Genomic DNA, 65,914 nt, shown 5'->3' with positions numbered 1-65,914 from the left:
AATAAAATAAAATAAAATAAAATAAAATAAAATAAAATAAAATAAAATAAAATAAAATAAAGGAACTTTCAATGACATCCTGGGGAGCTGCAGCTATAGGGGGATGTAAGGAAAGGATTGAGGAGGCCAGACATCCTGGTGTTGAGGAGGAAGTTCAGTGGGATATTTTTGTTGAGTTTTGTGGCATTATTTCACAGCTTGATGGTCAGGATTTCTTCCTGCTCCTTAAACATTTATTTCCCATTTGCAAATTATCTAGGGCACTCAGCCCCAGCACTGCCCAGTGAGGAACACCCACTGAGCTAAAAGGCCAGTGCATGCCCTGACTCCTGTAGGAACAAGAGTCCAAATGAAGGCAGCTTTCAAAAGCACCACCATCTTGCTTGTAGGAAACTTTTCCTATTCTACCTCTTTCTGTCTCCAATACTTCTTCCTCTGTGTGCTCAGCTGTGCCCTGAGCACCAGCACTCACAACCTCAGCGGAGCAGACATTCTGACTCAGGAGAGAAAGTCCCCTGTGTTAGCTTGGGCTCTGCATTAGTGTAATGCACTAAGAGCTTTTACTTTATTTATTTTGGCTGGCTAGTGGGTGTGGATTAACAGTACATAACCCTGCTTCACTCCATGGCTGTTGTCTGATCGCGTGCTGTAGAATCCAGCTACCGGCTGGAATTTCCCAAAGGCCTTGCACCCGCCTGCAGCTGGGATGAGATTTTCACACGACTTCTGCTCCCATTTAAGCACCTAAATAAATGTCAAGATTTTCCAGGAGCCCTGCATGTTGAGTGCTGCATGGAGTGTCACTGCGAGATTAGCTCTTGAAAATTCAGCCCTGTGAAGTGGGGATTGTGCTATTTACTATTTGTGATGCTTTCTTCAGATGAGACTTAAAATCATTCCCGGTATTTTTAGTCATAAGAGATCATATAGAGCTATATACCACATAAATAATTACATTCTGCCTGCCCTGCCTCTCTGCACTTCTCTGTAGGGAAGATACTTCTTCTCTGACAGAGACTGGCTCAACCATTTGGGATGCTGAATACCCTACAGTTCATAAATGACTCACCAGAGGCAGTGGGGAAGACTGGATCCATAATACAGCTTGTACAGGTGCCTGAAGTGGTGGCTTCATTTCCAAAACAGATGCTTTATTTTGAGATCCATGCTAGAGAAAGATACTGGATTTCTCTAAGTTATTAGTAATGCCATTATGCCAGTCATAGTGTTCAAATGGATTCAAATAAATTAGCCTTTCTAAGAGCTGAACCAATTTCTGAATTATTACATAAATTATTGAGTACTCTGCATTCAAACTTTTTACAGTATTGCCAGGTTTATAGTTTGGGTGGAAGGATTTCATGATAGGAATGCCACATTAATTTTACATTTAATAGTGATATTTCATTGCTTCTGAAACTTTTCACACTCCCATTTCTTGTAGCCATTCCTAAGTCATGTTTTTATCTGCCAAGATGACATGTTCGAAGAGCTTTGGCAAAGCTTGTATGAAAAACTTGTATGAAAAATACGATGTTGAGTAGCACTTCCCAAATGTGAGAAAGATACAGCAGAGTGCTTTAAAGGCCAATTAATTATGGAATAATTCCCACAAACTGTGGCAGTAATTAATGAGCAAGTAACGTGCAGTATTTGGAAGCAAACAGCAGTTAGCAAACACTACACACAGTTTTGTGATTCTGATACAAGAAAAAGTCTTTTACCCATTTAATGATAATGGGTATTATCAGATTTCCCTAGTTAATGATGTGTCTTGTGCTTATGTCAACTAGTTCTAATCTGAAATATGACTACGCCAAAAAAAATAGCACCTTCTTTCTGGCGTGCATTCACAGGAGACAGAATCAAGTTTCCATAAGTTTGCTTCAGCTGAGAAACCAGCAGTGATTAATTCAAGGAAGACAGTTGCAAGACTACACTGGCCCAGAGAAATTAGACTTCCCTGCGCATCAGGAAGGATGGATAATATATCTGGAGGGCTTGGGTGGCTTTCCTCTCATGTTGGGGCGTAAGCAGGAATGCTCCCCTTCTCCAGCCTTAGGATAAACCCTCTAAGCTTCATGAAGCAGTGCCTACACAGCCCTGAGTACAGGATGAGCGTGATCTGTTCCCTTAGAGAACGGTGAGGAAGGTCTCCCAAGCTTCTGTACACACCTTTGATCTGGCTCTCAATAAGCTTTTTCTACTTGGGAATTATCAATGGAATTTTTCACTAGATTGAAGTCCCACTGACAACCTGCAAAATATGTTTTATTATATTTCTACCAGCCCCTTCTCTTTTTAGATCATCAGGGAAGGGGCTGTTTCTTTCACTGGGTTTGTGCAGCACTGAGGACAGGAGGCAACCAATGTTAATTGGCAAGACTATGAAATAATATTCTTGGTCTTAACAAAAATTATGATGAAACATAAAAAGAACAGGCATGTGCCTGTTATGCAGCCAGGCAAATCAGGAGAACTGGACAAGGAAAAGTAGCATTTTAACTCAGAAATGGAAGAGAGCTGACCTTTTCACATCACTAGCAACAAATTTAAGAAAGTTGGAGAATATTTTTACATAGAATGTCACTATGCTTTAAAACTCAAGGTTGTTTTAGCATTGCCCTTCAACGATCCCAAAGAGAATCAGCTTATTGAAATGCATTAAGACTGGTGGTTTTCCATGAACTATATCCAATAGGGTAAAGAAAGTACCTGAGCAAAGGAAGCCTTCTGTAAGCAAACTTACGCCTGCCACCCAGGGGGTCTGCCCCTCCACTACTGTATGTTTAGGCACATTCAAACTGAAAAAAGCTGGAAAACACTTTTAGGATCTATTCACCTGAGAAAGGCATGCAGAGGTCTTGAAACACACTAAATATTCTTAATGATCACTTTTCAGCCTTCAAGTGTCCAGAAAGATGATGAGCAAAGCTTCTGGGTCCTGTCATTTGTCTTAGATATCCTGTTTTCTAAATTGACAGCATCCAGAATTTGGTTAGTGGTACTGAGGACTTTGGATCATCTGACTGCTCTGCAGTAGGTTGTATCTTCTTTCTGTCTTCTGTCACATCTCCTGGGCTTGTTGCCCCATCAAGAGTGCAACCTTAATTTAAAATTTTTTCAGACTTGAACGACTGAATCTTGCAGCAGGTGCTCAAGTCACTACAGTCTCCTGGTCTTCCAGGTAACAAGCTCTCTTTCCAAATGCAAGTGTGTTTTGGTCCCACTTCATGACTACAGCCAAATGCCCTTAGGATTTGGACATTGGGTGCTTTGGCACCCAACTCTACATTGGAAATGGTCTGATTTTCAGATATAAAGTTCCACTGAAGTCAAAGAAGATGTGTGTGCTTGCCAGTCTGGATGTTAGCATGCTATTTTTGTGTTATGAATTTACAGTTGTTTGGACTTTTTAAGAAACTTGAGTCAAGTGTGCATGTGCCTTTCAAAGAAAATGCATGTGATCCATGCAATATTGCCAGATGCTTGTAAGAAGACCACTAACGAATTTAAGCTCCCTGCTGGGAGCCTTTTTTTTTTTTTCCTCTTACGCACATTAACAGTCCTGGCAGGAGGTATCAACCTCAACCCAAAAGAAAGCTTATCTTTCCTCATGATTCCCTCTTAACTTAGATAGCAGAAGTATCTAATATGAAATATTGACAGCTTTAGATTGATCTGTTGCAAGGGCAGTAAGAGTTTATTACTGATTTCTGGGAAAAAAATAAAGGCAACTTTTATGGATGCCTAAACTGCTTTTATTTTGTCAAAGAAGAAGAAGAAATTAAAAGACAAATGCTGAATGCATAAAAACAACCATGGGATTGCATATCTTCTTCCTCGCTTTCTTAAGGAAAGGAGAGTGTTAAACTGCCATCCGCTAAAAGCAGCGATTTTATGCTGAGGTCTCCAAGTCAGTGAATTTACATTTCGTAAGAACACCCTGAGGGGCTTTCAGCTACTTTGCTTAAAAGGTAGACAGATACATTTACAGCAGTGCATGCAGAGCTCCATGTGCTAACATGGCCACATAGCTAAAGATTCGCTCCCTGGCACATGTGTGTGTTAGGGGTGACTTAGTTCTAAGCAGGTAATGCATAAGGACACTTTTATGTGTTGGCTGGGAATACAGTTCAGTAAAGAATGTGACTGTAATTACCAGTAACAAGGGTATAAATTTCTGATCCCTGCTTTATTGGCTGAATTTTTCTAGTGTTTCTAAGCATTTACATTTTACAATTGCCTTATTTATAGCCTGAAATTTGGTGCACTAGTTTTTCATGCATGTGAAATGCTTTTTATTCCATTTGGTAGGAAACTCCTGCCTTCACAAACTGGTCTTTCATAAAAAGTATTATAACCAATTTAGTTAAAAATATTTTAATGAGTTAATAATAGATTATTAGAGATTTCTAGTTAGAACACATTAATCATATAGATCTTCTTTGTCTTATTTTGAATAAATAAAAACTTTGTGTCATTCTGTTCAAATTCATACAGTTCCTACAGAGAAATCCTTTGTAAATTAAAAAAATAATAATAATCTCTCCTATATTATCACCCAAACTGGGTCATATCTGCTATATGGAGTTATAATAGGAAATCCAGCATGTCAGTTCACCTGTAGCTTCAACCACCCATCATGCAGGATGGAATTTTTTTCATTTCCATTCCACCTTTCCTGTGCAAATAGTTACAAGGATCAAGCAAACGGGTCTTGGGGCCTGGCTGCCATTCAGACCGGGACATTGGGAAACATTTCTCTTTGATGGCTGAGCTCTCCAAGACGAGACACCTGGAAGGACTACGTGTTTCTAGGCTTCGAATCATAGAATCACAGGCAAGCAGACATGCAATATAAATCATCTCTGCACCCAGGTGGACAGTATAGGGGTTTCCAGCACCTCAGGTGGTTATACTATTTCTCAGGTAGTTATTTTCTTCTTCTCACGCTTTCCTAAAAAATTCCAGCCTAGCCCTCAAAAATTTTCCACAAGAAATTTTCACTGAAACTAACACACTTCCATGAAACATTTTGTATTTTTGTAAAATGCTGTATTTTGACAGAAGAATGCTTTCTTGAATGTTCTTTTTTATCCCCCCAAACAATTGTCATGACAAGCTCTAATGGATGCTAGGGGTGTTTTTGACGATCTAGATAATGGAGAGAGATATCAGCTCAAAAGTAACATAAAATCTTAGGGCCCAATTCTGAAAGAGCCCATTGCTCCTATCAACATCGTGACTGCCATCCTCAGTGCAACGCCTCAGCCCATTCCTCTGTCATTCTTACCATGTAATAACTTTGAGTTTGGGTCAAAACACTCCACCTTTACATGCCATCACATTGCCTTTAAAAGCAAAAATCCTCATTCTGAAAATACTTCACCCAAAATACCATGTAAAATTGATATAAAAATCAGAGAGCTGATGCTCTTGGCCACAGGGACCCCTCTGCAATACCACATCCTATTGACAATAGATTTCTGTGGTAGGAGTAGTTGTAATCCTGCAAAATCTAAGCCCCAAGTCTGAGAAAGTTTAGAAGGGACAACATTGTATACAGTAAAGAGCTTTTCAATGTAATAGCAAAAACAGAAAATCTTTGTTTTCCTCAAATCTCAGGACAGTGGCTTTTCATCCTATGTTCAATCAGGGCACAGCAGAGAGATTTAAAAGGAGAAAATAAAGGCTTTGTTTTTACACGACCGTAAAGCTGCTTCTCTCTCCTCCTCCTCCCCTGTACTTCTAACAGACTTTTAGACTCTGTAGCATCAAGTAACCTTTATTAGGCTTGGATATACCATGATTTCATAGGCAGGCATCTAAATTTAGAAAAGCATTTTGTGTGCCAGTTCTTTTTTACATTTTAAATCTCGTGGATGTGACCTTCTCGTAGATTCAGATTACTGTCCTGTGCTTGACTTCCATGTGGTTTACACCGGCAGAAGTGTGATCAAAGTGTAATTTGCAATATATTGAGCAGCTTTTTAAAGGGGCAGAAACAGCTGTAGAGAGGCTTCCCTGGATTCCAAGTCGACTTTTGATTAGCTTTTTGTGCAGGTATTCCAGGTGTTGCCATTAGTTAGATGTTCTGATTCCTGCTTTCTAATTATACAGTCCACAATTACTATCACCTTCCATTTCATTTTTGACATGACATGATCTATTCGTAGATATATTTTGGGTACTCCAGAAAGCAGAGCTCCGGCTAGGTATGATGCGACACAAATTGCGTGTTGCAAATTATATGTTCAGGACTCAGGAGCACAGCTTCATCTGTCAGCCTCCCGGGGGGCTGCGAAGCGTAATGGCTAGAGTCACTTACCTGCTCAGGGAACAAAAGGTACTGGGGCAGCTGCCTCTCTTCTGTAACATAGGCAGGGGTGGAAGGACCCAGCCCATGATTCGATGGCGTGGATGCCTTGCCTACCTAAGTATGCGGTTTGAGTCAACCATACAGAGAGCCTTGCGGTGTCATTTCTACACAAACAACATTCAAAATATTTCCTTCCCCAGGAACCCTGACCAAACACAAGATGCTCAAATCTCAGGGAATTTTGCTTGTTATTTTGGCCTCTACATAATATCAGTTCTTGAGGCAAAACACTGCTATTGCTTACACAGGCCCCTAGCCAGCTTCATAAAACCAAACTACCAATGAAGCAGCATGTCTTCCCATGTGGGAAAGAAACTGCAAGTGCTGTGTGAGAGTACAACCATGTAATGCTTGCACTTTAACATAAACACCAATATTTAGTACCCTGTAGGCACTAAAAACACCTACACTGGGTGACAGAGAGACTTACTCACAGAAAACAGAATTAAAAACAATCAAAATAAAAATTTATGTATTTCTTTTTCAGAATAAGTTGGAAGCAAACCATGTCCTCAGATATACCAACATATTTAAATCTCTAACATTGTTAAGTGTTATTTCCACTACAGAATGTGACAAAGAAGATCTGGATTTTTTTTTTCTCAAGTGACATCACATTTTACATTATTTAAGCTTTTGCTGACTGAAAAAGCTTAGCTGGGAAAACAACTGTGTACAGTAGTACAACATCTTATTTCTACTTTGAAATAAAATTGGAACAATTCTGAATTTAAATTGAGAAAGCCTTGGCTAGAGTTAAGCGTGTTTTGTGCACAGAGTATCAGCAATGTTATTCTGTTTTTCTCTCCCTTCCTTTCTCGCTCCTATCGCACTCTCACAGAGACAGCCCATCCTAACACATTGTTCTGAGCGCTGTTAGGACGCATTATGAGACTACCAATCACCGGGACTGATGAGAGGACAACTTTACAGAATCCCAACGCCCAGAGCCTGCCCCTATTGCTTTCCAAAAAATTTTTATGGATACCATTTAAAAATGACACCCATTTTGTAAGGGCATAGACCACTCTCTGCCCATCGAACCCATTCGCCTTTGCCGCTGACCCTGCTCGGGTGTGTAGCGTTGGGAGTCCCATACAGAGCTGCACTGAGGATGCACTGCAGAAGAGGTCTGCTCACGCCTCTGTGGCTTGTCTCACTCCTGTGGGTTAGTAGCCAGTGCTAATGAGGGAGCAGTATCTCATTTTGGACTTATTCTACCTGGCAATCTTAAAAAAAAAAAAAAAAAAAGAGCTGCCTTTGAGAAAGGTTAAGGTTGAGATCAAACTCAGGCCTCCCACTGTAAAGGCAAGCATCCTAAGGGCAGGCTCTCTGGGGTCAGAACTGAAGGTGGGAAGTGGAAGAGGAGGAGAGAAGGACAAGAGGACAAGCTCCATGGACCTTTCCCTGTATATTGTCTCAATCTTCACTGAATCAGACCCAGGCTCTCCCCCAGGTTTTACAGTCTCTCCACACCCCCTGTATCTAGATGTTTGCTTAAAGAAGCAGGCAGGAACACAGCGACGCTGCCTGAGTCATATTTCCAAAAGAGAGTCTGGTCAATCTTGAAAGCTGAAGCCTGGAAGAAACTAGGTTGTAGCAGCGTTGTACAGATCATGTCTACACTGGAGCTGTTTGTAACAGAACGTGTTATGCACAGCATGAGCAGGAAGGAGGTATGAAGTATAGCATACATGAAGCAAAACATGTAAAAGACCACGGCAGTGAAAGCGGGAGAGTTTAATTATCTCGACCTCAGAGTGGATTACATTAAGCGGAGGAAGCAAAGCTTGATCTGGTACTGGACTGCTTTCTAATTTAATGTGTACATAAACCGACAAGGAAGGGAAGAATGCCAGATGTGGTATTAAGCAACACAGAGAATATGATTTAGGACATTAAGGTATAAAAAAAAAGGTAGGAGTAGTGACTGCTGAGCTGAAACAGCTTCTGCAGTGACTCTCCCTGCTCCACCTAGAAGGTGTATGCACCCAGCAAAACAGAGCACCGAGCTACCTCTCAGCAAGCTGCTGTCCCCACACGTCCCCTCTGAAGCTATAGCCAGCTCCACAAAACATCACACTGGCTTCTGCACAGCTCAGCTCCAGCACCCAGCGTTGGTACAGGCTGCATGCCTTCTGCAGTCAGCAAACCTTTGCACACACTGCCTTTCAAGCAGGCGACAGAGACCTCGTAGATAAACCACGGTAGTTTCACATCACCTCTGCCCTCTCTTGATCTGCTTAATGATCTGCAAAAGCCCGCAAGTGACTCCTGCAGGCCTGGGGGCCGGCGTCTGTTTTGGCTGCCTCTCAGACGGTGCTTTCCGGGTCACAGAGCTGTCTGGAGCCACCTCGCTGGGACGCCAGAAACATCCCTTGCAGGGCAGCTCCTCCATGCCCTGTGCTGAGAGCCCTGGAGCAGGTCTTTCAGCGTAACATCTGCATGGTAGGAGGAAAAAGTCCATCAGATGGGGACCCAAGCTCATGACGACACTGGGATGGAGCTGAATGCAGAAAGCCCAGCATAGCCATGAAATCAGGCACAAGAATGCACGCACGGAGGTGCCACAAAAAGGCCAGGCATAGACATACAGAGACAGGAACTTTCTAGGAAGAAAAAGAGCTATTTCAGAACAAGGAGCGAAATTTTTGTTTTCTCGAGGAAAGACAAGCTTTCCTCCAAAAAGTGGTCTGGCAAGTTTCAGATTTCCCAGTGAATGCCCTATAAAACATTGTTTAGAGCTCTTAACATAGACAAATGAAAAAAGCCCCAGGTAATTTATGAGTTATTTCACATACACGGCCAGATTCTGGTCTCACTCCACCCACTGCAAAACTGCAGCCACTTCCACTTCAAAATATCCAGTTCCAGACAAGTTCGCCATTCGGGCCCATACCGTGGTTTCAGTTTCCTCTATTGCATTATTATTATATTACTTAGCAGGTCTGCTGATGACATTGCATTCAAAATTGGGCAATTACAAACACTGGCAGGAAATTCTGCAGTAGCAAATGCTTTTAAAAAATGGCAAGGATGTGAAGAAATTCAATGGAGATCTTTCATTCAATATATTGAAAGCACACGACCAGGGAAGGAATCAGTGGGGCCATGAGAGGGTATGAGTGAGAAGCCAGTGACAGATGAGACTGATGCCGAAATGAGCCTGAATTAATATTCTTTGCCTGAGTATTTACAGAAGAAGCGGAAGGTCACATCCCGGAAACAAGGATACATTTTCTTTAGGGGAAAAAAAAATGAAATGTTAAAAGGCTTTACGATCCAATCTGGACAGGTAGTTAGTTAATTAGAACTATTAAAAGTTGACAGGGCCCAAGACGTAGATTAACTGCATCTCAGAAGTTGGAAGGAAATAGCAAGGGAAATTGGAAAACCTTGATAGCTTCCTGGGGAAGGTATAGCTGGAGATGCCTAGAAGGTAGCTACTCCAGCTTTTGCTTTTTTTTTTTAATTTTTTCTTTTTAAATCAATGGAGGATTTAGGAACCTACTCACCAGTAATCCTGACTGCAGCCACAGAACAGATATTGAAAACATTAATATGGGACGGGATTACGCAACCTGTGGAAATATACAGTGTGGGGAAGGAGAGGCAGCCTGGATTCGCATCATACCTGTCAACTGTGCTGAAAGTTCTTCTAGAACTGTCCTAAAGTATGGCAGAGGAAAGGCAGAAGTGAAGTGACAGGCATAATTTATCCAGATGGAAGATGATATTCACGTGGTGTCACGCCCCACGAAGAGATCAATCTGTAGAATCAGCAAGCGCAGAATAAAAAAGGAGAAAGAAACAGCAAATGGCTTCAAAATCATCTGTGGGACACGAAGCAGCATGTCAGTAAAATGGAACGGTTCAGGGTGACCAGAGGGACGGTACCGAGGCAGCGCTCCCAAATTTCAGCACGATGCCCGCTTTTGTTCAACTTTATATAAATGGCCTGCAGGGGATATAATTTTTAAAGTGGAATTTTTTGCTGATAGCACATAAGTGTAAAATGGTGCACAGAGCAAGAAAATTTAAAATGATTTGAATAAATTAGGCTTATGGACAGATTAAGGGCACATCCAGTTCAGTGCAGCAAAGTAAGACGTAATGACTGCAAGGCACCAAGTACAATCACAGGCGGGAAAAAGGGAATGGAAGAGTGCATACTGACCAGGGAAAGGATATAAGGTAATTACTGATAAAATGCTAAATTAACATTCAGAATAAATGGGAGAAACAAAGACAGGCAAAATTCTTCATGCTCAAAAAGACAAACAAATTCTTCACACTACACGCTGAGTTGTAGCATTCAGTTCTTTTCTGAAGAAAAGCTGAATTCAGACACCTTTCCCAGCAGTGTAAAAGCACGGAGATAAAAAAACAAGAGCTTGAGAGTAAAGAGCTGCATTGTCTCAATGGAGATATGACATGAGGGACTTTTAAAATGTGTTTTCCCCTTCACATCCCAGGAAAAAAAATAAATCACTTTCTTACACTTGGAATGTTAATTTTGGGGCTATCTCTGAAAAAAAAAAAACACAACACAACAACAACAACAAAATACACCAGCACCAGCAACAACAACAACAAAAAACAAGCATAAATAAACTGAAAGGTAGTTATTACCGGTGAAAACAGCCTTTTTACTGCAAAGGTTATGACATTAACCCAGGGAAAAATTCATGAATATTCACTATCACCATTTGTCATTAAGAATCATAAAATGTGAAATGTTGAGTAGGGCTTTAGAAAACTCCTCCAGCTTGCTAAATTCCCTCTTCGCTACTTACTATTATGCTAGCATATATCCCACTTTTTTTTTTTTTTTTGGCACTGCATTTTACAAAGCAACTTCCTACAACTATTCCTCACACAACTCTGAGAAAAACAGAGTGAAGACAGGAATCACAAAGACCTGCAGAAAGCTGCTTGAAAATGAACAACCAAAAATTTAGCCAAGGATCTCTTCAGGTGTTTGTAACCAAGGCCAGGAGCTTCCCAGATGAAATACAAATATTAAAAGAGGACAACATTATTGTTTACAACCCTAAATATATCAAAAACCATCTAGTTTCCACTTTTGCACCTGTCAGATTTGTTCCAGCCAACAGGTGCTACGTAACGTGTGTACAAAGGCAGCAGAGAGCCTTTTACGAGGGAATAAAAGGCCTGGAAGCCTGGCTGGGGAAAAAAAAAAAAAAAAAAAAAGGAGGCAGATGCTTATCAACCACCAGCAACTGTAGGCAGGTAGAAAGACTGATAAAAAGATTAAAAAAAAAATGAAAGGTGAGATGCTTTAACCACAATCTTGCTAGGCAAATGGCATCTGCCAGTAGTCTGCAAAGCAGAGACATGGCACAGGCACGAAGCAGAAAAATGGAGGTCCACTAACTAAAAGAGAGCAAATTCTGAAGACAAGAGCTTTAAGACTGGAGGGGAGGGATGAGAAGTCGCAGCAATGGATGAAGAGCCATGGTTAAGGCAGAAACCCTCCCCATTCAGTGAGCAAAGTGGTCTCTCACGTGGAGCGCAGCAGAAGGCCATGCGTAGGTACGTGCACAGAGATACACAATAGCTTCTGAAATGTCTAAGAAAGCTCAACTGCTTATCTACATATCCATTCACCCTCCAAGTAGAAAACCAGTGTGCTGGTGGAGGCCCAGCTGTCAATCAGCCATGAGAATAGCTGACCCGGGGCTGAGACATCAGGGGGCATTTGCATGCTCACTGCGCTCAGATGTTAGCGCACAGCCAGGGCGGCAGGGCCAGGACAACGCATGGAAAGAGAATGCCAGGGGAGAAACTGGGAAAGGCACGCAGGCATTTGGGTGCAGGACTGGAAAGAGGCAGCTCCAGCCCCTTTGTCCCTGTACTTTTGCAGTAAGGCAAGGCTCAAAGCAGGGAGTACAAACCCTGCTCGATGCCAGCATGCTCCAAGAGCAGCCCGGGGCTGCCGCCTGCCCCGTCACCCCAAGCTGCATCCCGAAGATGTGCTCCATCCCTAGCTGCCACACAGGCTCAGGACGGCCAGTGTTTTTGTAAGGGTGGGTGTCAGTGCCCTGGCTGTGCCGGGAGGCAGGCTCTCCAAATGCCCAGGGCGCCCTTTTGCCTGGAGGCAGTGAGCGGTGGAGGCGGATGTCAGATTGGCGCCCCACGCCCATATGCTGCCGCTGATACGGCTCACCTCCAGCGGCTCGCGTTCCCGTCGCATTCACATCTTCCCTCTGGCCTATTAATATATACAGGCACTTGTGCTCATTGGCATGGTGACTGTGCTTATGTCAGTCATGCTTCTTTGTATTCTCCCTGCTTAGCCACTAGCTGTTGTGCAAAGGATGTGTGCATCAGGCTCAACACCTGCTAGAAATCTCTGAGCTCTCTGCGCCTTCCCTCTCTTCCCTAGCACTCTGCCCTCACGCCAAGGGTTTTGTATTCTTTTTCCAATCTGATTCTCATTTTTATTACTTTTCCTGCTCTTATTTTCCAGCTACCCAGCTTTCCCGGTATTTCTTCCTTTGTTACGTTTGCTGTATCGCTCAGATTTTCTTGCATTTGAATTGCAGCCATTTAGAGCCCTGCTAATGGACAAAAATAATCCCAGCTCCCCTTCGCTTTTCACTACCTCTCCCCACCCCCACTCCCCAGGAAAAAAAAAAAAAAAAAAAAGAGGCAAAAAGATTAAAAAAGAGCTAATATCCTGCAAAAGCAGAGCAAAAGGCAAGCAAACTGAAATTGTCATCCGGCCTGAGTCATGAACGCAACAGATCCTGAAAGCACATACGCACGTTTGTAACCAAACTCATGCCTGCACAACCCCCTTACTTGGATGGTGGTCCCTGCTGTTGCTACCCGGGCAATGGCCCCCTGCCCCCTTCCAGGCCTTTGTTCCCCCTTGTTCCCTCGTGCTGGCAGCAGCAGTCACACAGCGGCACAATAAACCACGTCGGAGCAATCCTGATCCAAAAACTGATCCAGCTAAAAGGCAACCTGACCAAGAAGGACACCTATTTTCAGCCAAACCCATCTCTGACCATGGTCTAGATCTAATTACTACAGTATCCTCAATCCCAGATAACCAGAATTCGCTAAACTCTTTTCACTAAAAGGATTTTGGCAAAGCCCTGACAGAGCTTAAACGCTCTGCAGAGACATCATGGATTTCAGCGGCGTTTAAGCCAGGAAGGCTTCTGGGGTTCATGGCAGACCCTCCGGTTACTGAGAGGAAGCCTCTAATTGAAAACCTAGCCCTTGCTGTGCTGATGTTTTGATATGAAATAACCTCATGAAAAAGTCTGAAATGCAGGTTAGCGACTGTAGGAAATTAAAATACATTTCCAACCCTTACCACTTATTTTGTCCCCTGGATTCTCTGTTCCCTTTTTTCCGTATTCAGTCAGATCCTAAATGGCACAGTGTGACTGGTATGTTTTTATACAGTATATAGTGTAATGGTTATTAGTGTTAATGATTAGACATCCTATTAACTCTGAAAGTAGAGTTGGCCCCGCTCTGCCTGCTTCCCTCCTTGCCCCACAAACCAGCAGCTCCATCCACGCAAAGCTCCCCCCGTGCTGCCCTTCAGAAAAGCCCGGAGAACAACGAGGAGCCACAAATCACAGCCCAAGGCTCGGATCTGAACTTGCAGGAATTCACTTTGCAATGCTCCTTTCTGGAGCACGCGGCTGCCCCCACCCCCACCATTCATCATTTCCTCTTTTCTTTAAGATTTTTTTTCTCCTCCGCTTGCTCGCTGCATTATTTCCCGGAGGACTGCTGCTGGATTGACTGGGCTTTAATTGCTCGGCCCAGCTGGGCTCAGGGTGGAATTTCACCTTTGCTTCTTCCTCTCGTTCTCTGGAGCTTCCCTGGCTCTTGACGATTTCTGAGAAATAGCGATTACTGATTCACCGCGTTTGTCACTTTATTCCCTTCCCGTGGATATGCATGATGTAGGCCAGCTGATTTGCATTTATTCATGCTATCCCTTCTCTGCTTTCTACCAGCTACCTTCTCAAGGCCTGCGCTACCTTCCAATTGCCCCTTATTTAAAAGGAGTTCAGTGTTGGGATGACTTTACTCATCATTTCCTCCCCCTCCTCACTTAATAACGGGCATACGCTCCCTAGAGTATCAGTCTTCCTCCTGAAGCACTCGGTTCTCACTCCCCGAAAGAGCCGTAGCCAACACTGCCACCCCCCCTGCCTTTTCCCAGGCCGTACTCCAGCTTTCCTCTGCCCGCTGCCCTGTTTCCAAAAAGGGTACCTTTTGCCCTCACATATACAAGTCATCTTTCACATGCCTGCAGCAGGTAGAAATTCGCTGCCGTGTGAATCTCCGGCACAGAGCTGTCAGGAAAACAGCTAAGGTGAACGAGGAGCACCTTCGTTATCACGGGCCCTGATGCGAGCCCCAGCAGCAGCAGCCAGAAGCCGCCTGTATCCTTTTGCTGTTCATCATTCCTCGGGCTCCTTGCGACGTGGAGCTGGGAGCAAAGGCGCAGCAATGGGCAGGAAGGTTGCTCGTGCTGGATCGTGGCCCCAGCTATCGTGTGTCTGCCTCTCTCTTGTCCTCCCACAGCTGCCAAGGGGACAAAAATGGGAGCCAGGTTTCCTTGCACTTCCATACAAGTAAACCAGCACTATTTGCAGTTTTAACATGGTCCCAAACTACGCAGCCTCTGGCTGGAAGCAAACCTTGCAAGATAACATTGGCAAGATTTTCTCTTTGGGATGGCAGTGGGGTACCTGAACCCTGGTGTTGTCACGTAAGGCTGCGGCTGTTGCTTACGTTCAGTGGAGCGGGGGAAATAGCCAGTGAAGATGAGGAGAAATAGGAAAGAAAGGCATTTGCGTGAAAGCAAAATTCAGCTGTGTGTCCTCTGGAAGGCAAAAAATATGGGCCTTAGCCTGCACAGCCTCTGCTGATGGGCTCACACAAAGGGCCTCAGTGTGCAGCAGGTATTCCAGCTCTGTCGTTGTGCAGATAATTAAAAACAATAATGAAAGAGAGGTTTTTATGCCTGTGCTCTAGTCGCAGCCGCAGCTCCCGAGCTACAGAAGCTGAGTGGTCCCTCTGCAGCAACATTTGCATTATTGCTAATCTGTAATTGGGATCCCCACTTAGCTCTACGACTCTCTCTGACCATTTTCAGACCTTTACCATTCAAGTCAAGAGGCTCCTTCCTCTAGAAATTATATTAAGATTTGAAAGCATGTTTCCTAATTTGTTTTAACAGGCTGCAATGATTTCTGTTCATATCTACACTAGCGCATTGTTTTCCCAGCGTGCAACTCAAAAATAAAAGAAGAATCATATCCATTTCATAGTTCCCTCTAAAACCAGGCATTTAAAAATGTTGGTATTTTAAATCTCTCTGTCATAGCAACAGGAAATAATGATGAGGGCTTGCTTTGTCCCTCAGACAGTACAGGCCAAATTCACAAACACATCTAAGTGAGTCTGAAGTATTCCACCTAAAGCAAGCTGTCTGCTAAGAGTAAACTACGCCTTACTTTGTATGTTCTTACATCCTTCTGATTGCTGTCTTTCTTGCTACACATCTCTTTCAGCCCCCCATCATCAAATTATTCCATGTTAGACTCCTCCAGGTTTGGCTAGAGCAAGGCGATTACTTTCAGAGATGACACGTAAGACGGTGTAAATTCTGCACTGCGGTGTGAGAAGGGACGAGATTTCCCATGCAGGCTTTGGCTGTCCTCCTCCTCCTGGATTTACATGGAAAGGAATCCCAATCCCTTTATCGCTGTCAGGAAGAGGCTGAGCAATCCAGAAGCACACATTGCAACAGCCTAGATTTATTTATTCACTCATCACATAGTTTGGGCCTGAGATGAGTATTTCATAGATCTGTCCCTACCAAATTCAAGGTCTCAGTTGGAAACGGTGGGAGAGGTTCTTTCTTAAGAAGTTAATTCTGGAATTAAACAAAACAAACAACAGCAACAACCAAAAACAACTAACCAACCACCACCACCACCAACAAAAAAACAGTATAGCTGAACACATACTCAGATCTCTAAACACAAGCCATACGAACGTCCAGTGTCACGTAGCTTCATTTCTATTCACTGAGAAAATCAGCTCAAAAACCAGAGCTGCTGTGTGGCTACAGGTTTTACTGAGCATTGGCTGTTTACAGCACTCTTGGGAGGAGAAAAATCAAGGCATTTATTTAGGTGACTTCCTATAGATGGAGGTTTGTAATTTCACTCCTGCGAGCCTGCATATTTGCAGATTACATTCAATAAAATGTGAAACAGATATCAACTAAAATCACCTCAACATTCAGACAGTTCCTGATGTAATAAAATGTCTCTGCCAGAATGACTGCTTTTCTGCTGGTGCAAATTCAGTTTGGAGATAAATAGGCACACCTTCAGAGACCCCAGTGGAGTCGGCCCCAAGATGCATTTGGACCTGTAAATCCAGCCGGAGCAGAGATCCCACAACATTTCAGACTTTCTCCAGCTTTGCTGAAAAGACCACTCCCTCTCATGTTTCGCACAGAAGCAGAAGATGGATTACAAACCCTCAGCCAATGTCTCATTGGAAAATTCTTACCAGAATACTTTTGAAACTTCAGAAACTTTTCATCCACTTAATATGCTGGGACCTTTCCTCACTTGGCAACTGAAAGCTACAGCCATCTAATGATTATTCAGCGACATCTGCAAAATAAGTTTGATGTTTTCAGGCCAGTTTCTGATGGACCTGTCAATAACATAAACAAAGCCACAGCTAGCACTAATTGGTATCATCCTTGTCAAACAATCTGCAGTACAGAAAAAAATGAAAAAGGAAAAAAAAAAAAAAAAGGCAGCACTTACATTAAATTTCCCTCTTGTCTGTTCAAGTTTTTTTCTGCTTGCTTTTGTCCCACCTGATGGACACTCCCCCTTACCCCAGTCATTCCTGTACCTGGGAAAAACACAGGACTCACCGAGGTAAAAGCTCAGGATCTCCAACAGCATTAACCCAACACTCAGTGCGTGGATCCCCACAGAGAAGAAGCAGACGTAATATCTCATTCGAAATCGTGTTTACTCTCCGTAAATATTTCTTCTTGCAAAAAGCATTGCCATGGCATTGTGCAAAGCTGTATAAACAGTTGTAATTTTTGTCCTACTTTTTGATCCTTGCAGCCTGTGTCCAGGTTGCTGAATTGTTTGGTTGTCAAGGGCAGGTTTAAAAATTTTATGCATCGGCATGGCATATGATGTAAGCTCTCATGCACCTGACATCTCACGCATGAATAGCTCAGGCATGGCATGGTGATTCACTGCTGAATTTAAAGAGAAATAGGAGCAGCTTTCTATAAGGATATGACACAGTGAGCTCAATTTTGCAATTAGGAACTCAGAAATACTTTAAATCTCAAATTAGATTGTATTAAAACTGCTCCCTGGCTAACTATTGCCTGTAAATCACTGAAGCTGTGCAGCTTTTTCTGTGCAAGTGTATGCACCCTGGGTCCTTTTCCTGTCCTGGGTGTGCTGTAATTCACTCCTGATTGATGTCGTTTTCACTCGTCCCTGTGCTAGTTACAGTGCTCCTTGTTCTGTCTGCACTGGCCTCATATAATCCTTTTTCCTCTCATGTCACACACTAACACACCATCACCGCATTCAACTATGATTTCGCCGCGGACTTAGGGCCTTCTAAGTCTGCAGTGGCTGTGACACTGCAGGGAACGTGAGCAATCCCAGAGAACTGGCATTTTCCATCAGTCACAGTAAAACAGCACGCATTAGCTCTTAATGCATTCAGTAGCAGCAAGCAGGTGGAGAGTAGCAATAGCTGCACAAAGTTATCAGTTTAATTTCGCCATGTAAACAGGAGACCAAAGCACGCAGAAGAACTACCTACTGTCCAGAATTTCCTGGTTCACATTAATCTGTGTCCTAAAGCTGCAAACAAAAGCAGGAGCTCACTTTGGACGTGTAAGCAGCATCCTGCCTAGTGCCTTCACTGGCTGCATTCACATTTAACTGCGCAAGTCTGTAAAATCAGAACCTTAAATTGGGAATTCTTGGTATTTTTTCCACACACGGGGCTCAGATTTACCCTTTCTATCCTATTGACTTCAGTGTGAATTATAGAAGTACTTCCAGGAGCAAGATAAGGGCCACGGTCATTTCTGTCTGTTCCAAGATTCCAGCCATTTCTTTTCATTTATTCCACACTAACAGGTACAAAAGTAGTCTGGGGACTGTGGTGACTCTAGTGCCATTTTGGCAGTGAGCAATAGAGAGCCTCAGGTTGTTAATATGGAGAGTCTGCAAAATAAACAGGTGAGCTGAAAGATACTGGAGGAAAGTGATCATGAGGGAGAAAGAAGGATTTATGCCTCGCTCTGACAAACTGCTAACGCCAGCTCTCTCAACCAGCAACCAGTCCACACCACTTTGCTCCAAGTCAGTTTTCCAGGGAGACATTTCAAGGGAAGTCTCCCAGAGGGACAATTACTCTTCCCGAATAAGAGACATGATGAATACCAGAAAAACTGAAGGCTGATTGAGAAGGAAGATTTTAAAGGACAGCCAAATTTCTTCCTGTGGCAAATGGGGATGTAGCTGACATCTGTGCTGCTTTTGAAAATCTCCTGGGCTTCCAGTTTAATATAAATTTTCTTTTTTTTTTTTTGGCCTAATCAGTGACTAAGAGGCAAAGACACATCCATGTCCTTCAAAAAAAGGTAGTAATGCAAAGAGTTTCCAATTACCCTTTAATTAAAATATTAATTAATTAACAAAGTGTATTTTATAGAATAATTATATAATTTCACACACCATCGATCATATTTTAAACAAATTCCTTTAATTAAGTTGACATGTATACTGCATTCTCTCTGTAGAGTTATTCTTAGAAACCAGAGCATGCCTGACCCCAGGGAGATTCATCCTGCAGAGGGGAAGTTCACAGTGTCCCACAGTGGTCTTTGGAGCAGAAATGAAGCCACTTCGTACTTTTAAGCCAACTTAATACTAGCAACCGCATCCCTGAAGGCTGCAGCCCCCTGTCTGCAGGAAGGGCACTGGGATAGCAAGAGCGGCGCGAGCTTTCTCACTGCCATTATCCCTCATCCCAACCTGGAGGGGCTGACTTTAATGAACAGCTAATCATTATCCTCTTCACCAAGCCTGTTAAGCAGCTTAAGAAGCTTGGCATTCCTGTGGTGGGACTGAGCTAAGGCGACCAGATCGTTTCACACAGCCTGCTGAATGCCACCATGTGCAGAGAGCACGGAGTGCTTTTTCAAGGCTGAGTCAGGTTAACTCAGGATTCTCTGGCATCCCTGGCCACAGCTCGGCTCTCTGATGCCTGCTGCCACCTATATCTAAGCAAAGGATTCCAAATTACCCATTTGACTCCTAAGCCTAAAGCTGGCTGTACGTGTTCCAAGTTTCCCCCTTTCTTTTGGCCTCTCATATGAGACAAAAATTGTAGGTCCAGCATTTTGCACTGCCTGCAATGCTCCTCACAATTCTGCCACGGTTTGGTCACAGCTTCATACTTCCTTACTCAGGTTGTTAAACAACAGTTAGCTTGCTGATCAAGCAACATTAAGAAAGTCACTCGCTTGTTGCTTATATTCCCTTTTGGACGCTCCATTCAACTTCATAAAAAGGTGTTTGATGAACTGCTTGTGGGCATTCAATTTTCTAGCATACCAATGCCTTGGGAATCTGTAGCTGCAGTTTCACGATGTTCCTCGCTCACAAATTTATATTCTGCTCCTCCCAGCAAAGGTACCTCTCCCTCCTTCAACAAGCAGCAATGGCCTCTATCTTGTTTGCACTCTGCAGCCTCCTCCCCGTGCAACTAGCAATATGTTGAGAGTAGTCACCACCATGCTTCAGCGGCATGGCCATTTGATGACAGTGGCCACATCCTTCCTGCATGATTAATGTGAACCTCACAAAATTCATCAAGCAAGGTCTAATCTGCGTAGCGATGTTGACTTGAACTGATGTTACTGAAGTAACGGGAATTATACCCATAGGGAGCTTGTCCCAGTAATGTCACTGAAATGGGCTAGTCATGAAAGTGAATACCAGAAACTGAATCTGAGTAAAGAGAATAGAATGTGCCTCTGGATGCTCACAGTCATACATTTCAATCCTTTACGCTTCCTAATGTCTTTAAAGTAATTCTTCAGGTCATCTGAGTCTGAAAATTCAGCTGTCACTCTTTTTTACTCTTTGTTTTTTATTGAGAGTTTATCCATAATTTAATGGAGGTTGTGCTGAATTGAAGAAGGAAAGAAAAGCAACCCTCGAGCTCCCCCAGCCAGCCCCACTCACTTATCCCACTTGTGATTTTTCATGACATCAGTAGTCAGAATCAGGGGACTGGCTGAAATTTTCAAGAGCCTCTTAATACTGCACGGATTCTTCAGTTTCTGTTCAGTCACAGGCAAGCACAATAAAATCTTGAATTAAAATAGCTATTTAACACCATAAGTGGTATAGAACTCATGTTCAGTTTTAGCCTGTATGTACCTGAGGAAAGCTAGCCCGGTGCAGAAATAAATTATGAGAGTAATGAGATACCACGGATCCGAGTATTAGCAATATGCAAGCATTTCTCACAAATGGGAAAAGTTTTTTGTTTTTTCAAATAATTTTTTAGGAAATGAGATGAAGCTGATCCATAACTAAAAACATTCAGGCAGATACTGAGTGTGGAGGCTTGCAGGAGCTCCATCGGCTTCTCCTTCCACTACTTCAGACTCTCCTTTTGTTTTTAAGAATGAAATACTGATAGGGTAACAATCTGTTGTAGCAGCAGCAATCCATGCCTTCACCATCCAGGTATGATTTCCAGATACCTATACCAGCAAAGAAGGGAGAACAAGCCCCCACTCCCAGCACACTTCTCTTTCCTGTGTGCAAGTTGTGCCCTTAAAGCCATGTTCAGATGCTCAGATAAGCAGACTGAAATTCTATGAATTTCCTTAATGAATTCACTGCCCTTTTTACTTAGTTAAAGATGTTCACTACGAGAAGCTCGTCATACTACCTCCCTGCAGACAGACCCTCTCCTTTTCTCCCTGCAGATTGCCAAGCATTTTGTCTGCAACCAAGCAGACCTTCCCAGCTGAACGACTCTCAGTCCCTCATAAAGCACAGCAGGTTTTCTCGCCCTCATGGCCAACCCCCTTCTTCCATTTCCCCCTTTCTCTTGCAGCCTCTGCCTGCTGATTTCCAGGCAGCTCTTGGACTTTCCACACAGGTCTGTTGTGACTGGACCAGCTTTTCATCTTAATATATTATCACAAGAATTGCAATTATCTTCTTTCCTTTACTTTCAATTTCAGCCCCTTTGTCTTCAGCCCGGCCCTTGAATGTTGTTGTTTCCCATCTCCCCGGTCTTCCCACTATTTTCTCTCTCTGTTTTCCCTCTCTGCTTTCAGTGGAAGCCCTTAATCACACCTCTGTGTCCTCCCTGCCTCACCTCTCTCCCTCTCTCTCTCCCGTTACAGCTCTGCAGGCAGGGTTTACGAGCAGGGATCTCTAGTGATGTCCTGCAGGAATACACTTTGGCACACTGTCTGGACTGTTCAAGCCCTACTGCACCCCTGAGTGCCACAAAAAGCTCCACGCAGAGAGGCAGAACAGAAAAGAAATGCTTTACAGCCGCTTCCTTGTATGCTACTTTTTCCTCTCAGCATCTACAGAAGATTTAGAATGGGGAGGGGGGGAAAGAGCCTAGATTTACAAACAGCAATCAGGCAGGTAAATATTCCGCAGTTTAGTTGCAGTCGAGGGAATATAGAAAGAGCGTATTTAAGGAAGAATAAGCCAGAGCCCCCTGCGCTCATAACTCAGCTGGCAATTTCAAATTCTTCTGGTGTGTCACCCAGTTACCTCAGTACTAACAATACTGTAACCTGAACCCACTTAGCCCTCTTTAGGATTAATTAGCATCCCGCAGCCAGGTCCGGGGTGGTGAGCTGAATGCCTGCCAAGAGATGCTCGGAGTCAGGGTCCGACAGCATCAGGTCCATTGCTGAGACCGCAGGTACAAGAGAACATAAAAATAATTGGCCACACTGTTCTCATATAGGTTTTTTTTTTCTTCTTCCCCGGGCCCCCCCCCCCCCCCCTTTTTTTTTCTGGTTGATTTTAGGAAAATGCTGCTGTTACTCAGAGAAAAACTCCGATTTTTTTTTCCTGATACTGATCATGCCAGTGTAAGAGACAGGCACGGGCACCCGGCACCTCCCGCAGTGCATATCGCTTGGTGCACCCAGCAGGAGGAATTAGACCAGTGCCAGCACAGGTGGAGCTGCACGGCCAAGCCCAGTCCACAAGGCCCAAAATCAGGCCCAGGATCCTCCTTCCCTCGCAGGGTTAGTTCCTGATGAGACAGAAACCAACCTGAATGAGTAAGTTTTCCTGATACCTTGAGACACCTGCATTATTCCCCCAAAAGGCCTCCATGACCTATCATCATTGTGTTATGCTCACCCCTCACACAACTCCTTTTAGTTTGAGCAGCAGTGGGCTCAGTTTTGACTTTGAAAGGAAGCAATCATTTATTTCTAAAGCTTGAGACGTATCACTTATCTTACCTAGCTTAGTAAGGTGCCCAAGAGCAGAATGCATCACCAAAGAGAAGCAGAGTACATCACAGTGACCTAGCTGCCAAATTTGTACAGAAAACAGGGAAAGTTTGGCTCTCAGTCAAAGCCAGTTAGAGGACTGAAGCTCTATTTACTGTCCCCCAGACTGAAGTTTCAGAGTGTGCTTACGCTGCACTCCTTTGCTGTGCTGTGAAGTACTTTGCGTGGCACTGCAGAGACGTGCTGTACAGGACCGCAACCAGCATCTGAGCTGCAAAAGGCCCCTAACAATTTACTGGAGCATCCAAGCCGCCCTCTCCTTTGTCATCACGCTCCTTGAAATTGCTGAAGATTTGCCTGGAGCACAAGAAGGAGAGTTGTTCTGTGCTGAAAGTACCAACTCTGTTGTTGCAACAGCCTAGAAACCACACCTCATAGTCACTTACGCCCATGCAGCAAAAATAACTTGTGTTTCCGTACCAAACTCGAGAGCCAGCGAGCCCTGGCTGGCACTGGGGTGGCAGGCTCCACATCGAGCAGCTCTCTTTCCTGCCCTCATCCACAGTAATTGAGCATCTATCATAGCAATTGATTATGGAGACGAAGATACAAAATCTATTCCTTATCTCTCACACAATGAATTCAATAGGATAAGCCTTTAAATTATTGATCACATAAACAGTCCAAATCAGTCTATAATTTATATGACAAGAACAAAAATTATAACAAAGTCTATGTTTTGTTTTTCCTGGTGACAACACAAGCCTTTGGAACAAAGCTGAGACCAAAAAAAAATCTTATCTGTACATTTAACAGATTTTACGCTGGGCTTTTATCCTCGAGAAGTCATGGTTAACATGAACAAGAACGTGCCAAAGCCTGCTATTTTAATTAAACAGTGTACATTTCTAACTGGTTTTGTTTGCTCTTCTGCGTATATATTCCTCCAAGGTCCCCAAAGCTAGCAAACCTGAATACTTTTAAGATGTTCCTCTGCAATATGTAATTGAAATTCCTTAAAATATTTAGAGAGTTCTAGGAGGGAATGTTCTGCAACAATGAATTACTCTAGTGTCATGGTAGCAACACCAGAGGCATGGCTGAGAGGGCACAGGAGTTTTTAAATTCCTATTCCTACATACTTATAATTTTGTATATATGCTGAAATTTTTTAGTATTAATTCCTAATTGTACCGTTGGAATACTGTTTTTCCTCTGCAGCTCCTAATTTAGTTCAGTATTATAACTCAAAAGCAGTTTTCTTCTAAAACTCCCATTTTATCATGCCTGGAACTAAATGAAACGAGCTTCTTCTGCCTTTTTAAAGGAACAGAAGTTTGAAGAATCTCAGTTGGGTGTGAGCATTTGTGTACAGCTTGCATGCTGGTGCCCCAGCCCAGGAGCTTTTCCAGGCTGAGCTAGGACATGCCTTGATCTAGACAAGGATGCACACATGCCCACCTAACCAAGTAGGTGGACAGTCCTGCAGGGCTCTGCTCCTGCTCAGAGCCAAACACTTCACAGGATGCAACCTCCATTTACATAATGTTTAATTCAGAAGGTAGGACCTCCAGCATTCCTTCCCCTTCTGTGTTTCTGAGAACAGGCCAGTACACAGCTGTACAGAATTTAAATCTTCACTGTTATTTCTCAGGCTTAAGGTAATGAGACAAATCTTAAATACATGGAGTGAAAAGTAACCACTCATCCCATATTTTCATATCCTGAAACAAAAGATCAATTTCTTTTTCAGACAGCTTAAAATCTCAGTTATTTGGGTCTAGATTTTTAGGTATTCAGGTGCTCAATTCTCATGCAGCCGCTTAATGAGGTATTCAAATGAGAGAGGCTTTCACCGCGCTTGAAAGTCCATTCTGTACTTTCACTATTTTAATTGTTTTTCAAGCTTTACCTTTCCTTTAGCTCATTCGAGACTTTTCTCGCTTCTGTTTGTAGGTCTTCCAGGGCTTCCTGAGATATCCCGGGGTCATTTCTTCTCTTCCCTGCAATTTGTTACTATGCATTTTACAGAATTACTGGGCAGACCTCTGCCTTTATGGGGGACAATGCCAGCAGTGCTGACACATTGCAACAGGGTGTGGAGGCAAAGCCATGCTTTATATCTTGGGTATTAATGGATATTAACAACAAAAAAAAAATCTGGAAAATTAAATGGCTGAGCAGATAGCAAAAGTGTGGTTTTCTGCTAAAGTTTTTAAAGACGTCTTTAAAAATAAAGATGCTACAATGCTATAAAGTAGCTTCATGTATGTATATATATATGTGTGTGTGGCTAAGAGTGCTTGTAGAGCAAGAAGCCTTACTTTAGTACAGGCAATAGTGATTGAAGCTATTCTTAGATAAAGGGCATATGGTAAGAATAAACCTGTCCTGCTTCTTTAAAAAGAAAAAAAAAAAAAAAAGGACAGAAAAACATCCTCTCTAATCTGTTAGAATCCTCCGTGGCTGTCAGCGAGAGCACGGAGAGAAAACCCAAATGACACAGATTATTTGGACTTTCAAAGGGTGTTTGACAAATTCCCCTCCAGAATGCCATTACGGGGAACGGAGAGGCACAGGGCGGAAGGCACTGCGAGTCTCGGATCTGGAGGCGATAAAGCGAGTGAAAGCAGCAAGGCTTCCCGCAAACAAAGGCGATCCCCTCGCATGGCCCTGCAGCCGCGGAGGCCTCCGGGTGCCCACCCCGAGGAGGTGCGGGAGGCCCGTGCCACCCACAGCCTCCCTCTCGCGCAGAGGCCGGGCTCTCCAGAGCAGAGGACCCGCAGGCTTATGCCGCTGCATCTAGCTCCGTCTCTCCTGCCAAATGGCTGCACGCTGCCGGGTAAGTCACCCAGCTGGTGCTGGCAGACCTCCACCTGCCAGGCCCTCGTGGGGTGCCCGGAGCTGTGCTGGGGAGGGAGCCCTCCGGAGCAGAGCACCCGCGGAGGAACCCATTAGGAAGGCGGTGAGATTCAAAGCCCGAATTTCCATTCGCCGCAGTGGGTTTCACGCTGTTTGAGAATACTTTCTAAAGAGAGTGCACCGAAGAACCGCTCTGTATTCCGGCCATGATGCATTATCTGGATAAAAATGCATATCTGTATTCCACATCCCCCCCTCCACAGGTCAAAGTAAGGTCAAAAGACTATACATTAGTATTTCTTCTTTCTCAGTAACCCATGGCACTTTTCAGTGCACTTAACAGTATCCATAACAACCACTGTTCCTTGAGGATATTTTAATTACAGCATTCTTTGGGACTGTTGATTGTTTATTGTGACAAGACAAAGAACACTGGAAAAAAAGAGGTTCATTGAGAAACATGCTTCTGTCTAGGTTGAGGAAAAGGTTGCTACACTCTGGTATTTCTGATGCCACAAAATCCCCATTAGGCATAGGATGGAAAAAAAAAAAAAAAAAAAAAAAAAAAGGTATCTTAAAAAGTACGGTGCCTGTACCTGGTATTACTCCCAGAAAAGTCATCATGTTGAACAAATGATGAGAGAGTTGAAGAAGCTGGAAGATGCTCTCATGGCAGATAAAGAGAGTAGAAGGAGAAAAAATAAAAAAAGGAAACAGTGCTGGCATTTTCTTACTAATATCAAATGAGATTCTTGCATCCTTAACCACTATCAGCATTATTTCAGAGGTACAATTACTGGAAAAGGTATTCTTAATGTAAGAAAAAGAACTATATCACAACTAAAGGCGAGTGAACAGCAGTGCAGACTGGGACATATATTTAAGGGGAAAAACTCTGAGAATGAGAGAATGAGAAACTGGTAATAAAAACATCAACTGGTAAATTAAATCAATTAGAAAAATATGAAAAGAAACGATCTGCTCAGTTTAAAAGGCTAGGCAGATGATTCTTCCTCCCTACCCCCACCCCCATTACTGGCATCTGGTCTAGGGAATAAACGCAGCAATTGCTTTGGCAATGCAGGGTCTTGGTGTCCTTTCCCCAAATAAGGGAGGTGGGTAGAAAACCCCATCAACTTTAACGTGCTAATTCTGTACAAATGTTAATGTACAAACTAGAGACTGTGCTCGCAGCTCTGTAAGGAGCAAACCCATCAGAGTGACAACGGCACAGAAAGTAAACAAGATATTCAAAGGCATACATGGAAATGATGAACACTGCTGAATTCATCTTTTGGGGATCATCTCCATTTTGAAGAACTTAAATCCAGATTTTAGATGACAAACCAAATTCCCATCATTCATGGGGTCATTGGCAGCTAGGAGACCCAGCCATGTTTCCACAACTTCAGTATTGTGTCCTCTAGTCACCGAGGCATTAAGTGCAATCTGAAATTTTTAGGCTGTGATTGCGGTAGGAATATTTGACACCCATCATGGCAGAGGACATGCAGACAGGGCTCAGGAATTTAAAACTAACAAAACAAAACAAAACAAACAAAAACAGTCCAATATGTCCTCATGCCTCAATCATCAGTGTTAAAATCTCTTTAGGAGTATAATATATTATAGGATGCATTGCAATCAAGAAAGATGAGTTGGGACTGATGTTAAGAATATCAATCCCCTGTGTAAGAATCTGGAGTAAGAAATTTCAGAGGAGGAAGAGGTACGCTGCAGAAACCTCAGGAAAAGGCCTTTCAAAGTGATCTGAGATCAGAGCTTTCCATTCTCCTCCAAGTTAATTACTTAACCTCCTAGAAGAAGCCGCAGAAAAAATTGCTTACACATGACCTACAAAGAGCAGGCAACACAAGAGTGAAAAAGCAAATCAGAGCCAAGAGAGTGCTTTTGCTTAGATGCTGGGCGATGGTGGTGGGAGAGACAGGGTTACAATGTTTTTCCTGTGGGACCCTGATTTCCACACTGGACCTGTGGAGATCAATACAAGAAAGATAAAGAACAGACAGATGCCGAGTTTCCCTTTCAAAAACAGTTCAAACACCTTAATTTACCTGGACTGTGTTGTGAAATGGGCGTAGCTCAACTCTCCTCTGCATACTCCTTCACATTTAGTTTATTTCCTTCTTCACACTCTGAGTTTTCTGTTGCTTATTCAACTACTGAATCTTACTCTCCTGCCAATGAGCAGACACAGCACTATATTTAAATTCCTGTTCTCGTTTGGTTTAGTATTTCAGCAAGGTACATGTCTTGTTTCCAGGCTGACAAGTGTGCTGAGGAGTGGCCATCACCAGGGAGCACGTCCCACATACTGAGTGATTTAAGGGAATTTGAAGAGGGAAAGCTATTTATGGAGAGAGAGAGAGAGAGAGGAGGGGGGAAATAAATAAAAAAGGAGACACCTTTCTTATGTTTCTGCTCTCTGTCAAAACTACAAAAAGAGCGCCAAAAGCCTTGCCTCGTGTTTTGTGTCAGCACTAATTACATCCCCGCCATGGGCCAGCTCTGCGCGCTGCCTCCCCACCGCCAGGAACGCCTCCCGCCCGCGGCGGGCAGACCCTCCTCTCCCCGCGCTGGGAGTGCCGCCGGGGGGGGAGCACGCTGCTGTTTTGACAACCCCTTTCTTTGCCGTCTGGCAGAGCTCCATCTCATTTCAGCAAAGGCAGCGTGTCCGCTCTTCATCCTCTGTTCTGCCCTGCCTTCATCGCGTCCCGCGTCCCCGTTGCCTTTCTCATTCTCGGTAATCTCTCCGTTTCGGTTTGTCCCAGTGAAACAATGGAGATGGAAAAACATAACCGAGCGTGGACGTGGTGTCTTTGCTACCCCGGGTCTCACTGAAAAGCAACAGAAAGTACACAGCGTGAGGGTCTCCTCCACGCAAGCGAGAGTAGCAGATTCCGGCCCTTTGACGGTTGTCAATTTTGAGTAATCCTGGTGGGTCCATTTAAATCCTTGTTAAGGGCTCCCACATTCATTAAAAATAAATCCAGCGGTTATTTGACTGTGTAATTATTAGGGATAATTTGCAATTAAGCAATTGGCCTCTGATGAGGGGACAAATAATTGATCAGCCTGGTTTGGCATTTCAGAATGGGGTAGGGGTTAATTAAGTAAATCCCGGCAGCTAAATGTCTCCCTTCCCAATATATTTTCTCCCACCTTTAAATGCAAACCAGACCTCATGCAGCTGTGCAGGCCATGGGAGTCTAAGCCTATTAAAGAAATCTTTTAATGACTATAAAACTACCACTAATTGAAATAAAAATATTTTCACACCATTTTCACATTGTGCAAATGGATCCAAAATAAGTCTTAATGCAATACATGGTGCACAAACTGCTCTGCCTGACAAGTGCAGCTTTTAATTTGCACTAATTAGTCCAAAGCGGGGGCAGTGTGAAATTAACAGGATTCATTAATTCTGTGGCTTCTGTTTTGTGTATCAAGTGCTTACATTTCACAACTATGGTGTTCTCTGCAACTCAGTGCCCCACACTTCTGGGCAGAACTGCAGAATCTGACAAAAAGTCCACATCTCTCTGCATGCACTCGGATTTGATTTTTGAATTTGCAACTTGTTTGTTGTTCACCTCAAAGCCAGTGGCTGATTTTGTATTGCATGGCTTTTTGTTTTGGCTTATCTTGGTCTCAGCTTCTCCGCAACAAAATATTCTTCTGGGTGGCTCAGGTCGGGATGAGCGTGAACAGAGCAGCAGATAAAGTCACTCAAGAAGCAATTTTCAAACTACTTTCAAACTATGTTCTTAAAAAAAATTAATAATAATAATAAATCCTCCATATCGACTAAATCTGAAGTTTTCATGATGCTGTTCCAATATTTGCTCCCGTAATGATATCAGGAGATGTTCATTAAAGATCTAATCCAGAGTCCCATGAAAGTCAACAGACAGACTTCCACTGTCTTCAGAAGGCATAAATATGCTAGCTTCCATTTAGGCTACAGAACACAGGACTCCACAAATTCTAGTATTGGCAAATTTGTCTTACAAAACAAATCAAATTAGGGAAACTGTGCTGAAAAGCATTATAAAATACATCAGATGTTGCTAAACATTAAATTCAGGTGCAGCTACTGTATTTATGTTGCTGGATGTATTCCCACTGTTGAACTTGGTCCATTGTTCCCTGGGATATAGGATAAATTTCTAGGCCCAGAGCAGTATTGCAATGAGAATCGGGTGAAGCATAGCCATGAACCATAAACTTCATTTACTCGTTATCAGTAGTGATGGGTACTGAGGTAATGACTGTGCGCTTTGTATTCCACAGGCCATGCTGTCTGCCTCTCGCACAGGTGCCTACCCACACAAACACCTCCTCGTTAGTCTCAGATATACAGCAAAAGATGCTCCAAGAATTTCCTATCTCTTGCAAATGAAACAAAATAGGAAGAAATTGAGGTCTACTGTTTTCTGTACCTGAGCAGCAATGGACAAGGTACCTTGAAGCACAAAAGAGCAGCTCCTGTAGCTGGTGGGAGAAGGCAGGAAGACAGGACAGAGCTGGCAGGAAGGATGCATGGATTGGGCCATACAGAGTCTGAGGCAGTAAGTGAACTCTCAGCAATTTATGTTTGGTGTGCGCCAAGAAGGCAGCACGGACAGACATCCAGCCACTCGAGGAGTCAGAAGGACGTCAGCAAGGGTAAGTGGTGAGTGAACATTGTGCCCTGGGAGCTCTCTCAGCCGGGGTTCTGGGAGGAATGGGAGGGAAGTGGTTACCTGAGCCCCTTCCCAAAACGTTGGAGTCAGGAGGAAGAATTCCCTTTGAGTGACACTCAAGGGACAACAAAAGGGAAGGGAGGCTTTTTTATTGATATACGCATGATGAGAACTAATGTACTTCACAGGAGCTAAAGTAGCTTGCAAGAAACAGCTGAGGCAGAAAGCAGTTAAGGCTCTGGAGGGTGCACAGGTTCTGGGGAGAACAAAAAAGCCTGTCTGAAACAGCCACTTTGAGGGCAGTTTTCATCACCTGCTTAAGTCTTCTGTGTTGTTGTTGTTGTTGTTGTTTTCAGTATAAAACCAGCGAGTATTTTGGTCAGCACCTAAAGTAAGGAGTGGGAGTAACAGGCCTATTCTGTCCCTCGGGGAGGCAAGCTAACCTCAGGCTGGTCCTGTGTTGCAGCCCCAAATACGGCCACATTGATGACCCAGCTGTGAGTAACAGGGACAAACCAAAGCTGCGCACATAGCTTCATTGTTAGCAAGCATTTCATTGAAACAAAGCCATCATTTAAAAAACAGAAAGCGGCTCATACACGAGTCCTGCATTTAGCAGGATTTCCTGATTGGCTGTGCATCTTTAGATGACTTATTCATGTCAGTGTGCTTCAGGACACATCTGGGGCATGCAATGTCATCAAGAAGTGCTATTTGATTACGGTGCAGTACTTTGGGTGGCTTTTAGAAAGCAATAGATTACAGCATTTCCATGTACCGTGCATAACATCTCTATGCCACTTAGCAAGTACGAGGCCAAAACGAACACTCTAACCTTGAAAATACATGATGAAAGTGCTGCCTGGCGGACCGGTATATAAAACCACAAAGTTTAGCGATCTTGCAAACTCTGGTTCTCTGGCCCGAGCAATGGGTTCTAACATGCAAGGCTCTGGCAGCTGCCATTGCGTGGTGCATAAACGATGCTACATCTTCAAGAGTACTTTGCCTACTTAGTGTAGGAAAGGCACTTAAAAGAAAAAAAACATAGCCTTTGGCAAGAGGTAGACTTCCTTCAGCATAATTTTAAGCCTGTTCTTAAAGTTACAGTCAGGCAAATGTCCCTATAGGTAAACAGCATGGTACTGAGATATCCTGAGTCAAAGCTGGGTTAATAGAGAAACAAGCAGGACTGGTCTAGAAGTCTTGAACTTTGTTACTGTGATCAACTATTAATTTCTGCTCTATTCAGAAGATCAAGTTAGGCTGGCATGTTGATTAGTTCAACTCCAATTTCTATGCTCCTTGAAATAAATTTTCCTGACATGGTTAGGAAATACAGCTGCCAGTATCTTCTAAGTGTAAGGCGGTATAAACTCTAGGCATTGTGTTATGTAAGAAAGCTACAGTGTGAACTGTTTACTGCTGAAAATGAGAGTAGCATTTGGCTTTATTATTTTACCAATAAATAACAGAATAAAAAGTTTGCTCATATCATCTGTGTTCTAAAGTCACTTTTTGTGGAGTGACACAACAGCTGTTGACTCCAAAGTGCTATTTCTGTGGTGATCAGAAACACAAATGGCCTGTACTGAAACACTTTTGGTACCTTTTAAATGAGCTACATGATCAAGTGATATCAGATGGTTTTAATATATGTAAACTCAGACACATTTGTGCACTATTCTGATTCTATTTAAATCTACAAAAAAAAATATTTAGATGTCTCTTGGATTTTAACTACATGATAACTTGATACTTTAGGTGTCCCTCTACCTTTTCAAGTGCATTTCTTTATCTGAAGAAGCGTCTGCTTTAAAGAGGACCTCTTTTATCTGGATATCCAGGTGCACATTTTATGGGCAGTAGGCTGTTATTGTTATATCCGTGCAGGTACCTACGTGTGCCTGTGCAGCTGACTGCTAGCATTGCAGAGCTGTTCTTGTGTAAGGGCCTCCTTAAGATGCAGACGTGAGGAAAGGGGTATATTAAAATCTGGTATTAGTAGGGGGGATGTTTGTAATTCCACGCTATCCCAGTCTTATAGGAAGCTTCTAAAATCGCGCTCACTGTCCTGGAAAGGATTTGCACAGCTCTAATAGAAATGCTAGACTAAGATGGATGGGTCTGGGAGTGTCACATGGCCTTCCCGAGCATAAGTTATGTTACTAAATCAGCATATTGATCTGGGAACACAGCGTCCCGGAATCCTGAAAATGTCAGGCAGAGCCTTAGTGCTTCACTTCTTTAAAATCAGATTAATTTAGCCAGCTTACTCTGGTGGAAGAAATTACGATGTTGGATATACGCAAACAGCAGGGCATCGGGAACTCCACAGCCCTCTGCCTTTAACCCATTCAAAAGGGGACCCCCAAAAGGAAGCGGCTGGGTCAAGGCCTAATTCTCCCTCGGTGGAGACGCCACAGGTGATTGCATCTTTGCTTATGCAAAATCAGGCCTCCCAGGGCCCCGCAACTCTCCGCGCATCTTTGGGGATTCCGACCCTGAAGCTCTGTCAACGGGGTTGAGAGGTAAGATTATATGATTACGCGTGACGATACTAATCCATCTACCTCACCCATGGGGCACATTTGAGATTAAAGGCTCATACAGTACATGCCCTTGCACTGTGATCTCTGGTTCTGTATGTATGCTTAATCAAATATGCTAATCCACAGGCATATGGCAGTGGTTGCAGAATGTGGTGTGAACAGGGCGCTTTTAGCAAGCAGGACCCATCAGCACGAATACGTTTGCAGGTATTAGCCACGTATATTTGGTCGGTAGCTAGATATTAGGACAAATTGCTTCTGGGGGAAAAAGAGAAAATGTATTACATTGAGAAAATGTATTACAAAGTGGACATTTTCTTCGTTCCTGACTTGACAAGATGTGTTAGATGAGCATACTTTGTACATAAGGAAAAAGAGTAATTGGAAAGTTTCAAAGCCTTTATATTTGAATGAAACTGATCTATACTCTTGACTAGACACAACACATCCTCTCCTGACCCCACAGAAGATCATGCCTTGCTTCAATTCCCAGCCAATGGGGCCATGTGAAGCTCATGACGCCCTATGAGGCATGGCCTCCAGCCCTGCCCTGTCCCACCACATGGGAGAAGTGGGGCAGGACACGGGCAGCTCTGGTGCTGAGTGGCCCCAAGGAGCATGGCCCAGCTCCAAGGCAAGGGAGGAGGTCGCTAGGGCAAAATCAGATGCAGAACAACCTCCCGCAGCTCCTCAGGAAGGCACACACCTCCTGCTGACCTACAGGCTGCTCTGGTCAATGCCGTTACAGACACCTGCTTCCAGGCTGTGCAGCCCTCAAGCTGAGCACCCCTGTTCTATGCTGAAAACCTCACTACAGCTAAAAAGGTAGGCCTCCAGCTAGTCACTCCATGCTGGTGTGGGAACATTTTAACTAGTCATTTTTCCCTAGAAGTCCTAGAGGTGGTACAGGAATCGATGCAGACATCTGAGGGTCACCAAGATAGAGGCAGATACATCCGGAAGCTGCAGCCAGAGAGAGAGACAACAGGACCTCGTCTGACCCGTACCCTTCGGGGAGGAGGTGGGCCGCTGTTATCCACTGCAAGAGGAAAATACACAGCCACTACTTGCCGGCAGCACGAGCTGGCAAAAGGTGGAAAAGAGCTGAATATGTTATCAGGACAACTGCAGTTTCTTCACTAGATTTCAGCAGAGCAAAGCTGTACAAAGACAGCTTGGCAGTTTCCCTGCCCTGCTTCTCTAAGGCAATGATGAAACAGAACCACCCAGATTTCCTCACTTGCGTAAACTGGAGGATTCATATTGTTCGTGGTTGAAATAGGATTATGCAAAGGAGAGCTGAATTGTAGGTTGTTCGATGGGGAAAGGGGAACAGCAGTTGTTGGTCCCAGCAGGACCCAAACTCCTTCAAAATAATATAGCAAAAGGTGATGATGTTTTCTCTGGAAAACATTATACATGGCCAAATTGTATTTAGGCTTTGCAGAAACTGAGCAAAAGGGAATACAGATCCTAAGAACCTATTAGGCTCAGTAGAGAGAGTGGGTAGCAGGCAATAAAGAATGGCATCACGTGTAGCACAAATACCTGTGCCCATTGCAGCTAACATGAACAACTCCCTCACATGCCAGACATCGCTTTTCATTTGTCCCTCTTGCCCTGCAGAAAATCCTTGTGGCTTTGCTAAAAATAGACAGCCTTGACTGCACCAATACCCAGCCTTTGTTTCAGCTCTGTGCTTGGTATTTCTCATCGAAGCAGCAGTGTTACAGGACGTGATCTGGGACCCTGACACTTATTTCCACTCCTTTACCTGCATGGGGAAATGACCCACAAGCCCCACTGCCTCCACTCGACTTCGTGACGTTTCCTGCCCTCAGCTGCGGGAAGGCGATTCCCTCCGAGAGGCTTCATCTCCACTGTCAGGAACGTTCTCAGTTCTGGCTGCTCAGGCACACAAAGATGTTCAAGAATATCATTAAATCAGAGCTAATCAGATGGCTCCCTGTTCATCTCGAGATACTGTTCAGACTTCTTCATTTAAAACCCTGCATAGATTTGGCTTAATCTGCTTCACAATTCTTTCCTTTCTGATTCCTCCACTTATCTAATATCACTTTGTCATTTCCCATGCCCTTCCAACACAGCCTTCCTGCAAGTTTTCACCTCATCTCACCATTGATTTTCAAGCCTTGTCTGAGGATGCATTCCTTTTCTCCTCTGTGTCTTAATTTCTCTCCTTGAAAAGCAAGATCTATTTCAGCTCTGCTGCCTCTATCGAGACAGGCAACAAGGCAAGCATGCTACAGTCACACTTGTGTCCTAGCCAAAGAGGGCATTGCTTCCAGGATAAATTGAGATGCTGCAATACCATCATTCTCTCCTGAAGCTTTATATGCTCCTCAGGGGGTCTTGTGCTGGACCCTTTGCACAAGCCGGGATTTTACAAATTGCAAGGGGATTGCTTTTGCTGCTGCACTGCTTAGGTCTCGTGTTGCATATGAGAAATCATTACTATTCCTCATTCACGATTATCTTCCCTCCTATATTGCATAAACTAAGCTGGCATCACCATAAAATATGAAATCCCTGGGACTGTATTTAGTATTTCTTATTTTTCTACCCTTTGCTCCACACACTCTCACACTGAACCTCCTTTGTAGGCAGTCATGGATTTCTGGCATCCGAGCATCAGAGCACTATGTATCCATCAAGAAGTGTAAAATATTCACGGGAAGATACTACAAGATGAGGAAGAGGTCCAGCATGCACAACATGTGTCAGAGGAACAGATGTACATAGAAAATAAAGTTCTGCAGACCGCAATAAAATTTTGCTCCATGGAAAGGACTGTGCATGTTTCCATGGCTGTCATAGATTTCATGGAACCAAGGAAATCCACCCATTTTCAGAAATCCCATGAAATTTACCTTTTTCACCTGAATCCACATAAAATCAGAATTTTTCCATTAGAGCCCCCATAACATTGGCATATTTCTTTAGAAGACCCCATGAAATTATACAGAATATTGCAGTTTCTTTCAGGCCAGCCTCTCATTGCACACCTCAAAATGACAACCTTGGCTATTGCACTTTTGCAGTTCTCTCTTTCAGAAAACAAGATTATGCAAAAATATAATAGGAATGAAAATACTTTTCTACAGGAGAGAAACTAAAAACCCTCATAAGCATATTATAATTAGCACAGAAAGTTTTGATTTATATACAGTGAATTATTACTCGTTCAAGAGTAGTCTCAATTGAACATTCTTCATCTGACTATGGAAAAATTGACATTACAGAAATTGTCATGAATGAAAACGTACAGAAGTTTGCAATGAGGCTCTCTACTTCACTTTCCTTTTTTTTTTTTTTTTTTTTAGGAAAACAGATAAGAGATGAAGTTATCAACCTGGTACCTGAGCAGCAGTGAAGAACTGCCAAAGAGGAAGTGCCACCACAAACAACAACTTGAGGAGATAAATGACAATGTGATCAGTTTATTCTCTAAACATACTATTTGTTAAAATTAACTCTCAGATCTATCAAAGAGGAGCAGGCGCCGTGACACAAGTATTCATTAACCTCCCACAGTGCCTGTTGAGTCATCCGTTCTAGTTGAAAAAAAAATAAAATAAAATAAGAACAAAAATCAATATACCTACTCAAATCCTGCCCTGGTCAGCAGACACCCCAAATCACAGCCCACCACAGGTGCCATTATTGCAGTTCTTAGTTTTATTCCAGGCTCTCATACTTCAGCAAGACTGTTGTCCAGATAGGAATGAGAAGTTGAGATTCTTTTCCTAGTCTCCAGGTAAGCCTCAATCCCGAAGCAACAAAACCATTGATGACAGCAGGATTAAACCCAGGCAGGTGACCTAAACTCGTTGATCTTGTGGAGGGCAAAAATAATAAATTAAGGAGAGTTGGTAGTGCCTCTGAGAACTGCCAAAGGACACAGACGCCAACACAGACAAGGAACAGAATATGTAGCAGCAGGAAGATAGTGGCCTAAAAAGAACAGATTAAAGTGCCCTTAAATAAATTAGAGGTCTTCAAATTGACTGGGCACAATGAATTTCAACCCAGGATTCTTAAATAGCCACTTACGCAATCTCTGAATCTCGACAGTCACCTCTGAGCATGCAAGAAGAGAAGATGAGGTGCCAAAAGGCTGGAAAAGAGCAAACATAATACCTTGCTCTGCAGAGGGGGTAAAGCAGAGCTAAGGAGTTGCCAGCCAGTCAATTTGTCTTCAATCCTCAGAAAAACACCAGAACAAGTAATCAAACTATTTGTTAGTGCCTAGAAGATAACATTGAAATGAATAGCTGCTAGTATGGATTTGTAGAGAATAAATCCTGTCAAATCAATTTAATTTCCTTCTGCCATAGGGCAACAGGCCTTGTGAACAGAAGCAAAGCAAGAGATGTCACGTTTCTTGATTTACTAAAGCTTTTGGTGCTGTCTCACATGTCACTCTCATATGCACACCAACAAAACACAGTCACGATGAAATGGTTGTGAGACAGACACAAAGCGGTTGGACACGCAGAGAAAGTTATCATTTGCCCACAGTGAAAGCAAGCCTCCTGGGGGAAGGTGGCAAAACTGGCTGTGGATATGGTTCTCTTTGGTATTTTCACAAGTCATCTAGCCACAAAACAGCACAATTACTGTGCTTACGGTCTATACAAGTGGGGTGCTAAGGACAACGCAACTAAGGAGGCTCACAGTTTGCAAAGATGTTGACAAATTACAGTGGTGTCAAGACCTGGTCGAAATTCTATGAGGGGACGAGAGGTGAAGAGTGCAAGGTAAAGATGGACTCATTGGAGAGCGCTAGAAGAAAACCAGTGGAAGTGACCCGAGGCCCACAAAATGTGCCCAGGAGAAAAGATTTAGAAAGGTTGAGGTCTTTAGAGAAAAGAGTTCTTGGGAGGGCAATGTTAAGACTTTAATTGTGTAAAGGGGTATCACATCCATGTCAGCATCCATTCTTGCTTATTAGAAAGCCCAGGCAATAATGGGTTTAACTTGCACCAAGACAAATGCAAGTCAGACACAGGAAAAAACAGCCACAACAGTTAACACATGAATAGGACCTGCGAGAGCTATGGAGTCTCTATCACCAGATGTTCTTAAGAACAGCCTAAAAAAAAAAAAAAAAAAAAAAAAAAAGACTGTCGGGAATGCCAGAACTAATCCTGCAGGAGATAATTTCTTGATGCTCCTTCTAGCCCTGTCTGTCTAAATGCCAAAAGTCCTCCTAAGTTTCAAGACCTTGAACCACCAGAGCGTATAAACATACAAGTAATCCCATTGACTTCAAAGCAAGTACACGTGGGATTTAGGCACGCATTTAGTAATTTGCCAGATCAGCTCCTACATGCCTAGAATTTCCAGCTTAACCAAAGGAAGTATCTTGCAAGAGTGACTGCGTTTGTTTAAACTCCCCTAGATATAGATCAGCGTTATATTTAAAGTGTGGTTTCCTGGATGTCAGCGGCAGTGTACTGAAGGAGAGCACTGCAGATCTGCGCTACAGCCTTCCAAACAATCGGTCATTAGCATGAACCTTATAAAGCAGTGTCTGTACTCACCGAAGCTGGCTTGGGGGTGGGGAGGGAAGTCTAAAGGAGGAAATAACATTTTCTACTCACATGAGCACGTTTTTTGGCTTTTATTTTTTGGAAACCAGGCTGCATACAGACAGTTTCAATATGTAGACACTGTAAGGTTGAGGACACTAGATTATAAACACGTACAGAAAAGTGAAAGGCTTCCTCTGTCTCCCACACCTCCTTCCATATGTTATCACCAAATGTTTTGTTGTATGCTGACTTTCAGCAGATATCATTGGAACCAACAGTTATTTAGGACACAATTCAGTAGAGTTTGCTATAGATTATTAACCATCTTCCTCCTCTATCTCTACCACATTTCTACCACACCTTTTGGGGGAAAAATAAATCTCAGGTCCTAACATCATAAATAACCATTTCACCGTGAAGGAGAAAGATGGGTTATCGTATTTTTGTTTGACCACTGCATTGGAGTTGAGGCTGGTGCATATGTTACAGAAGACTGAAGGATACTTTGGTATGCCAGTAGCCTGAAGAAGTAGCTGAGCAGGAAAAAACACATTAGACTCCAAGCCTTTCCTTGCCCTAGCTACGTAGGAGCTGTTGCCATTTATTTTGTCACTGATTTACGCAATAAATCCTTCTATAAAGATAAGGTGCACATATTATAAGCACCTAAAACCATATATACTTCCATCTTTCTCAGAGCTGAAAAGAAATTACATCCCCTAGCAACAACACATCCCTTCCTAAGCAAACACCTGATTAAAGACAGGGCATTTTTTGGAGCTCTGGAGCCCTGTGCAAACCAGCTCTGTTGGGATTATCAAGGGGTGTGGATTTCAGAGAAGAGGATCCTGTAAATACATACATACACAAACACAAGGAATAGCTCCAACACTACCTCCCCTCAGCAGGCTGAGCTCTTGAGTACTGTTAGCACAATGAACATCAGCAAAAGTGCAGCTCCAGATTTGCAAGGGTATCCCATAGCCAGAACCCACATCATCTAAGACCATGAAGGGAAAACATAAAATCTGGAACTGCACCTGAAAATAGACAGGCAGCCACCAAGGTCACTGGAACACTGCTCTCAGGCTTAGTGAAAGCCCCATTAAAAATAATAATAATAAAAAAATCAATGCATTTCTGAAGTTTTCTTCAGGCACTGGTCAGCACAAGTTTCCCAGGAAACCATGAATTCCCACAAAGGTGGGAAGAGGCTCGACTGCAGCGAACAACAGGCTGATCCAGGCTCCAGCAGAGAGCAAAGGGAGCGGAAAGCGAGGAGAAGCCCCCACCTGTGCCCAGCTCCGCGGGGTCCCGCTCTCTCCACCTTGTCCTTCTACCTGGGCTACCAGCAGCTGCTGCTTGGCTTCCCGCTCCCCAGTGAGGATAAAAACCCCTCCAACTATTTTCTGTCACACAAAGTGTTTCAAGGCCACCTGAAAAGATTGCCTGCAAGACCAGTAGCCAAAAGGAGAAAACCTTCTGCCACTCACCTCTTCCTTTAAGAGAGCTAACAAACGCCTGAAGTCAATGGCCTGCTTTGTGCTCGCGACCTGACACAAGAATCCTTTGTTTGCTTCTACAGATGATTAATTTCAAGGCATTTAAGGGTTTGCTATCCGTTTTGGAGCAGAGTACTTTTAACATATTTTATTATTATCACGTACAGTCAAGATGCAGAAACAGAACAGCCCACAGAGCTATCATTTAAACCCAGCGATACTTCGCATTTCACACAGCTCATACAATCTCCCGACCTACCAATTCAAGTAACGTTTAAAATCCTGAATGGCAAGAGGCTGTCTGCTCGGGGCTGCTGATACGTACAGTCCCTGTATAAATCACAATATCACAGAAGTCACGAAAACTGTGAATTTTGGTGTCAGCTGTGAAAATATTCCATCTGGTTTCTGTCTTGTAGAAAAAAAAAATGTTTAAAATCTGTCCAAGTACAGGAAGTTTATTTTTGCTTCATCAGTGCAGCAGAAATAAGCAGTGTAAGACCGGTGAATAGTGCCTCAGAGCCCTGCTATTGCTCCAGGTGCTTGCGATGATGCCAAAGAGCATTTCAGGTTTCCTTCAGCCATCCAAATGCTCCACTCTTTAATTTCACGCCCTTATTACAGGCTGAGCAACCCACCAAATGACTTTGCAGTAGTTTCTGTTGTGAATATAACAAAAGTAACAATTGGCCCCCTATCATCAATTATCTTAAGCTGACTTGGATAACGTATCGGGGGAGAGGATGGCACATCTACGTCTACAAAACCATTTACTTCTCTCACCCGCGAGGTCCATGCTAGCAGCAAGTCACCAGCAGAGCCAGTCAATCCACCTGAACCTCTACCGCAGATTTAGGAATTGAGGCAGCCAGCTTCATAAGGCTGGGGCCCCAACTCTTTTTATGTAGCTCTTGACAGGGACTGATTTTATGCTTTCACTTTATTTCTCTTTTTCATTTAGGTCATTTATCTATTTAATGGAAACTGTATAGAAAAATTATGATAAAAAATTACACGAGAGATATATTACTTTTTAAATCACTACCCTACGCTATCATTACCCCATCCCAGCCAATGTGACATTCAGGAAAGAGACCAATGTTCATTTTATTTATACTTTTGTCACCTCCCTGAGATTCCCAACAGCTGGGATCTCTAAACTCGATCAGCCAGCCCTAATATAAAAAGAGACCATGAAGCCAACATGAGAAGGAAAAAAAAAACGTGTTGCAAGAGAAATTCAAGATTTTTGAGGACTCGGCTTCTCGCAGGTGTTGAAAAGAGATTCAGAGCAATTTTCAAAGGGACTTTAAAAAGACCAGTGCCTGACAGAACCGGGCTTGCTTATCCCCTCTCATTTTTCTGGAACTCCTCTCCACTGAAGCCTCCCTTCCTCCAGCCCCAGCCGGGGCTGGAGGGGTGCAATGGGCTGGAGGGGGCCCTTCACAGCTCCTGGGACGGCGGTCTGGAGAAATAGCTACAGCTTCACAGCCCTTCTAAACCAAACACCTGGGAGATGGCTGTTTGTGATCTCAATGATTTAACAGTTTAATGAAAAATAGAATGACCTGAGTGAGCCTTGGCCCATCCCAGCTTCCCGTATCACAGCAAGCCCTTTAAAATGGAGCAAAAGCTCCCTGTTCTTCAGTCAGAAAGGCCTCCTGCAGGAAAAGCTCGTTTTCTCACAGGTTTTAATCCATGGGCAGAGGTGCTGCTACTGCAGCTTGCTACAGCAGATAACTCTCCTGTTTCCAATCCTCCTTTATCTGGCTCGCGTTTTCCACACCTCCACCCGCTCCGGCGGGTGCTTTGTTCTCCAGACGATTGTTTTTGCAGAGGGCGAAGAGAGGCTGGAGCAGGCAGGAGGCATCTTCCACACTCGCTTTTCTTTCCCAGGTGGCTCCCAGTTTTTTTCCTCTCCCCACTGCACTTTGTGTGCAGGGGGAACGAGGGTAAAGAGGCCTTGAAAACGTAGCAGGGAACTGCCATGGTGATTTCAAGATGGAGCACGCAATTGCTATTTTTGATTGTGTTAACCCAGCCATAATTATGTAATTATCCACAAAAATTTAGTCAGAGTTTTGCATATCTAAATCATTAACTTTAACAATTGACAGGCTGCTTTGATTAGTATTTTCACAGACTAGCATAGCATACATTTGTCAGCTTTCCTATGATTACTTGTAATTTGGAATTTGTTTATGCAAAATGTTTTTATTGCTTGTTTGGGGGGGGAGGGAAAAAAAGGAGGGCAGAGCAGACATGTTTATCCTGTCAGGAGAATCCTACAGAACTTACCAGGGTTGCTGCAAATGTATTTTTGCTGTGCTTTAATGGCATTAATTTGATGAACCGATACAGAAAACATGGGCTTGCGTTTGTTAATGGGAACAAGAACTGTGGGTGAGCACCACTTGCCACACAATCTCTTTGATTTTTACATCAAAATTTAGGTAAATGAATTCAGAAGCACCTAGCACTTTATGTAACACCATATTTTACATCTATTGCTTTCCAAAAACAATACTGATGCACCATGCAATCAGTGTAAACATTTTAAAATGCTGCTTGTGTCAAATACAATAACGCCAACTCAGCCTTTTCATTCAACATAGTAATCAATATCATAATTTAAGATGCAGTTTATTAAGCCAAGCAATAATAAATGAGTCCATCCTGCACCTGCTAGCAGATCTCTTCCTGCGCTAAGCTCTCTGAAAGAAAAATCTGAAAGCTACACAGTTTGTTCTTCGCAAGGCAAATCCTCATGCAGCAGAACTGTGTTGACATGAGGTACTGCAGTGACTCTCCGATCCCATGCTCTGGAGCCTGGAGATTCCCAAGCTACCACACGGAGGTGAAGGGCCTGAAGGGTTTCGCTTTCTTGCTCTGCTTCCCATGTATAGACCACACAGACAAAATGCATCTTAAAACAACGCATGCACTACCTCTAGACATTTTTGTTGGGTCAGTGGGACATTTTTCTGTGGCTGGTGGGCAGAGCTTTTGTGCCGGTTGCTGGGGAATTCAGGTAAGATCAGTTCCTGCCTTGCACCACCACTACTTCTTCCAAGTCTTGCAGCACTGATAGTCTTTGTGTCATCCTCCGTTGTACAAGCCATTAAAAAACTGGGTGAACTCACTGCTTTTTGTGAAAATGCTCCAGTCTAGCAGCCTCCGCCTGACTAATTCATCACCATTCACACAACTTCTGCGAGGAGCAAGGGAAACATGCTTTGAGTTGAAATCCAATGACAGATTGTGATTTATGATTTCATCTGCCCCAAGGTAGTTGCAGTGTGATAACTGTGGTTAAAACTTGCCCATTTCCTAGATGATCATCGGGCCTCCCTGTGATGGGCACTGCATAAATGCAGGCTATGGAAGTTCCATGTATGCCTAATAACCTTACCTAGCTAGGCTTTAGTCTTCTCCATCAAAAGAGGAGTTCTGCTTCAGACTCATTAACAATTGATGTGAAAGACAGATGGATAAGATCTTGTTGTTGTTGTTGTTGTGTTTTTTTTTTAATCCTAAATCCTTTCCTATATATATAAATAAATGCCATACTCTCATTAGTAGATTATCTGAGCCCCATCATTCAGCACTCTCTGCTCAGGTATCTGATGCTTGGTTTTAAAATCTTGCTTCCTAGGTGTAGCTGACTGCTGGCATATTCACTGCATCAGCTCTCCGAAGGTTGGCTTGCTGCTTGGAATTCATGGGGAGCAGCCCCGTCTGTCTTTGTAGGAATTTTGGCTGCATGACTGAGTACATGAAAATCAGGGAAGCCAGAAGAAAAGAATGATCTGTTACCTGAGTTTCTTTTGCCATTTGAAATCCACTGAAAGAGAGGCATCTTTGTAGCACAAGCTGTTGGCAACTCCTCTCTCCAGAGCATATCATCAGTCCCAAGCTTGCAGTCTTTTATTCTTTTAATTTTAATTGGTAGCTCCTGCGTAGGAACCAGTTGGGAATTGAATTGCCTGTGTGTTCCCCATGCTCCAGAGCAATTGCCTGTATATTCTGTGTGCCTCCAAGCAGTTGCCAGCCCACTCCTCGTGCTTCCTAGTAAATGCCAGTAATCTGTGCACTGGTGTGTAAAACTTACAGTACTTGATTACGTCAGGAAAGAGAACAGCACAAAATACAGTCTGTGTTGTTATTTTCACGTTAGCTTAGTGTATGTGCTGTTACCCAGCCTTCAGCCACAGCACTGTGAGAGCAGCTCAGCTGGGGTGAGGGATGAGAGGCACCTTTTGAGGCCCTGGACTTGCACCAGTTTATTGCACCCCTGTCTACACCTCACCTGCCCATCCTGCTAACGCTGACACTAAGACAGCTTTGCACTGTCATCATCCATACAACAGGATTAACATCTCCCCGAGGGTTCGCTGCTGCACATTCCCTGTTTCCCCATGAAGCTAAATAGTCTCAGGTTCTGCACACCCTATCGCCTCTTCTCCTTCAGCCAGGTAAAGGCAGAAGCAGGCTAGGCTGGCTGGCAGGGATGAACAGAAGCCATTAATTAAACAGCTCACCTCTCAGGTGCAGAATGGAAGGATAGGAAACTTGACTCGTCTATAATGTGCTCTCCCTATCAGCACAGCTCTCCAAGCAAATGAGAGAAAGACAGCAGTGACTCACTTCCTCCAACATTAGACTGACGGAGGGAAGGAAATGTTACTCTCCAAACCACCAAATCCTAAGCAGAACTCCTGTCAGAGGAAAGCTCTCATTACATATCACTCTAGACTGAGCCTGAAGGCCAGACAAGCCATACAGAACCAAAAGGACATTCCTAACATTTGTTTATCAAGGGCTGTAGTTGTTCACAGAAACCAACGTACAACAGATTGGGTAAGTACCATTCAGAGACTGACCACCAGACACGAGTCTCTGTGAGTCAAGCAATTTCCCATTCCTTATCAGAAAAGTCAGCCAGAGCTGTCGAGTGTTTCCTCCAGGTCATGGGGATACATTAGTCGTCTTCTGACTCCTTTGCATCCTTCTCTGTAATGTCAAGTCCCATCCTTCCCTGTAACATTTTTTATGAGACCACTCCATCAGCTCATCCCTTTACTTCTCTTACCTCCAATTCAGTTGCCTTCCAACCTACCCCATGACAGGCTGCAGGTTCCCAAGCCACTAGTGTCCCTGTAACGCAACCTTGGCTAGTTCCAGTGCGAGTCCAAATGTTCTCCCTTTAAATGGTTTGGCCCCAGCGGGCTTGGATTAGTTTCAGTAGTGTACAAAGAAGGTCCTGAGTCACACCCTAATTCTTCACTCTGCATTGAATAACGCTGTAGTCCCTTGAACAGGCTGGCATGAGTTGTGTGGATTACAGCTTCTTCACCCCCCAGATTCCTTCCTTTCACAGAGCGGGGAGCTGTCTCACCCTGCTTTATGGAGCTTGCTGCCTCCCTGCATTCATCGGCTTGAGGCTCCTTTCATTTCCTGCTGCTTTATCCCCCTTTGCTCACAGGAGAAGAGCATCTGGCATTTCTCTAGGTACACTGCTGTAATGTTCCTGTTTCTCCTCCCTGTGACACGAGTAAAAGGCTTGCTGAGAAGAAGGGATGGTACAGGAACAGACTTACTCTCCTTCACCCATCTGCTTAGCCAAGCAAAGACCAAGACCGGCTCTCTGTTAGGCTTAATTTTACCACAACTGGCACAACCCTGTAATAAATTACAAGCTTCCTCTTCACTTTTGTGTGGTGTACTGCACAGAAAAATAATTCAAGTTAAGTATCCACTTTTAGCCATCCTTTTTGAAGGACAGCATTTATCAATTTCTTACTCCCATTCCCCTGCACCTCAACCCCAGATTCCTGTTCAATTATACTGCAGTGGAGTTAAAAATGTAAAGTAAGACATTCCTCACGAGAGGTCCTGAGACATACAGGTACAATACAAAGCATCGCTCTGGCAGTGATGTTGTTCAGCAGCCATCCTACTAGTTTCCATCAGTGGGAGTACTTGGAACCATCTGAAGGGTAATCTGATGTTAAAACGGGGCATATACCCACTTCTGTGTGCAGCATACACCGTACCCTATGAGCAAATACACACACTAAACTCTGAACCACTGGCTTGTCACAGCCCAGGCAGCAAGGGGGTTACCTGGGCACTGCCAGCCAAGCTGCCTTCCATGAAGCAACACTGAGCTCTGAACCCTTCCTCCTAAGAACCACAGCTGAAACTCTCCCAGTTTCTAATGCACTGACAGATCTCTCTCCCCCTTTCTCTTCCATACACTTAAAAGGAATTGTGTTTTCTCCTCCAGGAAATTCAGGGAATCAGGGATCTGTCTTTTCTTGCCAGCATAAAAAGTGATGGCTGTCAAGACACCTAAATCTGATCATCTTCCCTGTACTAGGGTTTTGTAGGGTGGTCTCTGCTTAAAAAAAAAAAAAAAAAACACATGAAAAGGAGCTATTTAAGCCCATGTAAATCACATTCACCGACATTTAATCGCATCCATCACTCCTAAATGACACGCCAGTCCAAAAAGCGGGGCACTAGATCCTTCCACCGTGACCCAAATGAATACTAACTTACCCTCCTGGCACCTTCAGAGAGCTGCATGCCCCTCAGCTCAGCAGAGGCCACAGGACGTGACTCGTCAGCATTAGCAGAACCCACCGCAGCAGTGTTTGCAATGTTGTTCAAACGTTTCTCAGCTGACAGTGCCCTTCATTTATAGTTAACGATAATGTGACAGCCTTTTCTCCTGGTGCGCTGTCTAACCACACAAAATCCTGCATGTGCCTCAGACTGGAATCCTGTTTTTATCGGAGTAGACATGTGCACTGAGGCTTTAACCAGCAGCTGAGAAGGGGTTTTAGCGTGAGATTTTCAAACCTGTCTCAGGTATTTAGAAGCACAAATTGCAGTGAAAGACTAATTGAGCTGTGCTTCTAAATCCCCCAGGTGCTACTGAAAATCTCTTCCCTAATAACCCGGAATCTCCTAAAGAAGAAACCTCATCGAACTTAGATGGGTATGCAGATCTGAGGGTTAAGATTTTGAAAATCGCTCTGTACGGGCTTAACTCCCATTGACTTCAGTGGGAACAGAGTTAAGTTGACACTGAGCCTTTCTGAAAATTCCCCTCCAGGTGTGTTTTCTCCATTTGAATTTGAATAATCTGTTAACTGCTGAGGTTGCTGTTTGATTTATCAGTGTGAAGAATTTTGCAGGAGTTTTTCCCCCTAATTTCTGATGAAATGACACTCAAAAAACTGTAGCATATCATCATAAAAACTCTATCTGCTACATCTATAGAAGGAAATAGGTTTATTTGCTGTATGCTTGCTGTTATTATTATTTATACTTTGCAAAACACAGGAACTGAAAGCACAGACGTTATTGTGGGAGGTGCTGTTCAGTCTGTTAAAATATTTGCACAATACACAGCCAAGCTGTCTAACTTAATGCTAATAGCCAGACTCTGGAGTAACCCAAGAATCATAATGAATATCCCCAGTAGGTGTAATTATACAGCGGCATTTCACTTACTACTTCACCTCCTTGCAGACATTTTCAGGAGACAGGGATTTCCTTCAACTCCCTTGAATGTTTTAGTTTACCTTTCAAATTAGCCCTACTTACAAGAGTGAGGAAAGATATTTTTAAATGTTGGCTTGTCCTTCACTGCAGATTTGCAGGCTGCATTTACTCTCTGTGGTGGGAGAAACAAAAGCTCTTAGAGGTACAAACAGGATTCACTGTCAATTCAGAAAACAAATTAGGGCCCAAACTTTGCTGCTGGGATGCAGGTATTAATAATATGAATAAAAGTGAATATACAGCAAGGAGCCATCCATTTTACAACAGTGTCACAAAGGACAGAGTCTCCATGCCCCAGATTCCTTCTGAGAAAAAAATAGCTGTGCTAATACCACCCGCAAACAACACGATAACCACTTCTTTGTTCCCACCAAAGATACAACAGCAGAATCCTGTAGGAGAAGTCATCTGATATGTCAGCTCATTAAATTAGTCAGAATGGGTGAATGGGGAAGAGGAATATACCATTGTAATGTATGTTAATTAACAAATGCTATAAGAGAGGCATTTAAATGTATGAAAATGAATATTAATGAGATGAAAACACCTAATTATTGTGCATCTAATGGTATTATCGAGAAAAGGCCTAATTGTCATGCATCTAAGGCAACAGTATGAATCTTCAGACACAAAGATTCAGTGTACATATAGATCATATTATGACTTTTACAATGGGCATTGCAAAACATCTGCACTGGAACTTGAATTTGTAAATTTTTCTTTTTTTTTTTTTTTTAATTTCAATTTATCAAAATTGATAGATATGACAAATTCCTTATATCATTGCACACTTCAAAACTGCGTGTTTCTTCCTCTTCATGTTTCTGAAACCCTATGCTGAAGTGTTTCTCTACTTCTGCATGCATATCTCAATTTTGCAAGAATATCATTAGAAGCAGTGGGCCGCAAACTGGCCTGGAATGAAGTTCTGAGGAATTTTTCATGAAATTGTATGAAGCAAAACTCAGTCTGCATGAAATTCCTTCCTGCATAGAGGGCTACCAAAGGAGAATCCTGAGCTAAAAATAGTATGGATTCCTGGAATTGAAGAGTGCCTCATAATACATATGCATTAGGAAGCTGAAATAAAATTATACAGGCCACTTGAATTCTATTATTTCCTAATTACTCAGTGGTTGGCTTTACAACCTTAATGTTCTTTTAATGTAAGTTTTAGTTTTTCAAGTTTTATTTATTTATTTATTTATTTAAATGTAATTGTAGATAGATGGCCAATCCCTTGACCTCAGCTAGAAGGACAGAGGGAGTTTTGCTTTATAGAGAAATTCCAAAGCGGCCTGGATGTGCGCATACTCCCTGGTTGAGGCTCTAGGGCATACGGCAGGGACACGTCTAGAAAAGGTTATATTTTAATGACTACTCTCTGCATGGTATTTGCAGTCCCAACATGACTAATATCATTCACACATACAATCAATGAAGTCTTAGTCCTGCCATCAAAGCAATTAATGAAAATAGAGCACATTAACGTAGCATTGGAACCAAAAAATGATTCCTGAAAGACAGCTCTCTCCCACCTCAAAACTGAGTTATTAATATGTATATAAGCACCAATGTGACAAGCACTTTAGATATACCTTGGCATATATATTTACTGCCACTCAAAATGATTTACAATCCATCCTATTTTATAAAAACTATATCTTATCCATGCTTCTATTTTTTTTTATAAGACTGTTGTATGGAACTGTAAGAAAAATGCTCAAGAAACTGAGACACATTATTCTGGTGGATTTACCTTATCCACTAAGCTTTTTATCCTATCAGAGAAAGAAATTAAGTGAGTTTGTATGATTTACTTTTAATAAATCCATGCTGCCATCTATTTACCACCCATACTGCTGTAGTTGCTTCCAAACTTTGCTACTAAGTCAATCTACTTGGTATTGAATTCCACTTGAATGCACTACTTTGGCATCTCCAGATTTCCTGATGTTCCCATTTGCAGGTAAGCACTGCTCTCCTCAACACACTTATCCACAGAAGGAACAGCAGCAGGTATTTCACATTGCTGCACATGCAGGGGTTCTTGGACGGCTTTCCCGGCAGTGTACCTATAGCCATCAGAGCACTTCTGCTACCACAACTAGCAGAGGGCAGAACCAATCTGGCAGCAGTGTTCTGCACTGGCTAGGATGCAGCTGGAATTTCAAACTGCATGAAAGAGTTTCCCAGCAGCTGCATACCCTCAAGTTAACTGCCCTTGAGTTAGGTGTACTATGAGGAGGACAGCCGTGCTCTAGTGTCTACACACTATACACTGCCCCACTATACAGGGGAGTTGTTTTGGCATCTGCTGTGTAGTAGGAACTCAGGTTTTGCCTATACTCTCCCAGAATGCAGATAACTTCAGTAGAAGGCAGCAGTGTGGTTCACTTAAGCGATCTCAAGTTAAAAATTGGAATAATAGTGTATTTGCTTGCAAATAGTTCCATTTCTCATTATTTTTCTCTCTTATGTCTATTTGAATCTATATCAATACATCATAACAAAATGGGTTATGGAGTCTTCCAGTGCATTTCTTACATGTGACCTTTTTCTTTTTCTTTCTTTCTTTTTTTTTTTTTTTTTTTTTTGCAAGCAAATAGAGTAACTCTATAGTGAAGGCAAACCCTTTAAAAATAAGAACAAATCCTTGCACTAATGGATTGTAGAATCTGTGTACTGCATGGGACAGAGATCACTGCCTTCAATGGATGAGCAACAACAGTAATTCTGCCAAAACTAAAACGTTGGGGTCCAGGGAAATCTGTTTCAGGTATGGGAAATAGTCCTGCAAGGTGGTTAGCACCCAAACCTGAATGGAAGCCAGGAAAGAGCTGAGGTAGCCCAGATTTTACAGAAGACATTTGGCCACCAAAAGATAGCAAAGAACCACAAAAACATATCCACTATAGGAAAAAAAATACAGTCTGACAAAAATATAAATATATTTCTAAATGCTTGTTTCACACAGAAAAAAAAAAAAAAAGTTAACCTCCTTTTCGAAAGGTTTACATAGTCAATATTAAACTACTGTGCAGAAGAGCTGAAGATATTGATAGCTGGTAATGCAAACGAGATCGCAGTTAATTGTTAACATCTCCTGGGCTACGCTTCCTACGTCCCCGCACAGATGATGAATAAAATTATTTACCTATTCAAGTAATGAGAGCTATGCATTTTGATATCCACATACACTGTAACTCAGACCTCCTCTGAGACCCCTACCTGTAATTAGGAACAGATGTAGGATCTTGTTCCTGAATTGATAAAAACAAATTTCAGCCCTCCTATGATATATGACACAGTGGCACAGCTAATGGTGAGAATGCCACAGCCAAAGGACTCTCCTCCGGGCACTGAACCTCATCAGCCACCTTCTGCACAAGAGCCCTGCCACTGCCACTCCAGATATTTCTTGGTGCTTTTCCATCACCGATGTAGGACACTTGCTAAAGCATTTGCAGGTGACACAGCAAGTCTATACCAGGAAAGTGGCAAGCTATCTGGCTTCACCTCTGATGAAGAAAACCATAGATCCATTCACTCAAAACCATGGCAATTCTTTAACACACAGAGACTTCTCCATGGTGTAGTCATTTAAAATTAAGCACACACAACGCTATGTGCTTCTAGCAACAGTTCTCACAGCTCAGCAGCACAAGCAGCCGGGGAATACTCTTCAAATTATATCACGGGGGAAGCTCAGGATGATGTTCAGTATACCGTATTCATTTCATTCTCCAAATGCCACAGCACTGCAGGAAAACATGTCTACTGCAAGTGTTTCTTGAACTGCAAGCAGCCACATTTCTTTCTTTTTATCAGCTATTTTAACAACTGGCTGAAATAACCCAAGGGGTAACCAATAGGTAACTGCCCATTTTCTTGCTCTAGCACTTTGGGATTTGCCAATCCCAAAGCCTGGCAAAGAGGACTGAATGCTCCAGAGAATTTGCCTCTGAAGATGAGGCAGGTGACCCTACACCAGTCAGACGCATCACTTGGACTACCCCACATGTCCCAGCCCCATGGGATATTCTGACAGCAACAGCAAGGCACTGAGGATCTGTGACAGCCCCAATCCATTTACAGCAGCAGGCCTGAAGAGGATCAAAGGAGATGCTGTGACCATATTCACATAGCGAGACAAGTGAAGCTGCCTTCTTTCATGTTCCTTCCTAGACCACTAAATGTCCCTCCCTTGATTTACGCTGATCCGGCAGAGTTTATAATTCCCACTGGCTCCTGGCATAGGTGACTAAAATGCAAAGAGAAGGTTGCAGAAGAGCTGCAAACCCCTCCTGTAGGAGACAAATTTGTATTTACTGAGGTCGTCTCAGTACAAGAAAGCTTCACTGGTTTCATTTAAATCTGACTGAAACAATTCAAGTTAAGCTGATGCAAATGCCTTCATACATCTTTATTTGAGGATGTTAAATGGGGTTTTTCTTGATTTCACAACTAATCTAAATCTAAAAGAAGTGACCACATGAAGTAAGACTGTCCACATCACATTCTGCATTGGTTTAACTCGGCAGGTTTCCCAGCCATCTTAGTGCAACTCCCTCATGTATGCGAGGTCTGGAAATTCACTCTCCAGCATTACTCTGCTTCACACCAGGAGAATCTGCAGCTGGAATGGGCTCAGGGGAACTGCAATGATTAGAAATAAAAGGATTGTGGGGGGAATCTTAGCTGGTGGGCCCTCCATGGACATTGCCTAAATTAGAGTAATTAATATAGGGGAATGTGTCTGTGCTTCTCAGTAGTTTATAAATGTTACAAAAAGAGAAACGTTTTATATGTCCCCTGATGGGTTTTAAATGTTAATAAATGATGTGCAAGGAGGTATTTTACATCTCTCCATTTAACAGTGAGCTGACAGCTGCAATTATAGGCCAGTCTCCGGCCCCAGAGATCCTTGCAGGAACCTGAGGCGTAATCGGAGTAGCTTTCTTCCAGAATAACGAAGTGCAACGGGACGCTGGCTCAGCACTTCAACATCCAGACACAAAGCCAAGGTGAGACATTTTTGACACCCTGAAAACTCTCTTTTGCTGTGATATGCACTTGCCAGTCATTGCTGAGACCCACAGCTGCTCTTCCTGTGGCAAGAGCAGCTCTTCCTCTCACAGGTATGAGGAGTGAATGGAGCAAGCAGTTACTTGCTGCGTTGCACCTCTGCTGTGAAGTAGAAAAAGAACTGGACCGTACCTGGCACAGCCAGGGCAGCATAGGAAGAAAGTATTGCATGTGTCACTGCATGCTCTTTCAATCAGCTTTTGGCCAGAAACCTACCAACACTGAATCATTGCAGCATGCTCTTTGGTACCAGGTTCCTGTACAGGGATAGGAAAATCTGTCCTTGCATCCCTATCTTCACCAGCACGGACAGACAAGGAAGGGCATGCCTGTCCTTCCAAACAGTAGCAAAATGACTGCTCAGCAACGTCCACCCCAGCAGAAAGCCCCACTAGATTTTAGTAAGCTCTTCCCACGTGCCCTACCCAACCCTCATCAGTAGAACTGAGCCTCTTTGAAGTTTAAGGAAGCTCAAAACAGTATTTTAGTTAATTGTTTCAGGTTGCAACCTTAGTTGCAAAGTAACAGCAGAAGGAGAAGAATCAGTGCTTACAGCACTGTATTCTTGCTCGTCTGTATATTTTCAGCCTTCCCTTTTTCTCACCTGAAAAGCAACCTTTGGTCCTGATCCTTAAACTGGCCACAGTTCACTGTTGTTAGTGTATACTTTCATTAGTCCTACAAATCACTGAGGTGCTGCCTAATGCAGCATACAGCTGTTTTAAGGCACTGACAGCCCGCGGCATCCACAATGTTTCACTCCGTGGGAGTTGGACCCCATTGACAACAAAAGGCAACAGAGACTCTGAACGAAACCAAGCAGAAGCGTGAGCAACACCCTGCATTTTCACTACATCATCCCAAAGGCAGGGGAATCTGTTTTACAATTCTACTACAATCCCACAAGACAGTATTTTTATTTTGCCACTAACAAACTCTTGCTTTCTTTTATTTTAGAATGGCAGAAGACCACAGAGTAATATACTTGATTTATTTAAAAATACATACTTTTCCCACACCATGCTTTTCACATAAACAGTTGTAAAGTAATTGGTTTCTTTCATCCTCCCCTTTCTGTTGTCAGACAACACTGGTGAAAAAAGAGCAAGTTCAATTATTAGAATTATACTTTTCTATAATTCTATATATAGTTTTCTGGTTTCAAAACTGCACCTCAGCGAAGCTCAGAAGAAATCCTAGGTTGTAAGAGCAAGGTTTGGTTTCCAATGTGGAAAGACTTTGGTTAACATTTTCACGGTAGTCACGCTGCATGCAATTATAGCCAAACATCAGACGTCTATCACTTACATATTACTTTTGTTTTGCACAAAGATTTCTCAGTTGTGTCTTAGGAATGGATCTTGCCTACTCCTGCTAAGGTCCAGGCCTTTACTACAGAGCTTCTGGGACTAAGTCACAGCTTTCTTCAGCTGCTATCTGGTTGGTTATTTCTTCTGGTTTGCATTAGTTTGTATATAAATGGTTGTGACTGCCCTTTCATTCTTCAGAGCTCTGCTGCTACTGATTATGGACAGGTTTCTAGAGCTTTTGAACATCAGGGACCACATGTTAACCCCCAGTTTGTCTTATGCATCACATTCATCTCATTCTCTGTGGTGTCTGTCAAACACCTTCTTCATATTAAGTCAAATAATACCGGCATGGCTGCAACAGCCATCATTTATGATGAAGCATGACAGTAGGTTATTGTATTTGTCTCTCTGGTTATTTTAATTGCCTGTTAATTAAAGTTAACTAATCAAATGGTGCTAGAAGCAGCATTACCATATGGCTAGTCACATCTCCACAGAATGATGGCTATCGGTACCGAAACACGGCTCGACAGCTGAAAGCCACAAGGCTGTGGTAAAAGATTTCCATCAAGAGTCCCCAACTAGGGCACAGCCAGGTACTGGAGGCTGCGATGCTAGGAGGGATGCCTGCGTGGTCCTCCCTTCTTCCAAAGCCAAATCCTGCAGGTGCTGGGTGTTACCCCTCACAGGACCAGAGCCCCCCAGTCAGCCAGGCCTCATAGAAGCAGCACTTACAGCCTCTGCTGCTGTCCTACCTCTAATGCAAGAGGGAAAAACAGCATTGTGCATACCTCCTTGAAAGATTGCCAATCCCTGCAGCTAGGAGATGAAGTAATATGATAAGGAAGGCCAAGAGCAGTTCAACAGAGAGCGCTAGATCTTCTTAGCCCTCATTATTGTGTGGACCCATCTAACCAGCTGCTGTTCTACTGTCAGCTACGGCCAATATTCAAGACCAACAAACAGATTACAAATCCCCTCTCAGCTGTAATCTATTCTTCATGTTATACCACCTCGGTGACAATCACAGAATGCGCCCTAAAAGAGTCTCACTCGTGGGCAATCAAATTAAAGTCATTTGGCAATGGCTTGTTTGCTGAAACACATCAACATTGTACCTGTCTTGTATTTGAAAGAGTGATATTTTTCTACAGGGAAAAGTTATTTGCCGCTGCCTTGACTGATTTGGCAATTTCTCTGTTTATCAATATCCCACAATTCTTCCACATTTACAAAATAAAGTAATACTACTTACCACCTTATGGGCCACTGTGAGGCATAATTCTTTAGTCCTTCTGAAGCGCTCAGAGATCCTCCAAAGAATGTAATCTGGAAATAAAATGATCGTTAGCATTAGTACATGTGGGGGTTTACTATATTCGTCCCCATTCTCCATTACAAAAATGACTATATTCGGGCTTTGGAGGTTGCTCTTTTGTGCATGCATGAGGGCAAAACCTGACCACATTTTGGTACACCTCAGTGGTACCAGGAATCACACTACCCTTACCAGTGCTTTTTTATTTTTTCTCTAGAACAATATCTTAGAAATTAAATAAAAAATGGAAACCTCACTAGGCAAAGTTTGTGGGCCTGACAAAAACACCAAAATGGTATGCTCCCATGACATGAAAGACGTAACAGGTGAATTTATACATTCACGGTGCAGCAGTAGGCAGTGCTAGATGTCTCATGAAGGTGACCTGAACTGTTGCTTGGACACTATTTCTTTCCTTTGGCTACCAAGAGAACCCACACCAACTAAGATCACTAGGTATGTCATTAGGATGCCTATAAGAACAGGAGGTTAGTATAGTCCCCAAAACCAATGGAAACTGCAAATTCAAACCTACTCCAAACCAGACAGAGTGACTCCACACTGCTGAATGCCTCCATGGAAATGTGTTCCCAGAGTATGCTCTCCCTTGGAAACGAGCACATTTCAATTCAGGAGCACCGAGCTGGATTTCCACCCCTGCCACAAAACTCCAGCATGGCCCTGAGCCAACAGCAGATGAGGCATTTTCAGGCACCCAGACTGCAGGTAGGGAACCTGCATCTCCTGGAAGCCACTCCTCCTATCTCCAGCTGTGAAAACTCCTTTCAATCCCTCCTGTCCCCACAAAATGGGGGTAATATTTTCTCTCCTTTCTCTACCTCTTTGCTGTCTGCTTAGTCTGGGACTTCCTATGGATTGCATCCATCTCTCCTATGGCATATAAACGGGGTGTTTAATGCAGCGGGCACTGATCTTAGCCCCTCCAGGCACTAACAGAAAGCAAAACAAACACAGCAATGGCACCTCAACTGTGGCAACTGTCAATCTACATGCTGCTCACACAGACAGAGAATAGCAGTCCACTTTCATCCCCCTAGTACACGATTTGAAGTGCAGGTCTTTGTTGAACAGGCCCCTGAGTTTAAAAATTGCCCTTCTGGGCCTCCATGCTTCTCGTCCTTCAGCAATTTCAGTATATATTTATTCATTACAAGGAAATTGGGGGGGAGGTTGTAATTAAGCCCTCCTGCTCCACTTTTTTTTTTTTTTTTTTCCAGAAACTTGACTCAAAACAGGTTTTTAGTCCAAGAATTAAGATCTATTTTCTAATGCATGCTTTACGCATTTCTAGACCTCACCTAGATTAGAAGTGGATGAGCCAAGGCAAACACACATGTGCACACAAACACACAGTGCTAGGTGCATTTTTCTGTGTGTGAGTGAAAAAAAAAAGGAAAAAAAAAAAAAAAAAAAGAGAGTGAGTTTGCTTTCCTGGTATTTCTGCATCTGTAAGCAGGGAGGCTTGAAAACCTTGCAGAGAAAGTCTGTTCCCTTGAGAATTCCTGCCTAGCTCTCTGCAGACTGAAGAAGCAGTCTCTGGCTACTGTGCATGGGAATCCCAGGATTTTGGCACAGTGTTAGCATCAGCATCATTAGAAACATTGATTTATTTTAATTGCCACCTTGTACCCCGTACTGCCACATGCAGTCAGAATGTCAATTCTTTATCAATGTGTGCGGTTGACATGGAAACAGATCAGCTGAAATGGAAGCAATAAGAAAAAAACGTGTTACTCCTCTAAGTTATACTTAGAAGTGGTAAATCTGTTGTGTGTGCTACAGCAGATTTAAATACTCAATAAACTACACCGAAGAAACAAACAACTGTTTGGGGTGACAGTCATTTTAGTTGTTTACATCATCGACTGCATTTAGGAAAGCTCCAGTGTTACTATGGAAACCACTTTTGCTTAAACGTAGTTGTGGACGCACTTTAGGTATGATCTAAATTAACTGAAGATGGAGGCACAAATCTTGGGGGGAAACAGCTGAAGGAGCGACTGGCGGCTCCTTGCCAGCCCTCCCTGTCTGCTGCATGCCCCGGCGGGGGGACAGCCACAGCGGTCCGTAGCTCAGACCTTTCAGCTTGTCCCTCTCTACGCTCCCAGCGAGGACCTGAGGCAGCTGACAGGCTGAGGGTTTAAAGATAACAGAGATGCAGAGCTGCTTAGCATCCCCACACAGCTCATAACGCACCCCAGGGCCACTCGTTCTCTCCCTCCAGTCACCAAATGTGTGGTGGTGAGAACAGGAGCCTGCAAGAGGCCCTCTCCCTGCCTCTGGCAGAGTTTGGGGCTTTCCTCTGTGGGATCTCTCCCCGCAAGAGAGGAGAAGGTGAATCTGTTGCAGAAGCCTTCTGCCAAAATCTGCAACTCGGAGCGGCCACTGCCTCATGATTAACTTCACAGAGCTAAGAAACTGTCCTAAAAGATGCAGCACAGACCTTTGACCAACACTACATTTCCACTAGAAAGATTAAATCTCTGTGCAGCTAAAGCTAGTTTCATAGTCATAGGGAACAAGGCCAGAGGGGCCACTGTGATCTGCTGTTCTTAATAGGGATTAAAGGAGCCTACGGCCTCCAGAACACCTGCCTCCCAAGCTGAAAGCGAACGACGGCGAGATGGAGATCAGTGAGCAGAAAATGGAGGGAGAGGCTCCTCTGCCCTCTTGCCAGGTGCCAGGGCAAGGGGCAGCAGAAGGAGCAGACACGTTTAAAATGACTTCTCTAAACAGGATCACGGAGGCGTTTGGAGCCATGGGCTGTTCAAAGCCTGAGGAGCCCGGCAAGAGTGTGAGGCATTTCAGCTCTGAACTTGCTGGGGCAACCCCCACTCGCTTCTACTGTGCTAAGACATCAAGGAATGAGAGCTTTTTTTTTTTTTTCCTCCCTTTTCTGGTTTTCACATTTCTGCATGATTACATTAGATAATGATACATACCTCCCAAAGCTTGTGCATCAATTAACAAGGTAAGGAAGGACACACATCATTAACTACACACCGGCCTGTGAAATACAGACGTGGAACACGGCATAACATTCTAAAAATAGCAGGGAGGCCTGCCCAGGTCAAGTTTTATTTTAATTCCCTAATAAAACATCTGATATCGAACAACAAAGTGGAAGACACACCACTGCTTAGCCTCAATGGGTGTTCCAGAGAGATCTGCTACGACTTAACCTGCACAGCAAAGCCGAGAAATGTGTTTATGGGAGCACGAGGCACAATAGCGCTTTAACCTCATGCAGCATTTATCAACCTGAATGATCCCAAACTATTCTACAAACCAGCTACTAACCGAAAGGCTTCCACCTGTGATGTTATCTTACACACAGGGTTTGTGTTTTGGTGAGGTTCAGGCTGTGCTGTATTAGATGCTGGGCCAAACTGCTGACAGAGCTGCATACAGTCGGAGATGAGGAGACAAGCTACTGGCTGTCGTGGTTGTTCACAGACAGGGTTGTATCGAGAAGTCTGCTTTTCTCAAGTAGGGCTGAGGGAACAGAGCCGGATGAGAGAAGGACACGCAGCACATGTCTCTGTGGGTACAGTACAATTGGTCCACATCAGAAGTGGCCAGTGTGATAGCATGGTATTTCTAGATTGTTAAAGCATGCATACTGGAAGCGTTCATATTTTTGGAAGGAGAGAAAGCCTTTGTCTGAAACTGCTTGTTGACCGTGCAGAATAGACTGATGAAGCAGGCAGAAAAGCCTCTTGCTTATACCTAATTTTCAAATGGGGAATAGGAATTTGAAGATCACCCTGGAATGTTGTAGAAAAAGAAGAAAACAACCCCAGCTGCCCTGAGCATAAATGAAATGCCTTACACACACACACCACACACACACACACACACACAAATCTCCTTCTTCCTTCTCTGCAGTAGTTCGTGGTTGTCAGGAAAATATATTGCAGAGAGACAAATAAAAAAGTATAGTGGAAATATTAGTGCAAACTCTTACTCTTTTGAAACACGTCTCATCAACAGCTTGGTTTCCAGTTAAAATGTACAAAATCATCATTTTCAAAGCCTCATCTGAAAACATAAACGATGATCTTACCCTATACTGATGGCAATAAAGGTAGCAATCTTCTACCTATTCCAAACCATTGGTACTGTTTCCTAATATCCCTAAGACGTCCGAGGAACAGATGCTCCTAAAAGCCACAGTCTCTTGATCATCTAAATTGAATGCTTTTGAGAATGTCACCCAGACTTCTCGTGTCAGTCCTGGGAAAACACAATCTACACCAGAAGATGATTTTGATTTTCCTCCTGACTCAGCAGATGAAGAGATAATTAGATGGGGAAAATGAGTATTCTTCAAGGTAAATACACCTCCTGTAATCCTGCTGCCTACTGAATTAAGGTTTGCCTCCTGCAATGATGAGCATTCTAACTCAGCATCTGGAGAACCGTCAGATTTCAGAAGTCACTTGTGGTCCTTCCTACATCATAAATGAGTACTTCAGAGCATAGAAACCAATGCACAGAAGGAAAGGGAAGAGAGAGGAAAGCAGGATAAGTCTTTCTTGCCTCTGTCTGTGGTTATAAGCAACAGCAATAAAAGAATTCAACAGCACCACAAAAAAACTAAAGTGGGTGGATTGCCTATTCTTTTCTCCCCATTAAACCCAAATGATTCCTTTTATGGATTGGTAACATGAAGTGACTTATTTTGTCAAGTGCTCTTCAGTCTAACCATGACTTCCACCTCTGGAAGTGGAAGGATCCCATATGTCAAGTAAGCAAAGACAGGTTATCCTTCTGCAGCGATAGCTCAACGCTGATTGAAAGTCTCATTTGTCAGGAGAAAGAACTGTTTTTCTTTTTAAATTAACCCAAAAGAAGAAAAAGATATTTGTCCAGACCCAAGTGCTTTTTCATTCCTCAAGCAGCTGCTAGTTTGAGAGAATTTTAAATGGTTGGCCTTTATGAAATGAATTGGTAATCACAGCCCTGTGCCTCACACACCATAGACTGAATGATTCAGGGGACTGGTAATAGGATAAAGCCTTTCACCTCACCAGCTGTGGTTCAAATTCAGAATAATTCTTAACTTACTAAACGCTGTCACTACATGAGGGGCATTTGATGGTTGCCGTACAATGAATCAGGTGTTTCTCCTAGTGGAAAAGTATTCATACTACAGACAATATACTAATTATTGTCAGTAATTAGCAGCACTCTTGGCAGTGACAGTAGAGGGACCTGTAGAAAATTACCCATATGTTCATCCCTTGGAGGCTGTCATTTCAAGACGGGGGTCAAGCCCTTCAGACAGTCACTGCGGCTAGTCTTGTAGTTCTTTCCCACCTTGAGTATGTTTTGCAGATGAACTGAGTTCAGCCTCTGGAGCTGTCAATCTACCACTTTTATTATGACTAAATTACTTTTGTTTCAAATGCTGGAGGCAACTTTGAATGCCAGGTCTAATTAAACTGTAATTGTTGGAAGATCTGAGCAACTGTGGCAGGTTCGGGTGGAGAATTTGGTGGCTTGGAGTATTTGTGCAAACAAATTTCACAAGCACAAAACCTACTTATAGAGCAGCATGTAACAGTGGGCATTTGCTTCGACAATTTATACAACTACCTTCCTAAGACAGAGAAGTAAGACTTTCAATTTCCACATGCAAATGGATAGACATGAAAAAGCCATCTGTCCAAGCAGACAGTTTCATGGGTCAGGCAATGATGTTTTGGTGCAAACAGGAAAAGGTGAGTTTAATTAAAAACAAATATTTTTGTACAAACAGAACGAGGTACACTGACCTACACAAGAACCAGTGACAAGAGGTATATGCGTATATAAATAACCCTGTTTTCAGAACAATAACAAAACACAAAAATAAATCTCAAACATATATAGGAATAAATGCTGCCATTTAGCACTAGAAGCCTTATCTTTCCCTAGGGGAAAAATACTCGTGAATAGTCCAAGAACTCCATGCCCTGGTGCTGAATAGCATTTTTCCTCTGGCTTCCTTCGGGAAAGTGTAGCCCCCTCAACACTTCAACCCCTCTAATAAAACACAGCCCAGAGATCTGCAGGGAAATCCTGAAGATCTGAGAGTGAACATTTAAAGGCCAGGGAGCTTCTGCTAGGAGACCCTGTGTTTCCACGCTATCTCCTGAGGTCTACCTATCATAATGACAGCATTACCTCTTTGTGCAGCTCCAGGGAGAGCTGTGCAAATATTGGATTATCTGGTTCAATGGCCAAACAAAAAACAATCATGGGTAGAAAAAATTTCAGTTGAATCTACTTGAAATAAAAGCTAAGGGGGATGGAAATTATGGCTAAGGAAAAAAAAAAAGGGAAGGGGGGAGAGGGAAATGTTTGCCTTTAATGTATTAAATCTTCTACTCTCTCTTTTTGACCTGAAAAGGAAAAAAATGGCCACACAAAATTAAATCATTTTTAAACCTTTTCTCCTTTTCTGTCAATTTTTTTTTTGTCTTGCAATAAGCCTTCACCAAATTTCATGTCACTCTAAAACAGATCAGGTCTCCCCTTGAAAAGTTTGTTTTCTTCATCAAATCCACTGCTTCATAACGCTTTGCCCACCTATGTCCACCTCTAGGAAGAACTGAAGTAGAGAAATCCAGTAACCAGACTTTTGCCTACAAAGAAAAAGTTTTCAAGTTAGAAAACTCATTTACTCAGTCACTATGGATCAAAAAATGTGATTGAGGATTTTTTTTTCCAACTCTTCCACATAGGTAGAAGAGACCCAAACACTATCCTCTGAAGGGCAGACTAGTAGCCTCACTTACTCACTGTAGGCACTGACTCCATTGCTTTATTTTGTTCTCCTGTGAGTAAAACCACAGCCACAGTTCCTCACTCAGAAGTTGATTTGCGTTTTGGTCCTGCTGTGGTGTCCATGCAAAATGAAGGGTAAAGAAGGATTTCCACTGTTGGCGGTAAAGTCCATGAGATGCCACCAGCACATTGCTGAAAGCCTGTGTAGCATGCTACTTCCACAATGTGGCTGGCAGCAGGCGCATGCCATGCTTGGAAACCATGGCGATTATTGGTTTCATACAGCTCTGTCAGGACTGGCTGGGTTGGTACTTGGCTCCTTTATTTCCACATAACAAGCAAAACTGGATTCAGGAGCTTCTACAGCACAACTGGCTCCAGCAGAACCTTCCTCCAGACCTTTGTTACATGCGGAACAACGCACTGGCCAGTACCTATGCTCTATCCCACTAACTACTTTCCACAAAAGAGTTTGCTTCCATGGACCACAGCAATGATGCAAACTGTTGTTTATTAACCCATCTTCATAGACCTTCCTTAGACAACCACAGCTTTAAGGGACAAATTATTAAAGACAAAGTTACCGAATAAAAAAATCTGTGCAGAACTTGCAGGTGTTTGGGGTGTATGAGCCCATACCCCCAAGGAGCAACACTACAGATGATGTGCTGTTCCCAGAATGACACTCAGCTTGTACAGCTTTTTCAAAGAGTTTTTAAAAAAATATTTAAAAATAAACAACAAAATAATTAAAAAAAAAAAAAACATGAACATTAAAAAGAACAAAAACCTGTCACACTGCAGTGACCTACTCCAGGTAATTATCAGCTCCAAACTGAAAAGGCTATAGTGCATGGGCAAACTAAACACCCCTGAAGCACAACTAGAAGAAATAGCAAGCCTGCTCAAAGTTTACCAGCAGCTTTGTCTGGGCAATGTTTGCATTGGAGGAGATGGCTAAAAAGTGAATCTGTGAAAAGGAACTTGACAGCCAACATGAAGACACTGGGAGACACAATGACAAAGCAGAACCAGGACTTCAAACAGCCACAGAATGAAAAAGAAGAAATTCAAAAAGAACTCCAGAAGGTAAAGGCGGGAGCTTGCGGGGGGAGGAAGCAAGAACTTGATGGATTTTGAAAAGAGAATATCTAAGAAGGCATTAGAATGTGCAGGGGCTTGGAGTGCAGGTGAAGATCCAAAAGTAAACACACAAAAAATAAATAAAATTCTTGCTGGGGAATGGTGGATGTTCTTTGACAGTGTAACAGCAAAGATAAATAGATACATCCTTGCCTTCCATTCTAGGTGACTGCACGATACCAGAGAAGAAATCAATGCAAAGAAACAGAACAGGCTATTTAAATAAAATAATAAAAAAAAAAAAGGTAAGAAATTCCTTTACAGCAAACCTCTCTAATGCATAAGATGAGCAGTCTTTTCTAGGTGGCTGTAGGAAGAAGAAAAACAGAAGTATTTGCCAATGAAATATTCTTAGAGGTCAGGCTTACCTGAAGTCTAAGCAGTAACAACAGAGGAGCAGTGACTGGGTGAAGAGTTTCTCCTCATGCTTGTTTTGGGCTCATGCAAAAGTCAGAGAAGTATTGTCCCAGTCCAACACACAGCTATTCTCTGGTATCAGGGAGCGTGTTAAAGTGAAAGGGCAGGAGAAACCTAGTCTTTGTCATCCCGCTAATGCACAACCATGCTCTGGGCAGTAGAGCTGCCCAGTCCTGTCAAAAATGACTCCGCCATCTGTTGTAAAGGAGCCCTTTACATGTTGCGCTCCAGCACTAGACATCATCAGGAGGTGTAATGTATGGCACCCGTGCTTATGGGACCAACCTGGGGTTATAAATCTGCCCTTAGAGAACAAAGCTGCAGAAGAGTACATCCATTAACTTTGATTAATAGCTTCTGGTGGACACAAGGAGACATGTAATGGCCGATCTCTGTAAAGCCAATTCATGCCTATCACTTGTCTGGCAGTGTATCTAAGACAGTAATTCTGCAGGTAGGGATCAGATTGCGAGGACTCTGCCTCTAAGACATCATTAAAACCTGTATATACATTCATGCCTCACAAGGGCTTCAGGGGACCTCACTGCCTTCTCAGCCATGTTCAGCTAGAGACTAGCACTTGCAAGATGGAGAACATCTGCTTCTCAGATACCCTGCTTATTATGGCTGAAAATAAGGTGCCCAGCTTATTCACCACTACTTCGTTATTTTTATTTCTGTCAGTTGTACCTGCTCACAGACACGGACAGTGGCTTTGTGCCGCATAACTCTTCCTTCAGTGGAGTTAACTCTGGATTTACATCTGTTTAAAATGAGGGTGGGAATAACCTTAGAGTCCAAACCTTTAAGACTGAAATTGATCAATTCAAATTCCCAATTCTGGCAAATGTGTAAAAGCACGCAGTCCCTTGCAAGCCTAGCTTATGTCCTGTGCCTAGGAAAATATAAGTCTCTACATGAATAAAGAGACAGACAGGGCTCATCTGCTAATGCCAGCTGTGAACAGAAGGACCCAGAGCCAGTAGCCCCTGATACCTCTGTCCTGCCCTTCCAAACACATACATACACATTACATGTAAATTCTGCAAGGCCTGGGGGTCCTGCACAGCCCAGGAGCAGAACCACCACAAACATTCCCTCAGAACATGCACAGAGCAAAAACTACCTCATAGACAGGCCGCTGGAGAGGTGTGATGGGAGGGATGAGCAGATGCTTGGCAGCTTCTCCTACTGACACATGGCGTTGCTGAATGCTCCAACTCCCCTTCTACATCAAGAAGCTCTGATACAACCTGAAAAGGTGTTTATATTATTTCCAGAAGTACTGGTACCTAGACAGACACAAGCTTGAGGTTATCACCCCCCCCCCCCCCCTCCCCCAGCTGAAAGAAGTCTCTTTGGTTAAATACTGCCTTCAAAAAGGCTTCAGGTGCGAAACTGCCAAGTAGGGTAGGGGCCAGCATTATGGACTACTCCCATCCCCACCAGCTGGGCTGCTGGCATCTCCCCAAGGAAAACCAGCCACACTTCCAGCCCCTGGGGCAGAGACCCAGACACCTCTCGGTGCCACCGGGCTCCACAGGGGACCATTGCCCCGGTTTGGGGACAGGGGGGCGGCTGTCCCCGAGGGCAAAGTGAGGTGCTTCCTCCTCACCTCAGCAGGGCACAGGTACGGCCGGCGTGTGACGGCGGGGTTGGCACCTCCCCGATCTTTAATATTTACGTGAACCGTGCCAGTATTTGCACACACAACACCCGGGACTTAAATTTTATTTAAAAAGCGGGTGGCTGGCGGGACTTTTAAGCTTAATTATTACACAGCGAGAGCTGCGGGTGTTTTCCCCGCAGCTTTCTGCTTCGTCACGCCCCTGGGGAGCGCGGCCGCCGCCACGGCCGTCCGCCGGGGGACAACATGGCGGCCGGCACGGCACGGCTCCAGGGCCTCGCCCCGGGCGGGGGGACGGCCTCCCGGCGGCAACACCTTCCCCGGCGGCGGCCTCCCAGGCGCTGCGAGCCGGCGGGGGCTGCCGGAGAATGATGGAGGAGCCGCGTGTCGGCTCCAATTAGCATCACGGCTCCCGCCGCCCCCGCGCCAACGCCGCCGCAACGGCGGGGCCGCAGCGCCCCCTGCCGCCGCCCCCCGCCGCC

General features: G+C 43.4%; 2 long non-coding RNA genes across 2 annotated transcripts; one reads left to right on the top strand and one right to left on the bottom strand.

Moving 5' to 3' along the window:
* The first annotated feature begins 25,682 nt into the window (after window positions 1-25,682).
* On the top strand, window positions 25,683-37,647 carry LOC118166568. The gene is made up of 2 exons (XR_004750585.1): window positions 25,683-25,818; window positions 36,441-37,647. It is a non-coding gene; the product is annotated as an uncharacterized LOC118166568 (long non-coding RNA).
* On the bottom strand, window positions 36,875-65,122 carry LOC118166562. Its single transcript, XR_004750578.1, has 4 exons — window positions 64,932-65,122; window positions 55,388-55,461; window positions 37,171-37,321; window positions 36,875-37,071 (listed from the first exon to the last, which is right to left on the bottom strand). It is a non-coding gene; the product is annotated as an uncharacterized LOC118166562 (long non-coding RNA).
* Window positions 65,123-65,914: the final 792 nt, after the last annotated feature.

The sequence above is a fragment of the Oxyura jamaicensis genome, chromosome 4, assembly GCF_011077185.1.
Source record: "Oxyura jamaicensis isolate SHBP4307 breed ruddy duck chromosome 4, BPBGC_Ojam_1.0, whole genome shotgun sequence".
Taxonomy (NCBI): domain Eukaryota; kingdom Metazoa; phylum Chordata; class Aves; order Anseriformes; family Anatidae; genus Oxyura; species Oxyura jamaicensis.
This window is presented reverse-complemented; position numbering and strand designations above follow the sequence as displayed.